This window comes from Boleophthalmus pectinirostris, unplaced genomic scaffold (assembly GCF_026225935.1).
Source record: "Boleophthalmus pectinirostris isolate CB_2022bp ecotype Guang Dong unplaced genomic scaffold, ASM2622593v1 HiC_scaffold_19, whole genome shotgun sequence".
Lineage (NCBI taxonomy): Eukaryota > Metazoa > Chordata > Actinopteri > Gobiiformes > Gobiidae > Boleophthalmus > Boleophthalmus pectinirostris.
The window spans coordinates 36,745,751-36,817,839 of NW_026571140.1; the positions used below are offsets into that span (position 1 = coordinate 36,745,751).

The following is a 72,089-nucleotide window of genomic DNA, read 5'->3' on the forward strand; positions in this document are numbered from 1 at the left end:
CAAAAGATCAGATATGTATCAGTTTCAGGACCACATATCCAAGTGTCCTGGGTCGCATTTGAAAAAATCTGATCTATGTCGTTCAGACTGTTATTAAAAGATCAGATACAGGTCACATAGGGGCCAAAAAATCGGATTTGGGTCACTTCAGGCTGCAGTCTGAACATAGCCTAAGTTTCTGGGCTGGACTGGGAAAGCCTTGAGGTCCCCCTGGAGGAGCTGGAGGAAGTGTCTGGGGTGAAGGAAGTCTGGGAGTCTCTGCTTCGACTGCTGCCCCCATGACTCGACCCCGGATAAGCGGAAGAAAATGGTTGGCTGGATGGAATTTTCATGGAAACAAGCAGGTAACAGATCACTTCGTGGAAACGGTCTGACCTCGCAGCATTAGAATTCGTTCGCTCGATGGTAGACGGGTACTTCGTGACGTATGCAATGCACCACTAACGGGGATAACTGGTATATTAAGCTTTTCCCAAATCCCGTAGGAAGAAGGACAATAACGTCTTTCCCCTTGATAAAATTCACCAAACATTCTCTTTGTTCCGGCTTTAAATCCTCGATCTCGGGAATCGTTGCCAACACAGAATATATGACTCTTCGCTGATTGACTGGTGCCCGGACTCACACTTCTGGCATTTTTGCGAACTGTTTAGTGTATTCCGATTTCTGACCTAGTCGCTGGAGAGAAATGAAATTGAGCGGAGGCACTAGGCGGCACCAGCCTGACCAGGTTCACCGGAAAAGTTGCGCAATGCACTTTTAAACTTGCCTTACAATAGAAATCAGCAAATTATCAGCAACCATTTTAGCTGCTCCTCATCTCTTTAATAACTCGGCCATATTGCAGCTGAATCCATCGACATTTTCTGGGGCTGTGATGCTAACTGTAGGCACTGCTCCCTCTTGGGCTTATTAGAGTCTGATCTTAGACTTAAACTTGTTTGATCCACAAGGGAGATCACTTAATCTGGTCTTTATTTGAACACAGTTTAATCAGAAATCAAACATCTAAACAGAACCATCAACACTTATATTGATCACAGGCTCCTGAAAATGTGCAGTGTCAATCCATTTTGTATTTTTTCTTGACTTCTTAAAGCTTTTGTCAGTGTTTGCCAATGTATGCGCTGTGTCACTATGGTAACTACTGAACTTTCTACCATAGAGGTACACCTAGAGCACCCCCAGCAGGATGTCACCGCAAAAGTAGCACCTTACAGGCTGCAGAAATCACAGATCTTGAGTTTCTCTGGGATAAACTGGTCAAGGCTTGTCAATCAGACCTCCTTACTGTGAGGCGACTGTTGCTTTAAAACTGTAATGTGTTATTTATTTATGACGTGTTAGTGTCATTTCAGAGTAATTTGTTTCATTATAATATTACTGTGTTTAAAATGTCAAATGTTACACGACTATTGCAGCACTTTTAATTTACTCTCAACAAAATAACTGTGAAGATGCTGAACTTTTGCGCCGTATATGGACTGAACCAGGACTAAACCAGGACTAAACCAGGACTAAACCTAAACCAGGTCTAAACCAGGACTAAACCACAAATGAACCAGGATTAAACCAGGTCTAAACTAGGTCTAAATCAGGACTAAGCTAGGTCTAACCCAGGACTGAACCAGGACTAAACCAGATCTAAACCAGAACTGAATCAGGACTAAACCAGAACTGAACCAGGACTAAACCAGATCTAAACCAGAACTGAACCAGGACTAAATCAGGACTAAACTAGGTCTAAACCAGGACTAAACCAGAACTGAACCGAGGACTAAACCAGATCTAAACCAGAACTGAACCAGGACTAAATCAGGACTAAACTAGGTCTAAACCAGGACTGAACTAGGACTAAACCAGGTGTAAACAAGGACTAAACCAGGTCTAAACCAGGACTAAACCAGAACTGAACCAAGGACTAAACCAGGACTAAACAAGGTCTAAACTACATCTAAACCAGGACTAAACTAAGACTAAACCAGAGCTGAACAAGGACTGAACCAGGACTAAACCAGATCTAAACCAAGTCTAAACCAGGTGTAAACAAGGACTAAACCAGGACCGAACCAGGACTACTCTTGGACTAGAACTTGGAATCTAGAACCGCCCCTGAGAGTACCCCGAGTCCGTGGAACAGGATTAGCCCCGTGGAGCGGAGTTACCCGACGGTCTCTCTGGCGTTTCTCGCTGCTGATATCTAATATATCAAATTTGTATGAATTTTAGCGAATTTGTATGAAGAAAAACCCACCACTTCAATCCCGGTTAAAAAAGCATTGTGATGCGCTTTACTCACATTTGTACCGAGTAAAATATTATTATTTTTTTCCCTATAAAGCTGAACATTACTGTCTTAAAGGAAAAAGCAACACATTACAGTAATTAGTTACTTTTATACCTCGTTACTCCCAACACTGATAATTACCGCTCCGTCCTGTCACATTTGTAAACAGTTATCTTGCGTTAAACCAGTTGCACAGTTGTGATTTTATGCCTCAAATAAAACTTGTTCCGTGGACCTTCTTGTATTTTAGTGAAAAGTGCAGATACAAAGTTTTCCATGTTTTCCAGATGTGTCCGAGCGCGCTCCCAGCCAGATTCTCGGAGGAGGTTCTCGTGTTGGCCACGGACACAGGGGCCATTGCTCATTTTAATGTTTGAAGTTTATAATGTTCTCATGTCTTCCCATCTGGAGAGGCAGGGCGCAGCAAAGCATCGTGGGAAGAAGAAGACATGGCTGCCGATCTACATTTTAACGGCTGACCTGAGTGTGCGGGGCCAGAGTGTTCATAAAAACGCAGATTCGGAGAGACAGGTGCTGCGGACGAACGGGGGAAAACGCACTGAAAAAGATATAATACTTTCTTCGAGCTATAACTTTATGTAAACATCTTTAGTAGCGTAATAAGTCTCCACATCATTTGACCTTAAGTGTGTTCTTTTGGTGCATGGAAATCCCTTTTGAAACGGTGTTGTGTTATAGAATTATTGGTTTAACTTTATGTATTTTTAACATTTTTCTCTTGGAATATTTTGTCTTGACCTCAGACCTTCATTATGAATGTCCCGAAGAAACCTACACGCACGAAGGAGGCAGCCAGAGGTGGTTAGTTATATTTACTTCACTAACTTTTTTAATAAATTGGACTTTTCAGAGTACTTTTCTAGCAGCGAACTTTACTTTTACTTGAGTATTTTCTATTGAAGTAACAGTAGTCCTACTTGAGTGAAAGTTTTGGGAAGACGCAAAAGTGGCATCGCGTCTTCACTTTTTATTCTGCGTTTAGACGAGCGTTTTTGGGAGGAAATCTGCCTGGATACGGTGACGCAAAAGTGTTTGGAATTTGATTGAGTATCTTTGTACTTAAAGCAACAAGGGCGTCTTTGGACATACGGAAGTTGAACAATTCGTACACAAAGTAATTCAAAGCGCTTTGCAGAATAAAAAATACATTAAAATCACAATAAAAACTAATCAAAACATAAATAATCATCATAAAACGATGGCATGAATAGGGGTGGGGTCATATAAGTTTTTCTTCTTCCCACTCCTTTTTGAGAAATGTGCTTTTCTGTTGTTTACACTGTATATGTAGTATACATGATTATTGTTTCTCTCTTGGCACAAACTCAAAATAAAAACTAATCAATCAATCAAAAAATTAAAGATTAAAATTAAAAAAACAGAGAGTTAATTACACACCGTATTTTCCGGGCTATTAGACGCACTCTTAAGCCTCCAACTCCATCAAAAAACGACCGCACGCCCCACAATCCAGAGCGCCCCATACACGAATCCACTCGGGTGTCCCAGTACGACTTCAGTAAACTACAAAGCCGCACCACCCGCAGACCACGCAAACACACACGGAGCAGACAGCGACCGCACAACGAAAAACACCCACACTCATCACTCCACGCCGACGAGGAACGGAACGGAGGAACAAACCGAAAAAGCGAGTGCAATGTGCCGCTTCTCGACACGACTGAACAACTGAGTCACTGCGAACACGCCGACAATCCCTTTGGTCCCAGACAGCACCCTCCCTACACGCCACAACTGAACAAAGCCCAGAGTCACCGTGAAAGAGCCAAACAAACAAAGTCCCACTGACCCATCCAACTGTTGTGTTTCGTTTAAAGTCCGGTGCGGTTTATTTGTGAAAAAAGTTCGAATATAGACCATTTAATGACAGTGCGCCTTATAATCCAGAGCGCCTAATAGCCCTGGAAAATACGATAAATTAGAGAGCTACTCCTTCCATTAAGCTGTTCCACCATCGACTGGTTCTCCAGGTCTGGTCCATATCCGTCTGACTCGCCTGCGACGAACTGGTGCATCCAAAATTTGACAGAGGTGATTGCAGATTCTTCTCTGTTCACTAATAGTATCTCTGCAGATTCTGTACATTTGTTGGGAGCCTCTTGTAAGTTTATTAGAGCTGCCAGCGCAGGAAATGATCCGACATGTTTGTTTCTGTGTACTGTATGTATGTGATGTAAACGTGTACGCGACCGTGACCAGATCTGACCAGAGTTTTGCGTCTTGGGCAGTGTAGAGGGAAACACTAAGGTGGGCGTATTCAACTTTTCCACTCTGGAGGGAGGTTTCAGGTTTTTTGCGTTTTTAAGCCCCAAAAACGCCGTCACTATTTAAACAAAAGGCTCTTCTGATAAATATTATGTTGTTTTTACCCACAAGCTTTCTCATGTAAACAGGCCCTTAGGCTAAGTTCATACTGGAGCCTGAAGTGACCCAAATCTGATTTTTTCCCCCCTTATGTGATTTGTTTCTGATCTTTTAATGACAGTCTGAACGACACAGATCCGATTTTTTCAAATGTGACCCAGGACACTTGGATATGTGCTCCTGAAACCGATACATATCCGACTTGTGGAGGGCGGAGTTGTAGAGCTATTATTTTGATTATCTGATTATCATGACTATTTGTATTTTTTTGTTATTTTTGTGGTGTTTTGTCATGGTTTTGTTCTGTTTTGGTTTCACTGTTGTTGAGAATGTGGTGCATGTACATCAGGGGTGTCAAACTCATCTTGGTCTGGGGGCCGTATCCAACCGACTTTGATCCCAAAGTAGGCTGGGAAAAAAAAAAAAAGGCATATATACCCCAAAAATAGCAATAAGTTCAAACATTTGTGCAGAGAAACGCGAATCTATTATAGAAATCTTTATTAATTGATGAACTTTCTTTTACAAAATATTATAATATTATGAACAACCTGAAACTACAATATTTTAACATGAACTTGTATGTAAATAGTAATAAGTCAATTTTTCTTGGAAAATCCTGCACTCGGCTCCACTTTTCTCATTTTTGACATTTTGCTGATGAGGGTGTCACAGTCAACAGTCAAAACGATCGTCCTTTAAGAGCGTTTGGAAAGAGGCAAGTCTTCAGCTGCCATGATAAACACCGCAGAAAATTAACAATATTTTAATAGAAAATATAATTTAAATATTTTAGTAGAAAATCAGCCGAGGGCCACATTAAAGGTCTTGGAGGGCCGGATCTGGACCCTGGGCCTTATGTTTGACACCCCTGATGTACATCTGTCTGTTTTCTGTATAAAAATAATAATAATATTAAAAAAATTATTGCCTGACATGAACCCCAGAAAGAATAGTTGTTGTTTTTTAGTAGCTAATGTGGATCTAAAAACAAACAAACAGCTCAGTCTTACATTTATTCAATCACAGGTAGTTTTACAGCTCAAAAATACCTTGAAAAACTTGCATTCTGACTGTGAGCGGGGTCGCCTCTCCACAGATCTGACCTGTAACTTGGTTTGTTTTGGTCTGCATGAAAATATCAAGGTTTAATCACACTGTGAAACATTCCAGATAAAGCAACAACAAGCATTTTTTGACAGACAATGCACAATGCACCTTTAACTAACTTTAACAAACAAAATGAAATGACTTTTTTTTTTTTTTACCATATACCAGGGTTTTTGTGCTAGCAACGGTGTATTTTTCTCCATAAATACTTCATAATGGTCTCCAATTAAGCCCCTTTAAAGCGTCGTGAAGCAGACTTTGTGTAAACCTCTGACTTCATGTGTTCATTTAGGGCTTAAGTCTAATCTCTGCCTCTTTCTTTTCTTTCTGTTCTTTCCCTTTTGATGGATGGCGGGTGAAAAAAAAAAAAAAAAAAAGCACGTGGAGGTGTATTTTTAGATGCTTACGTGTGCCGTGTGATAATTATAGCGCGGGAGAGGAGAGACAGGTTTTCTCGGGGAGTGTTTGAATGAATCACCGTCGTGAAAAAAACAAGAACCTTTGACTGCGCACTGTAAAAAAAAAAAAAAAAAAAAAAACAGAGCCCGTGTTCAGATGAGATCACTCAATAGTCAAACATTAACGATGATTACGACGGAGAGAAAGGAGAGTACAGCTGCTGCGCGGTAACATGTGCTCGTTTTATTGTTTAAGAAAGGAGTAAGTGCAGTTAACGAAGTAAAAGTAGTAAAATATGAGCTTTGTGTAACTTTTCAGGTGGAGTGTCCGTCTAATGCTTTTCTCCAACGGACATGTTATTACTTTGTCTCGAATGTTTCACAGTACGACATTAAACCTGAGACCTGGAGACCAAACCAGACCAAGTTACAGGTCAGGTCTGTGGAGAGGCGACCCGCTTACAGTCAGGATGAATGTTTTTCTTGGTGTTTTTGAGCTTTAAAACCACTTGTAATTAAATAAATGTAAAAGTAGAGCTTGTTTACTAGCACAAATCTGGAGAAGGACAATCTGTATATCATTCGTTCATTCGTTTTTCAATATAAAACCACAAATAAAATGAAAAAATGGATAATGATTTGTTTTTTCAGTTTTCGATTTCGTGTTTAAATGAAGAGTGGAAAAAACGGATAACAATTCGTTTTCCCATTTACAGGACTTCCGTGACTGCGATGCCGGACTTTGCGCCGCATACAGATTGAACAAGAACAGAATCAAGATTAAACCAGAACTAAACCGTTTTCAGCCCAGGTCTGGTCCCGGTCTCAGTTCTGGTCCTGGTCTGGTCCTGGTCTCAGTCCCGGTCTCAGCCCTGGGCCTGTTCCCGGTCTCAATCCTGGTCTCAGTTCTGGTCTGATCCCAGTCAAAATCGTGGCCTGGTTTGATCTCCATGAAAATAGAAAAGTTTAATACCATATAGTGAAACATTCCAGGTGTTTTTGAGCTTTAAAACCACCTGTAACTGAATAAATGAAAAGTAGAGCTGTTTAATGTCAGACCAGAGTCCTGCATGGGTCCATTTTTGGAGACCCGCACCCGCCCATTACTCCAGGACTAAACCAGGACTGAATCTACGCCGTCATCAATCGTGGATTATAAATATATACACACCACAACTGTAGAACTGATTGCCAGGACTACACTAAGACTGGACCAGAACTACACCAGGAGTAAACCAGGGTTGAACCAGGTCTAAACCAGGACTGAACCAGGTCTAAACCAGGACTTAACCAGGTCTAAACCAGGACTGAACCTACGCCTTGACATTAGTGGATTATAAATATATACACGCCACAGATCGCCGAGTCAATCGCCAGGACTACACCAAGACTACACCAAGACTACACCAGGACTACACCAGGACTGAACCAGGACTGAACCAGGACTGGACTAGGACTATACCAGGACTAAACCAGGCCTAAACCTGGCCTTATTCAGGACTAAACCAGCGTCAAGATGCAACTGTCGAGCCAATCGCCAGGACTACACCAGGACTGGACCCAGTCTAAATCAGGACTGGACCAGGACTGGACCAGGACTTAACCAGGACTTAACCAGGACTTAACCAGGACTTAACCAGGTCTAAACCAGGACTTAAACAGGACTAAACCAAAACTGAATTAGGAAAAAAACAGGATTAGACCAGGTCTGAACAAGGACTAAACCAGGACTACACCAGGACTAAATCAGTGTCATTAGCATAAATATATAGATGCTGCAACCGCTGAGCTGATCGCCAGGACTATACCAGGACTATACCAGGACTATACTAGGACTATACCAGGACTATACCAGGACTATACCAGGACTATACCAGGACTATACCAGGACTATACCAGGACTATACCAGGACTATACAGGACATACCAGGACTATACATACAGGACTATACCAGGACTATACCAGGACTATACTAGGACTATACCAGGACTAAATCAGGACTACACCAGGACCATACCAGGACTATACCAGGACCATACCAGGACTATACCAGGACTATACCAGGACTATACCAGGACTACACCAGGACTAAATCAGGACTACACCAGGACCATACCAGGACTATACCAGGACTATACCAGACTATACAGACATACCAGGACTACCAGGACCAGGACTATACCAGGACTACACCAGGACCATACCAGGACTATACCAGGACTATACCAGGACTATACCAGGACTATACTAGGACTATACCAGGACTATACCAGGACTACACCAGGACCATACCAGGACTACACCAGGACCATACCAGGACTACACCAGGACTGGACTAGGACTGGACCAGGTCTAAACCAGGGTTAAACCAGGACTAAATGAGGACTAAACAGGACTGAACCAAGACTAAACCAGGTCGAAACCAGGACTACACCAGTATGAAACCAGGACTAAACCAGGACTTAACCAGGTCTAAACCAGGAGAGCAGCTGCTGAGCCAATCTCCTCCACTGATGGTTTTATGTGATAAAAACACCAAAGTCTCTCTCAGCCATCCGTCCATCGTTCCAGGAAAAGCCCGGGAAATGTCTCTTGTTTCCAGGGCAACAGACGTCCTGGACACATCAGGTATTTTTCTCCCGTTCGTTGTTCACTTGATTCACCCGACCCGCCCGTGTGTCATCACCACCCGCCTGTAAACCTGCCCGTAAAACTCCACAACGTTAAAATCCGCCCGTTTCAGCGACTATTTGCAAATACTCGACCCACTGTTATACTGTGGAACATTCCAGGCAGAGCAACGACATCTCCATAGAAACAAGCAGGTGACAGTCCCACAACCAAAAAAAAAAAAAAAACACAATGCACCTCTAAGTATATATTTTTGGTATCTGTACTTTACTTAAGTACATTTTTAAGATGATACTTTTTACTTTTACTTCACTACAGTAGAGCAGGTTTCTGTACTTTTACTTCACTACATTTTTGAACAGGACTGAAAAGTAAAAGTATTTTTTATCGGTACTACATTTAAACTTTTATTTACTTATTACACCTCATAATACACCCAAGATACTTTTACTTTTTACTCTTTAAGTACATTTTAAACAGGCACTTTTATAAATACTTTTACTTCAGTAGCTTTTTTCATGTGATATTTTTATTTGAGTATTTTTTGTTTTGTATTTTTTGTATTTATTTTTTTATTTTCCCCAATATTGAGTACTTCTTCCCCCACTGGGTAATTGAAATGCATTTGACGAGTGCAAATAGACCAAAACGTCAACAATGTAATGTGTAAAAAGTCACATTAGAGACTCTGTACCTGATTTTTACTGTGTTAAAAATATGAAAAACAAAACTAGTTATTCATTTAAAACAATTTTCAGAGGCCGGAGTGGAGTTTTGTTGACTTATTTTGACCATAAGTGTTGCTAAAACAATATATCTGAACAGGGGTGAGACAAAGTTTGCACAAAAATGGAAACATCTTGTGCAAACTTGTAAAAAAAATGGGTGTAGGCATCTTTTATATCTGTTGTTTGTCCTTTAGTGTCGTGCGGATCAGACCTCTGGACAGGTTTTATTAGTCTGTCTGCATCGGTGATTGGCAAATCCAGGTCTGAAATCGTCCACATGATTCTAGTGAAGGTGTAAGGAGTTTAAAAACACAGTGGAGCGCTTCCTGTGACACCACATGACATCACAAGTGGACAGGGAATTATTCACTCATAAAAAGAACTGGACAGAATCACAGGTGGATCGGTTTGGATAAAGAGGCCCGTGGATTTTAGCTGGATTTACATTATAGTCCTAGTTCAGTCCTGGTTTAGTCCTGGTTCAGTCCAGTTCTAGTCCTGTTCAAGTCCTGGTTTAGTCCTGGTTTATTCTGGTTTTAGTCCAGTTTTAGTTCTGGTTTAGTCCTGTTTTAATCCTATTTAGTCCTGGTTTAGTTGTGTTTTAGTCCGGTTTTAGTTCTGGTTCAGTTCTGGTTAGTCCTGGTCTAGTCTGGTTTTAGTCCTGGTTTATTCTGGTTTTAGTCCGGTTTTAATCCTGGTTTAGTCCTGTTTTAGTCTGGTTTTAGTTCTGGTTCAGTTCTGGTTTAGTACGGTTTTAGTCCTGGTTTCGTCCTGGTTTAGTCCAGTTTTGTTCTGGTTTAGTTCTGGTTTAGTCCTGTTCTACTCCTGTTCTAATCCTTTTCGAGTCCTGGTTTAGGCCTGGTTTATTCCTGGTTCGGTCCTGGTTTGTTCCTATTTTAGTCCTGTTGTAGTCCTGGTTTAGTCCGGTTTTAATCCTGTTTTAGTCCTGGTTTAGCCCGGTTTAAGTCCTGGTTTAGCCCTGTTTTAGTCCTGTTTTAGTCCTGGTTCAGTCTTGTTCAAGTCCTGGTTTAGTCCTGGTCCAGTCCTTGTTCAGTCCTGGTTCAGTCCGGTTTTTGGCCTGTTTTAGTCCTGGTTCAGTCCTGTTTTAGTCCTGGTTTAGTCCTGGTTTAGTCGAGTGAACAAATCCTAATCACGTATCAGACTGGTTCAACCCTGGATTTACATTATAGTCCTAGTTCAGTCCTGTTCTAGTCCTGTTCAAGTCCTGGTTTAGTCCTATTTTAGTCCTGGTTTAATCCTGGTTTATTCTGGTTTTAGTCCAGTTTTAGTTCTGGTTTAGTCCTGGTTTAGTCCTGTTTTAATCCTATTTAGTCCTGGTTTAGTTGTGTTTTAGTCCGGTTTTAGTTCTGGTTCAGTTCTGGTTAGTCCTGGTCTAGTCTGGTTTTAGTCCTGGTTTAGTTCTGGTTTAGTGCAGTTTTAGTCCTGCTTTAGTCCTGGTTTAGTCCTGGTTTATTCTGGTTTTAGTCCTGTTTTAATCCTGGTTTAGTCCTGTTTTAGTCTGGTTCAGTTCTGGTTTAGTACGGTTTTCCTGGTTTCGTCCTGGTTTAGTCCAGTTTTTGTTCTGGTTTAGTTCTGGTTTAGTCTGGTTTAGTCCTGTTCTACTCCTGTTCTAGTCCTTTTCGAGTCCTGGTTTAGGCCTGGTTTATTCCTGGTTCGGTCCTGGTTTGTTCCTATTTTAGTCCTGTTGTAGTCCTGGTTTAGTCCGGTTTTAATCCTGTTTTAGTCCTGTTTTAGTCCTGGTTTAGCCCTGTTTTAGTCCTGTTTTAGTCCTGGTTCAGTCCTGTTTTAGTCCTGGTTTAGTCGAGTGAACAAATCCTAATCAGGTATCAGACTGGTTCAACCCTCGTAGAGCACCTGTACTGCTATTTTTAACTTTTATTTTTTAGGTATTTTTTACTTTTTTATGAGTTTTTTCTTCATCTGACATCTCCAGGTCTGTTTGTGACGAGGAAACAACATTATAACATCGATCAGAAAATCAGAAAATCACATAACATGACCCTTTAAAAAGTCACAATCCAGGTTTGGTTCTGATCATAAAACCTTTTTTCAAACACACTGCTCTTTCATTTGGTTCTGTTTTCACTTGGGAAAACTTGTTAAACCTACATCTTAATCTGATACGACATAAACAGCTCTGATCCAACTCTCCCACGTACAACCAAATCCCAAAACGCACGGCCCTGACAGCGTTCGTAACCGCGAGGGTCCGGCTCTGATGCGAGGAGGCGTCCGCTGAGATCTACGGAAATTATGACTCCGGGTTTGTCTTATACCTTGAAATAAAGTCATTTTTCATCATCAGATTTTTTATTATTTTATTATTTTTTTTTTTCTGTTCTTTGCAGGAGGTTGCGGGTGTTTCGGGGGAGTATTTCCGAAGAGAACATTGGTCTTTATCTTATCTCGAAGCCGCTCGGGGCCCATTCACAAACGAGCTGCGAGAGAGAAGAAATAATTCACTCATAACAAGATCTGGACAGAATCACACAGGAGGATCTGTTTGGATAAAGACGCCCGAGGAGTTTCGCCGGACTGATAAAAGACGATTAAAGTCCTAGTTCAGACCTGGTTCAGTCCCGGTTTAGTCCTGTTTTAGTCCTGGTTTGGTCCTGTTTCAGTTTTGGTTTATTCCTCATTCGGTCCGTGTTTAATCCTGTTTCATTCCTGTTCCAGTTTTGTTCAAGTCCTGGTTCAGTCCTGCCTTAGTCCTGTTTTAGTCCTGTGGTTTTTTTTTCTGATTTAGGCCTGGTTTAGTCCTATTTTAGTCCTGGTTTAGACCTGCTTTAATCCTGTTTTAGTCCCGGTTTAGTCCTGATTTAGTCCTGTTTTAGTCCTGGTTTAGTCCCATTTGAGTCCTGGTTTAGTCCTAGTTTAGTCCTATTTTAGTCCTTGTTTAGTTACGATTTAGTCCTGTTTTAGTCCTGGTTTAGTCCTGATTTAGTCCTGTCTTAGTCCTGGTTTAGTCCCATTTGAGTCCTGGTTTAGTCCTAGTTTAGTCCTGTTTTAGTCCTTGTTTAGTTACGATTTAGTCCTGTTTTAGTCCTGTTTTAGTCCCGGTTTAGTCCTGATTAAGTCCATGTTTAGTCCTGGTTTAGTCCTGTTTTAGTCCCGGTTTAGTCCTGATTTAGTCCTGTCTTAGTCCTGGTTTAGTCCCATTTGAGTCCTGGTTAAGTCCTGCTTTAGTCCTAGTTTAGTCCTGGTTTAGTCCTGATTTAGTCCTGTCCTAGTCCTGGTTTAGTCCCATTTGAGTCCTGGTTTAGTCCTGGTTTGGTCCTGGTTTAGTCCTGATTTAGTCCTGTCCTAGTCCTGGTTTAGTCCCATTTGAGTCCTGGTTTAGTCCTGGTTTAGCTCTGGTTTAATTTTGGTTTAGTCCAGGTTTAGTTTTAGTTTGGTCCTGGTACAGTCCTGGTTCAGTCCTGGTTTAGTCCTGGTTTAGACCTAGTTTAGTTTTGGGTCAGTGCTGGTTCAGTCCTGTTCTAGTCCTAGTTTAGTCCTGTTTGAGTCCTGATTGAGTCCTGGTTCAGTTTTGGTTTGGTCCTTGTTTAGTCCTGGTTTAGTCCTGTTTCAGTTTTGGTTTATTCCTCATTCGGTCCGTGTTTAATCCTGTTTCATTCCTGTTCCAGTTTTGTTCAAGTCCTGGTTCAGTCCTGCCTTAGTCCTGTTTTAGTCCTGTGTTTTTTTTTGGTCTGATTTAGGCCTGGTTTAGTCCTATTTTAGTCCTGGTTTAGACCTGCTTTAATCCTGTTTTAGTCCCGGTTTAGTCTTGATTTAGTCCTGTCTTAGTCCTGGTTTAGTCCCATTTGAGTCCTGGTTTAGTCCTGTTTTAGTCCTTGTTTAGTTACGATTTAGTCCTGATTTAGTTCTGTCCTAGTCCTGGTTTAGTCCCATTTGAGTCCTGGTTTAGTCCTGGTTTAGCTCTGGTTTAATTTTGGTTTAGTCCAGGTTTAGTTTTAGTTTGGTCCTGGTACAGTCCTCGTTTAGTCCTGGTTTAGACCTAGTTTAGTTTTGGGTCAGTGCTGGTTCAGTCCTGTTCTAGTCCTAGTTTAGTCCTGTTTGAGTCCTGATTGAGTCCTGGTTCAGTTTTGGTTTGGTCCTTGTTTACTCCTGTTTCAGTCCTGTTCCAGTTTTGTTCAAGTCCTGGTTCAGTCCTGATTTAGTCCTGTTCTAATCCTGTTCTGTTTGAGTCCTGGTTTAGTCCTGTTTCAGTCCTGCCTTGGTCCTGGTTTAGTCCTGTGTTTTTTTTTCCTGATTTAGACCTGGTTTAGTCCTATTTTAGTCCTGGTTTAGACCTGCTTTAGTCCAGTTTTAGTCCTGGTTTAGTCCTGATTTAGTTCTGTCCTAGTCCTGGTTTAGTCCCATTTGAGTCCTGGTTTAGTCCTAGTTTAGTCCTATTTTAGTCCTTGTTTAGTTACGATTTAGTCCTGTTTTAGTCCTGGTTTAGTCCAGATTTAATCCTGTCCTAGTCCTGGTTTAGTCCTAATTGAGACCCGGTTTAGTCCTGGTTTAGCTCTGATTTAATTTTGGTTTAGTCCTGGTTTAGTTTTAGTTTGGTCCTGGTACAGTCCTTGTTTAGTCATGGTTCAGTCCTGGTTTAGTACTAGTTTAGACCTAGTTTAGTTTTGGGTCAGTGCTGGTTCAGTCCTGTTCTAGTCCTAGTTTAGTCCTGGTTGAGTCCTGATTTAGCCCTGGTTTAGTTCTGGTCCTCACCTGCTTCAGTTTTGGTTTGGTCCTTGTTTAGTCCTGGTTTAGACCTGGTTTAGTCCCGGTTTAGTCCTAGGTTTTAATTTGACTTCTCTGGTAGGAAGTGTCCTTCTTGCTTTGCCCGAAATGTTCCACAGTATGGCATTAAACTTGTCACATTTATTCAATTACATACATTTCATTACAAAAAAAAAAAAAAAAAGAAAGAAAAAAAAAAAAAAAGAAATCTTAAAAATGGACACGCCTTTCCACAGATCTGACCTGTAACTTGCCCCGGTGCCTACATCTGCCTGTCTCTACGGACAAAGATGAGTTTAATGCCGTACTGTGGAACATTCCAGGCAAAGCAGGGATCCCGGAAACCAGAAAAGTTACACAATACACCTTTATTATTTAGTCTATTCGTGCCTCTGCCATGTGCAAACTCTAAATGCATTTTCCATATTTGGATTTAAATAAAAAAGCTTAAATTGTACTTTTTCCGTCCCCACGTTTCTGACCAAACAGGACGTGTCATTTCTGGAGCTTGTTTCAGTGTTTTTCAGATTGAATTGTTCTTTAAATAACGCAACGAACACAATAAAGGCGGTTTTATGTGTTCTATTTTCACTCACACTGTTCTCCCGTCCATTATAAAAGCACGTGACAGCAGAAACGCCGATTGCTAAACTCCCCCGAAAGCAAAACACTGGAAATAATTTACCCTCGTTTTCATTCATTCTCAGTTTCTCAACAGTTTCAGCCGAGATTTCTGCACGTTTTATTGTTCCTCTTGTGCAAATCTACACAAACACGCTGCTAATTTATTCAAAGTAAAAATAATTAGTGCTACAAAAATGTTAAGCAAAACCCCGTAATATTAAAATCTGTATGGTTTTCAAACTGTGGTGAGCGTCCCCCTAGTGGTCACTGAAGATGATGTCCCTTTATTGTGTGATTCAAACATACTGGACATTGGACATATTTAGTTTTTTTAATTCTGAATTAAATAGTTCAGAATTAAAATATTTTCCTTTTGAGTTCACATGGAAATAATCGTTCTGAATTGAGGTTTAATCGGTTTTATGTAATTCCGCTCAACGTCTGGGGGTGGGGAAGGGTTGGGATTACACATCGACACCAACGTATTTATTTATTTGGAAGAAAACACACACTTCAGCTGCTACCGACTTTTTTGTCATCTCAGTTTGTTGTTACGTCACAGCAGAGTCCTGCACCGGGTCGGGTACGGGCAAATAGTTGGAATTTTACAGGCGGGTACGTGGGTGGGTAGTGATTACACACAGCTGGGTCAGGACTAAATCAGGACTACACCAGGACTAAACCAGGACTAATCTTGGATTTAAGAGATGGAGAAGTCCGAGCCCGTGGAGCAGGGTGTCCGCAAAGCGCGATCGAGGGACATCTGCGCTTACCTCCATGGGATGCGGAGCTCTGTGCCGGTCCTTTCGCCTGCGGCCACCTGACAGTCTGCGCAAGAGCACCTCCGAGCCCGTCCCGACAGTGACAATGAGTGCGTATACATGCACATCAATAACCCGGTTATGATCGGGTTTTTTGAGTATCCCGGTTTCTTGATGGTGCATGTAAACGCAGTAACCCGGTTTCAGTAACCCGGTTATGGCAGTATCCCGGTTATTAGAAACCGGGTTACTGTAGCTGGTTTATTCCGATAGTAACCGGGTTACTTGTGGCATGTAAACGCAGTATCCCTGGTTTACTGCAACATAAAGTTGAGTGCGCATGCGTCCAAAAGACACTTTCCAGCCTTTTCACCACAACAGTAGCGACATAAATAAATTGACCAACATAAATAAAGTGACCAAACGAGTGAAATGACTGTAAAATTAAGAGCTGCACTACAACCTGCACGTCTGCACTCGTGTGACGCTGAAAAGCTAAAACATGAACTATCTCCTATACTCTATATGCACGGAACACACTTACCATCATTAGTGCCTCTTCTGTCACAGAAATAACACACATAATCCACAGAGTCGTGTCATTTAGTCCAAAAGAAACTGATCACATCAGCGGCACAAGGAGCGAGTTGTTTTTATCGCCGCTAACAGTTTATGCTAATTAGCCTACGGTCTTAAGTTTTGTTTCTGTAAAACGTAAACAAATGTGATCAGAGCTGAATTATCTGATCAAACGGGCTGATGTGTCTATAGTGTTTATGGTTTATATGTTGTAAAGTTGAGTTTATTTATGCAGAAGATTTTAATGAAGAATCTGCGCAGTGGATTGTGGTTGATCTCGTAGCTCCTTAGCTTCTTATGCTAAAGGAACTCACGGTTTGTATTTTTCCTGGTTTATGAAATTGATTTAAGTTAATTTCTGCACCTGCGCATTTGTAAGATTATGTCAAGAAACCGGGATACTCCATTTGATCATGTATACGCGGATATGAGTGTCCCGGTTTCTCAGTGCGCATGTAAACGCAGTAACCCGAATACTGACATAACCGGGGTATTGATGTGCATGTATACGCACTCAGTTTTGGTTTAGTCCTGGTTCAGACCTGGTTCAGTCCTGGTTTAGTCCTGACTTGGTGGTGTGTGCGGTGCAAAAGTCCAGCATCTCGATCAGTGTTTCTTCTGCTCAGTAAATAATCCATGTGAAGTTATGACATGTTCTTGACAGTCGAGTCGCGTCTGGGAATTCGTATTCGTACTGAAGAAAGCGTAATCGTTTTATTTCGTTTCGTGTTTGTAATTCTTGATGTTCTAACTTTTCAATTCGTATTCTGATGGACGCTTCAGTTAGAATGTTTTTAATTTGTGTGTGATTTATCACGGACACTCGCGGGTAATGGAGGGAATGTTAACGTTCCGGGCAGCAGTGGATAAAAGTCCAAAGCGAGGACTGCTGGAGCCGGACCGTCCAGAACCAGCGAGGATGGACTGAATGACCATAATTATTTTTAAGAAGAATAAACGTTTACATGATCGAGGAATAAGTTTAATTCTGAATAACCATGAAGTGTTTACATGGTCTTTTTTTAAAGCAGAATTCATTTTTATTTAGAATTAAGTTATTTTTTTATTAAATTAAAGCTCTCATGGAAATGTGGCACATTCACTTTTTGCTTTTATAATATAGTTCTGGACCTGGTTCAACTTTGGGTTTAGATCTGATTCAGGCCTTGTTTAAAATCCAGTCTGGCTCCAATAATTGGATTCAGTCCTAGTTCAGTTCTGGTGTAATCCTGTTTTAGTCCTGTTTTAGTCCTGTTTTAGTCCTGGTTTAGTCCTGGTTTAGTCCTGGTTTAGTCCTGGTTAATCCTGGTTTTAGTCCTGGTTTAGTCCTGGTTTAATCCTGGTTTAGTCCTGGTTTAGACCTGGTTTAGTCCTGGTTTAGTCCTGGTTTAATCCTGGTTTAGTTCCTGGTTTAGTCCTGGTTTAGACCTGGTTTAGTTTAGACCTGGTTTAGATCTGGTTTAGTCTTGGTTTAGACCTGGTTTAGTCCTAGTTTAATCCTGGTTTAGTCCTGGTTTAGTCCTGGTTTAGACCTGGTTTAGACCTGGTTTAGTCTTGGTTTAGTCTGGTTTAGTCTTGGTTTAGACCTGGTTTAGTCCTTAGTTTAATCCTGGTTTAGTCCTTGGTTTAGTCTTGGTTTAGTCCTGGTTTAGACCTGGTTTAGTCTTAGTTTAATCCTGGTTTAGTTCTGGTTTAGACCTGGTTTAGACCTGGTTTAGATCTGGTTTAGTCCTGGTTTAGACCTGGTTTAGTTTCTGGTTTAGACTGGTTTAGATCTGGTTTAGATCTGGTTTAGACCTGGTTTAGACCTGGTTTAATCCTGGTTTAGTCCTGGTTTAGTTCTGGTTTAGACCTGGTTTAGACCTGGTTTAGTCCTGGTTTAGACCTGGTTTAGACCTAGTTTAGTCCTGGTTTAGTTCTGGTTTAGACCTGGTTTAGACCTGGTTTAGACCTGGTTTAGACCTGGTTTAGTCCTGGTTTAGTTCCTGGTTAAGAGCTGCGTCCACTTCTGGTTTACACTAGTATTCTTGGATATTTTTGTTTAGTTTGGCCAATTTTAGCAAGAAAAACAAAATAAACAAAATATTTCCAAAAGATGGTGTCTGTGAACTTCTCAAAACAAACACAATAAAACAAATTAAATAAAGTTAATTCTGTGCAAATTCAGAACTTTCAGCAAAAACATACGGCATAATGCACATGTCAACGCTTTTGCTGTTGTGAAAAAAAAAAAAAAAAAAAAAAAAAAAAAACGCCAAAAGAAGTTATTCAGACCAAAACCCAGACAGACAAAAACAGAGGGTCAAAATCTAGGTCTGAAAAGTCCCACGCCCCTTAAACGCCCCATAATTAAAAAGAGTCTGACTACATGAGCGCGTGCAGCTTTGGCATGTCCCGACTTCTCCGGGCTAATTAGCAGACGACTAACGATCAGCCCCGGGTTTAAAGAGGGATCTGAGGGGAGATGTGGCTCGCCTCAGGTGCGCTCGTACCTGTCCGAGGTGTCTGGCCCCGCCCTCCGACACCTGTCTGCGAAAACAAGCACTTAAAAAAAACACACACAGGATTACGTGGAATATGCTTCTGTAGTCCAAAGTAAAGAAAGATATTTGAGAATTTTTGACACTTTGTCTAAACCGGTCGGGGGTCGGGAGACGGTTTCTATTTATAACAACAGAAGAAGAACGACCTTAAACCAGATTTAACGCTTTGCCGCTTGAACGTCCCGTGTTACGCAAAAATGTCTCGTGAGATTTAAGTCGTGTTATAAGACTGTTACGTCATCAAAAACAAACCTGCTGGAGCTGTTTGGTTTCATTTACACACACACATCACGCACACATAGTCACACACACACACACACACACACACTCACACACAGTCACACACACACACGCATACACACACACACACATACACACACACACACACACACACACACAGTCACACACACACACACACACACACACACACACACGCACACACAGTCACACACACACACAGTCACACACACACACACACACAGTCACACACACACACTCACACACACCCACGCACACATAGTCACACACACACAGTCACACACACACACCCACGCACACACAGTCACACACACACAGTCACACACACACACACCCATGCACACACACACACACACACAGTCACACACACACGGTCACATGCACACACACACACACACACACGCACACAGTTACACACAGTCACACACACATATACACACACATACGCACACACACCCCACACACACAGTCACACACACACGGTCACATGCACACACACACACCCACACACACAGTCACACACACACGGTCACATGCACACGCATACACACACACACACGCACACAGTTACACACACAGTCACGCACACAGTCACACACACACAGTCACACACGCATACACACACACACAGTCACACACACACGCACACACACACATCACACACACACACACACATATAGTCACACACGCACACGGTCACACACACGGTCACATGCACACATACGCACACTACACACACGCATACACAGTTACACACACACATATACACAGTCACACACACACAGTGACACAGTCACACACAGTCACACACACACATATACACAGTCACACACACACAGTGACACAGTCACACACAGTCACACACACACACATACACACACACACACAGTCACACACACACACACAGTCACACACATATACACATATGCACACACGCACACACACAGTCACACACACACACACACGCACACACACACAGTACACACACATACACACACACAGTCACACACGCATACACACACAGTCACACACACACACACACACAGTCACACACACACACACATCACACACACACAGTCACACACACACACACACACACACACACACAGTCACACACACAGTCACACACACACAGTCACACACACAGTCACACACACAGTCACACACACACACACACAGTCACACACACAGTCACACACACAGTCACACACACACACAGTCACACACACACACACAGTCACACACACAGTCACACACACACAACACACACACACAGTCACACACATATACACAGTCACACAATATACACATGCATAAACACGCACGCACATACACACAGTCACACACACAGTCACACACACACACAGTCACACACACAGTCACACACACAGTCACACACACACACACAGTCACACACACACAGTCACACACACATATGCACAAACACGCACGCACATACACACAGTCATAGACACATACACACGAACACACACACGCAGTCTCACACACACACACACAGTACACACACAGTACACACACAGTCACACACACAGTCACACACACAGTCACACACACACACATACACACACACAGTCACACACACAGTCGCACACACACACACACAGTCACACACACAGTCACACACACAGTCACACACACACGCATACACACACACAGTCACACACACAGTCACACACACACAGTCACACACACACAGTCACACACACAGTCACACACACACGCATACACACACACAGTCACACACACAGTCACACACACAGTCACACACACACAGTCACACACACAGTCACACACACACACACACAGTCACACACACAGTCACACACACAGTCACACACACACAGTCACACACAGTCACACACACACAGTCACACACACACAGTCACACACGCAGTCAAAATTATTAATATTTTACGATACAAATGCATAGAATTATAAATAGATAATAATTTTTTCTGAGATTTTGAGACACTCCTGTTGCTCTACCTCGATCCTTCGTGGAGTTATGACCAAAAACGCATATTTGACTTTGGTTACCTTGACCTTCAAGTGACCTTGACCATATCAACCTGTAACATCCAGTGTGACCCGGTTATGTGTTTGCCAACGTGTGTGATGATTCCTGAAATTGCTGATCCTTTACAATGGTGTGACCTTTCAATTGACCCGTGTGACCTCAAATGACCTCGGCATCGTCCATGGGGGTTTGACCCACGTACCAAATTTGGTGACAATCGGTCTATAAATGGTGGAATTATCATGGGTGGACAGACACACAGACACACAGACACACAGGGTGAATACAAAACCTGGTCAACTCTTCAGGGACCAGGTAATAAGTTAAATAAAATATTTTCAAATAAGCAACAAACGTATGAAATATTATTAAACAATTAAACAAATAAATTCCTTTTAAACAGCAAGCAAACCTTTTCAAAGAGTAAAGCACAGCACTAACAGTTGCATGTTTCTCCCCGTGTCTGGATGGGTTTCCTCCGGGTGCTCCGGTTTCCCCCATCAACCCAAAAACATGCTCCAGGTCTCCATAAACAGTTGATAGTCAAGGTCAGTTAAATACAATCAATTCAATCATTGTGTCCTTAGGCAAGACACTTCACCCACATTGCCTAGTATGAAAGTGTGTGTGTGTGTGTGTGTGTGAGTGATGGTGGTGGTCGGAGGGTCCGATGGCGCCGAGTGGCATGGCAGCCGCGCCTCTGTCAGTGTGCCCCAGGGCAGCTGTGGCTACAATAGTATCTTACCATCACCAGGGTATAGAGTGAATGAATAATGCTGTATGAGTGAATGAATGAATGAATAATGCTGAATAATGATGTGTAAAGCGTCTTTGGGGACAGAAAATGTCTGTGAAAGCGCGATATAAATAAAGACTTACTTACTTACTAACAGAAAAAAACAACTTGTCCACATTGTCTACAGTAAGTGCAGATCTGCTGGCAATAAATAACTGGAAAAATGAGGGTGTAGCTCTTATGGAACGCATTTCCATAAGACTCAAAGCTTACTCACCTTCACACACACACACCAGCGTCCACAGACACTGGTGATGCTTTAAAGATGTTTTATGTCGAGAGTGGACAAACGCTCTTACGAGGGGTGAGCGATATCTCGATATATTTAAAATATCGAGATAGTTTTTAAACTCAATATGAATTCTGACATATCGTATATATCGATATAATGCTTATATTCAATTTTGATTTTGCTACTTCGCTTGTTTGTCTTCTCTCTTGTCGCCTCCGCGCCCCCGCCTCCCTGATTTTGTTCGCTCGTGTCTCATTCACTGTCGCCCTGAACGCCGAAAGTTGGTGCCAGTGAAAAGCTGCAAGCACCACGAACCTTTTCCACCATTTACAGACAAAACCATCAGCAGCACATCCTCATGTTCCACCGGGTCACGTCTTTTAGCCAGAAAGAAGCTAAACTGAGCTGCATGAGAAGTGCTGTTTATGCAAATTAGTCACGCGCTTAAGTTTCGTTTCTGTAAAATGTAAACACACGTGCGCAAAACTGCATTAAACACATTATTATCGCAAACGGTCTGATGTGGCTCTAGAGTCGTTATGTTTTATATATTGTAAAGTTTATTTATGCAGAATATTTTAATGAATAATCTGCTGCAGTGTCACTTGTACAATAGTGTTTGGAAACGTTGGGTTTGATCTGCAGTGGATTGTGGGATTAAACCTCAGAGCTCCTGACGCTGGTGAGGAACATGTGTCTGTTAAAATAAGGAACATCCTGAGTTTCTTCTGCTAAAGGAGCTCATGGTTCTGATTATGGTTTGGAAAACAGAGTTAATGCAAAGATAAGCTTGTGTTGAGTTGTTTTATTTATGAATGAAAAGAAGGAAATATGTATTATTTCTTTTATTTTACAGTTAAATTATTATTTATGTAATTAGGGTTTTTTGTCATCTTAAATGTTCCTGTATGAACTGCCGACCTCTTACACTTCAATTAAAAAAAAAAGACCTTGTGGAATTTGGCAGATTTGTTTTTTCAGTTTTCAGTTTTAGGGGGTTATTTTTTCTTGAACATATATTGAGATATATATCGTATATCGAGATATAGCAAAATATATCGAGATATATTTTTTGATCCATATCGCCCAGCCATCTGAGCTACTGCCTCCAAGTCTGTTCCTTCAGCTGTTAACTTTGAAAACTTCATAACATCACAAAGTGGAACAGAGCATTTTGAGCTTTGGAGGTGTAGACAGATTAATAATAATGGGTTACTCATGTGTGAATGATAAAAAACAACAACTCCACGTCTGTTTTTGAGGAGGTCACAGCTTTATAACATGCCTAAAAGCTCACAAGAGTCAGTTTTGCTTAATAAAAGACCTTTAATGATTATCTCGCTTCCTGATTACATCTTAATTCACTGTGTTTACTGGGCCTTATGAGACTTAGATATACAAATGTTGCCTGCATCTGCTTCACAGTGGAGGTTTGAGTGCCAGTAAGAGCGTAATCCAAACATGTTGTGAATAGAAAAGTCCTATTGTTTAGCAGAAAGTATTGAGTTCTTTCCTTTTGGGTCAAACCTTTTCAAACTCACGCTCCTGTGTCCTGTTCCAGGTCGGGTCGTCCCAAAACAGAACAGCTCCGTGTGTTTTAACCTGTCACACACGTTTTACTCAGACACGGAACAAACGCACAGGAACACACTCAGGTTTAAAGGCCGGTAAAGTATGTAACTATGTTGTATGTTACTTAGATACATACTTATAGCCTTACCTGGAGTTGTTTTGTTTCATTCACACATGTTCTAGTACAGTATTTTTTGGACAATAAGTCACACTTTTTTCATGGTTTGGGTGTTTCCTGCAACTTAGGCTACATTCAGACTGAAGGGCTTAATGCTCAATTCCGATTTTTTTGTGAATGCGATGTTTTTGCGAGGTCGTTCACATTTCCAATTAAATGCGGCTTGTATGTGATCCCCTGTGTGACCGATAAACGGCCCGAAAGTGTCCCGCATGTGCACTGGAGACACGATGACGTCAACCGCAGCGAGCGTGATCTGTGTTTACGGAAGTTGTCCAAACATGGACGCGAGCATTGAGCACCTGGAGATTTTAAAGTTCCTCTCGTACCGGAGCCAGAACATGAACAACTTACTTGTTTTAAGGAGGAGATTGAGAAGGAGAAGGACGAGGTTTTGGACCGTGGTGTTTTGTGGGGCAGCGGCAGTGACGTCCATTGAAAGGAACGTGTGGATGTGGAGACGTAGCCAAGAGTGGTGAGTGGTGATGTGCTTCACTTCAGTGACACAGAGTTCATCAACAATTTTCACCTACTTCAGCGCAGAATAGTGACGTTTGTGTCTTGTTGATAACGTGTAGGTGGATGAATGCGCTTTGGCCGTTCACACTGAAGTCACATGTCAAAAGATCAGATATGTATCGGTTTCAGGAGCACATATCCAAGTGTCCTGGGTCACATTTGAAAAAAATCGGATCTGTGTCATTCAGACTCATTAAAAGATCAGATACAGGTCACATAGGGGCCAAAAAATCAGATTTGGGTCACTTCAGGCTGCAGTCTGAACGTAGCCTTATACTCCGGTGCAACTTATATATTAACATTTTTTTCAGAGGCTCTAGTCTTGTGTGTGAGTATCTGCTGCTCCTGTTACTCCTGCACCACTGTCACTTCACTCTACTGCACATGTCTCCTGCAGAAAGAGCCTCTGTTCTGTCTGTATGATGTCAGTCGATCGCACCATTACTTCTGTACCAATTTAAACAAATTTATAAAGACGACTGAGAAGACTGAACACAAATGCCCCAAAAATAAAATCATATTTTGCAGATTACAAACTGCAAGTAGCGAAATATTCAGCCGAAAACGGTAATCGAGCAACAGAAAGAAAGTTTGGAGTGAGCGAGAAACTTGTGACAACCAGGAGGATGCAACATGCAACTTTCCTGGAAGTCACTGAATGGATGGACAAAGCCTGGACTTCAGTGACACCGAAATCATCCTGTCGGGATTCAGAAAGGCCAGAATAATTCTTTTTTTTTTTCCAACTTTGTTTATTGAACATTTTTAACATTAACAAACAAACAGAGTGCACTGTATTGAATAATACCATTATAGATATGACAGTAGAGAGGACACATCTGAATGTCAACACCCCCCGCCCACTGGCCAACAACCCAAAATAAAAAAATAAAAATAAATAAATAATAATAATAATAATAAAAAGTAATAAAACTAATACCAAAAATGATTAAGCAAATAAAATTGATAATAGTAAATAAATTAAATATTAATAATTATTAGTACATTGATTAATTAGTTATCAATTATTAATTATAATTTAAAAAATAAATAGAAGAAGTAGGGATGCGAAAGAAGGAAAGGAGCCCATGGAGGTGAAAAACATGGGATAGGAAGAGGAAAAAAAAAAGAAGGAAAGAAAGAGTAGAGCGAAAGAATTATTTCCTATAAAGCCAGAATAATTCTAACTAGAACTGATGCTGAGTCTGACGACAGCTACACAGAAGAAGAAGCGGTGCTCTGTTTACCTCGGGAGGTCGCAGAGTTGCTCAGAAATGACACCGAGGTTGTGGAGAACGACTGAGCCAAGATCCTGTGGGACTAACAGATACAGATGGACAGGATGGTGAGAGCAAATCAACCAGACATAGAGGTGGTGGATAAGCAATACCAAGCGATGGTAATATCAGCAAACACAATTGAATTCCACACTCTTTTGCACACAGATTTCCTCCCAAAAACACTCCTCTAAATGCGGAATAAAAAGTGAAAACGTGACGTCACTTTTGCGTCTTCTGTTCAGACCCTCATCTATTAAAGTGCAGTACTAGGAAGAGCAAAGATACTGCAGAACTCTCAAGCTCCCGGGCCTCTAGTAGAAGACTTGACCTTTTTTATTTATTATAAATGTGCGTGTATTCTTCCATAATATGGCTCGAACAATGCTAGCCCTGTACATGCGTCATTCATCATGTACAATTCTGTAACATGTGAATCATCTCCTGTTTAATACAAGTCACTTCACTGCTGTTTCTCCTGTTCAGACGCTGCTCTTTACAGACATTACATAAGAACACTCAGAGGCTACGTTCACACTGCAGGGCTTAACGCTCAATTTGGATTTTTTTTGTGAAATCCGATGTTTTTGCGAGTTCGTTCACATTTCCAATTAAATGCGACTTGTATGTGATCTCCAGTGTGAACAGTAAACGGCCCGAAAGTGTCCCGCATGTGCACTGGAGACACGACGACGTCAACCGCAGCGAGCGTCTCTGTGTTTACGGAAGTTGTCCAAACATGGACGCAGCATTGAGCACCTGGAGATTTTAAAGTTCCTCTCGTACCGGCGCCAGAACATGAACAACTTACTTGTTTTAAGGAGGAGATTGAGAAGGAGAAGGACGAGGTTTTTGGTCGTGGCGTTTTGTGGGACAGTCTGTTGAAAGGAACGTGTGGATGTGGAGACGGAGCCAAGAGTGGTGGGATATCGATGTGCTTCACTTCAGTGACACGGAGTTCATTAACAATTTTCGTATGACGAGAAGAACGTTTGTGTACATTTGTCACTTGTTGATAACGTGTAGGTCGGATGAATGCGCTTTGGCCGTTCACACTGAAGTCTCCATGTCAAAAGATCAGATATGTATCGGTTTCAGGAGCACATATCCAAGTGTCCTGGGTCACATTTGAAAAAATCTGATCTGTGTCGTTCAGACTGTCATTAAAAGATCAGATACAGGAACATAGGGGCCAAAAAATCAGATTTTGGTCACTTCAGGCTGCAGTCTGAACGCAGCCTTAGACAGTTATAACACATGACAGAGCTGTAGTCTTTCATTTCATTTTTTATTTAATTTTATCTTTTAACTTTTTATTTAGTTTTATCTTTAATGTATTATACTTACGATGTTCCGTTAAATTTAAGTCTGTTTTCTTAGTAGTTATTTATCTTGAGTTTTGCTTATTTCTCTTCTCTTGCTGTTCTTAAACTTTAAAGACAGTGGAATTTCCCTTCAAGCCAAAAATAAATGTTTCCTTATCTTATCTTTAAATGCATCTGTCTCCATGAAGAACGTTTCCAAGTACGTTTCTGACTTTCTATTTCCTCAGAAACAGGTGACGGGCCGTTTCTGGAATGTCACAAACTGAAACTTGAAGTGTTATTTGACCTGAACCGGAGCTGATCTGACTTGGACTTATGAGCCAGTGACTCGAGACTCGACTTGGACTTGACTTGGACTTATGGGCCAGTGACTCGAGACTCGACTTGGACTTGACTTGGACTTATGGGCCAGTGACTCGAGACTCGACTTGGACTTGACTTGGACTTATGGGCCAGTGACTCGAGACTCGACTTGGACTTGACTTGACTTGGACTTATGGGCCAGTGACTCGAGACTCGACTTGGACTTTGACTTGACTTGGACTTATTGGCCAGTGACTCGAGACTTCGACTTGGACTTGACTTGGACTTATGGGCCAGTGACTCGACTTGGACTTCGACTTTGACTTGACTTGGACTTATGGGCCAGTGACTCGAGACTCGACTTGGACTTATGGGCCAGTGACTCGAGACTCGACTTGGACTTGACTTGGACTTATGAGCCAGTGACTCGAGACTCGACTTGGACTTGACTTGGACTTATGGGCCAGTGACTCGAGACTCGACTTGGACTTGACTTGGACTTGGACTTATGGGCCAGTGACTCGAGACTCGACTTGGACTTGACTTGGACTTATGGGCCAGTGACTCGAGACTCGACTTGGACTTGACTTGGACTTATGTTCCAGTGACTCGAGACTCGACTTGGATCCAAAGTTTGTGCCCAAATTTGTGTTTCGGAACCTCGATTTGATTCGTCGTTCCATTGAACTTTCTCGAGGTGGAGATCGGTTTTCTTCCGAATCCCGAGCACAAGACAACGCAGCTTTAAAAACACAGTGGAGCACTTCCCGTATTACCACGTGACTTGAGTGTTTTCTGTTTGAGAGAAGAAGGGTTTGTGCGTTAAAACAAAACACAACTCCAGGTCTGTTTGTGACGAGGAAACAACATTATAACACAAATCAGAAAATAATTTAATACAGGACTTTTAATAATGGCATTTTAAGTTTTTCTTTCTAACTAAATGCATTAAATGAGCGTTACGAGTGCCTCCTTAAGTGCATCTCTCCGGGCTCTTTCTAGTCACTTTTCATCACATTATAAAAGAGACAACTATGAGATCTGCCCACATTCTTCACCCGAGGCTTGTCTTCATTCTTTAAAGATTCATGTCACTGGTACGGAGCCAAAACCAACTCTCTCGTCTCCGCAAATGCCAAGCTCTCCGTGGTGCGTTTGAGTTTAAAAAGAAACAAGGGAAATTTGAGAAGTTATCACAAACAGCCGCGCGGAGACATGGAGTTTTTAGATCTGAAAATATACAGCGCAATCCCAGTTTTAGAGACGAAGACGAAAGATGTGGTTCACTTGGAAACGGACTAATTCAGTGCGTTTTTTCTTCGTGTTTACTATTCTAGACATTTTAGACTTCATAAATTGCGTGTAAGGAGTTATGTAAGAAAAAAATACACATGCTTTTTTATATTTTCTATTCAAATTCTCCAAGAAAGCAGCCAACCTTTGATTTGGTGACTCTTGACGTTCTCTCAATGACTAAATTTCATTCTCATTACTCTTTATTTGTATGATCATAAACGAAAACAAAAATCCTTAAATTTTTCATTCTCATTTATTTTGTACGATCATAAACGATTAACTTTGCGCCTTCTTCATTACTGTTATTAGTTTGTACGACCCTAAACGAAAACAAAAAAATCCCAAAATTTTTCATTTTCATTACTGTTTATTTTGTACGAACAAAATTCCTTAAATTTTTCATTCTCATTACTGTTTATTTTGTATGACCATAAACGAAAACAAAAATCCTTAAATTTTTCATTCTCATTACTGTTTATTTTATACGATCATAAACGATAAACTTTGTGCCTACGATAACATTATTATTAGTTTGTACGACCATAAACGAAAACAAAAATCCTTAAATTTTTCATTCTCATTTATTTTGTATGATCATAAACGATTCACTTTGCGCCTTCTTCATTACTTTTATTAGTTTGTACGACCGTAAACAAAACAAAAATCCTTAAATTTCTCATTCTGATTACTGTTTATTTGTACGACCATAAACGAAAACAAAAATCCTTAAATTTTTCATTCTCATTACCGTTTATTTTGTACGATCATAATTGATAAACTTTGCGCCTTCTTCATTACTGTTATTAGTTTGTACGACCGTAAACGAAACAAAAATCCTTAAATTTTTCATTCTCATTACTGTTTATTTTATACGATCATAAACGAAAACAAAAAATCCCAAATTGTTCATTCTCATTACTCTTTATTTTGTATGATCATAAACGATAAACTCTGTGCCTTCTTCATTACTGTTATTAGTTTGTACGACCGTAAACGAAACAAAAATCCTTAAATTTTTCATTCTCATTACTGTTTATTTTATGCGATCATAAATGATAAACTTTGTGCCTACGATAACATTATTATTAGTTTGTACGACCATAAAGGAAAACAAAAATCCTTAAATTTTTCATTCTCATTACTCTTTATTTTGTACGATCATAAACAAAAACAAAAAATCCTAAAATTTTTCATTCTCATTTATTTTGTACGATCATAAACGATTAACTTTGCGCCTTCTTCATTACTGTTATTAGTTTGTACGACCTGTAAACAAAACTAAAATCCTTAAATTTTTCATTCTCATTACTGTTTATTTTGTACGACCATAAATGAAAACAAAAATCCAAAAATTTTTCATTCTCATTACTGTTTATTTTGTACGATCATAAACGAAAACAAAAAATCCCAAATTGTTCATTCTCATTACTCTTTATTTTGTATGATCATAAACGATAAACTTTGTGCCTTCTTCATTACTGTTATTAGTTTGTACGACCATAAACGAAAACAAAAATCCTTAAATTTTCTTATTACTGTTTGTTTTAAATGATCATAAACGATAAACTTTATGCCTACGATAACATTATTATTAGTATGTACGACCATAAAGGAAAATATGTTGCATGTATGTATATGTGTGTTATGCATATGTGTGTATAAACATTTATATTGAGTATATGTACTGGATATCTACGATGCGTACATATATGTATGTATGTATATATGTATGTGTGTATGTATGTATGTATATATATATATGTATGTGTGGATATGTTTTTGTATATATGTGTGTATATTTCTGCAAATGACAGGTAAGCACTCCAAATGTGATATATTAAAAAAAAAAAAAGAAAAGTGAACCACATGATTATGTAAAACACTTGGGGCAGGACTCCATACATTTTTTAAACTTCATCCTCCTCCTTTTGAGCACCAGGTCCCAAATATTTTCATCTACATATCACTATTTTTGTTATTGTTTTTGAATTTTGTTGTACCTGGCTCAAACAAATAAAATAAAAAAAGACTTTCGGGATGAAGTCTCCTGAGCTTTGCCGCAATTGAAAAACAGTGGTCCCTCGTTTATCGTGGGGTTTACGTTCTTAAAATAACCCGCAATAGGTGAAATCCGCGAAGTAGTCAACTTTATTATTATATTATATCTGTTTTAAGGCTGTAAAACCCCTCACCACACACTTTATACACTTTTCTCACACAGGACAGTTCCAACCCCTTTTTACATCCTTCTTAAAACTTATTGCTGCGTCGTCCTTTTGTTATTTTCCTCCTTCTTTATGTAACGAACCGAACATTAATTTATTCCGTAATGGCGCCTACACTCATGTAACTTCTCTCCTTCCTTCAGCGTGTCCAGAAGTCCAACTTTTTGTGAGCTGGTCAGCATCTTCCTCTGACTTTTGGGTGCGACCGCTGGAGCCTTTGTCGGTGCCGAAGGGAAGAAAACTTGCAAACATACAACAGTTCAGAGTCACACTGATAACGATCGAACATGCTGTGTATGGGAGGAGGCATGGTTAAGTCCCAACTAAATCCTGTTTTAGTTCTAGTTGTAGATCTGTTTTTAGACCTGGTTTGGTCTTGGTTTAGACCTGGTTTAGTCTTGGTTTAGTCTTGATTTAGACCTGGTTTAGACCTGGTTTAGTCTTGGTTTAGTCTTGGTTTAGACCTGGTTTAGTCTTGGTTTAGTCTTGGTTTAGACCTGGTTTTGGTTTAGTCTTGGTTTAGACCTGGTTTAGTCTTAGTTTATGGTTTAGTCTTGGTTTAGACCTTGGTTTAGACCTGGTTTAGTCTTGGTTTAGTTTAGACCTTTTTTGGTTTAGTCTTGGTTTACCTGGTTTAGTCTTGGTTTAGACCTGGTTTAGTTTAGTTTAGTCTTGGTTTAGACCTGGTTTAGTCTAGGGTTTAGACCTGGTTTAAGTCTTGGTTTAGTCTTGGTTTAGACCTGGTTTAGTCTGGTTTAGTCTGGTTTAGTCTTGGTTTAGTCTTGTTTTAGACCTGGTTTAGTCTTGGTTTAGTCTTGGTTTAGACCTGGTTTAGTCTTGGTTTAGTCTTGGTTTAGTCTTGGTTTAGACCTGGTTTAGTCTTGGTTTAGACCTGGTTTAGTCTTGGTTTAGACCTGGTTTAGACCTGGTTTAGACCTGGTTTAGTCTTGGTTTAGTCTTGGTTTAGACCTGGTTTAGTCTTGGTTTAGTCTTGGTTTAGACCTGGTTTAGTCTTGGTTTACCTGGTTTAGTCTTGGTTTAGACCTGGTTTAGTTTTGGTTTAGTCTTTGGTTTAGACCTGTTTACCTGGTTTAGTCTTGGTTTAGTCTGGTTTAGTCTGGTTTAGTCTTGGTTTAGTCTTGGTTTAGACCTGGTTTAGTCTTGGTTTAGACCTGGTTTAGACCTGATTTAGACCTGGTTTAGTCTTGGTTTAGTTCTGGTTTAGTGGCCCAGCCTGTGCGACGTACGGGAGTAGGGACGGTCTGCGCGTGTGCGTGTGTGTGTGTGTGTGTGTGTGTGTGTGTGTGTGTGTGTGTGTGTGCGTGTGTGTGTGCATGTGCGTGTGTGCGTGCGCGTGTGTGCATGTGTGTGTGTGTGCGCATGTGTGTGCGTGTGTGTGTGTGCATGTGTGTGTGCGTGTGTGTGTGTGTGTATGTGTGCGTGTGTGTGTGTATGGGGCGGGGGGGTTCGTAATTTCACGGCCCGGCACTGGTCTCCAGCAGATGATGTTGAAAATTTTCACTAAATATTTAGTTTGGCCCAAGACTTAGTCCAGTTTTTAATTTTGGCCTCTGTGAATTTGAGTTCGACACCTCTGGTTTTATGTGTTTTTTTTGCATTTGCATTTATCTTTTGTAGGAAGACATTGACGAAGGAAAAGAAACCGGATAAAAATGGGGATAAAAAGACAGCGGTAATGATGTAGTGACCCCCTCCCCTGATTTATTTATTATTTTTATCAACAAAACCATAGAAATTAGTCTGAAAAATGATATATACTGTATGTGCATGCAACCGAAAAAGTTCATTCAATAAATACGAGTTAGAAAACGTCTTTACAGTCTCTCCAGTATCTTTTAATTTCAATGAATCCAATTTTGACAAACGCGACCAACAAAGTCATTCAAAAATCATATCAGCAACATTCCCCAGTTACAAAAACACATCGTAGGAAGCACACATGATTTCAGCAGAGTCCTGTAGAAAAAGGCATTGTTCGTTTTGTTGACGTTTTAATGGCTCATGTCTGTGGCCCAAAAAACAACACAAGTTCCACGCTGAAAATACCAGAGACGTCGTCCAATAGGCTGCGCTCACGAGTCGTCACGTTTCACAATCGAAAAATGTTCATCGCTACGGCAACAGTCCCAAATCCTCGTCGTTCTGGAATCTGAAATGTTAAAAACGCTACGGTGGAAATTTCCGTTTAAAGTTGCGTTGTGTAACTTATTCCTTTGTCTGGAATGTTCCACAGTATGGCATTAAACATTTCCATCTTCACGGAGACCAAACCGGAACAAGTTACAGGTCAGATCTGCGGAAAGGCGAGCCGCTCTCAGTCAGAATGCCTGTTTTTTATGATATTTTCGAGCTATAAAACCACCTGTGATTGAATAAATGTAAAGTAGAGCTGTTTAAAGTCATACTGTGGAACGTTCCAGGCACAGCGATGACGTATCCATAGCAACAAGCAAGTGACAGACCCAGAAAAGTTACACAATGCACCTTTAAGTGTCAGATTACAGATTTGCTGACCTGGATTGCGGTTCATATCTTTGCAATGACTCGGCCGATTTGCGTGAAACCAAAAACTGGCACAAAGTTCACGGTGTTCTCTGTCAGTGTAAATAAACAAAGCGGAATCGTTTTATCGCAAACGTTTTAGAAAGCGGTGCCAGTATTCAAACCCAAAGACGTGATTGTCGTCAGCTGAGAGGAGATCATCATCAAGATTAAAGGTCCTATATTACACAAAATTGACTCTTGTGAGCTTTAATCTATGTTATAATGTTGTTAAATCATCTAAAAACAGACCTGGAGTTTGTGTTTTGTTTCATTCATGTTTGAGTAATAATTAATTATTCATCTGTCTTTATCTCCAAACCTCAAAACGCTCAGTTCGATCTTGTGGCGTCAACTTTTGTTCAGTGGAGATCGGTAAAGTCTTCCAGATCTGAAATCATCAATCCAAATGATTCCAGTGAAGGTGCATGGAGTTTAAAAACACAGTGGAGCTCTCTTTATATCATCACATTACATCACAAGTTGGAAAAGTGTTTTCTGTTTGAGAGAAGAACTCTTAAATATGCAGGTTTTGTGTTAAACATGTGTGAATGAAACCAACAAAAAAAAAAAAAAAAAAAAAACACAACTCCAGGTCTGTTTGTGATGAAGAAACATTAAAACAGATCAGAAAATTGTGTAATATGGGCCCAAGTTTGTGGAGAACATACACTACCGGTCAAAAGTTTCAGAACATCCTAATTTTTCCAGTTATTTATTGCAATTCAAGTCGTGCAAGTCCAATGAACATTTTGAAATAGTACAAAGGTAAAAACTGAACAGACAGAGGTTAAAAAAAAGATAAAAGATACAAAACACAAGTCCAAAACTACCTCAGGAAAAAGATGATAAAGCTTGAAAACATGGAGTGTCCAGCACAGTCTCCAGCAGGGAAGCCTTAAAAGGTCTTTAAATTATGTTGCCCAAGTCTTATTTTTTCACAAATGTCTTAAATTTCATTAGCCTGTTTTTTTTTTGTCGACTCAACCGAGCTGCAGTGCGAAGTGTTAAATGAACGTCTAATTTGGAGTCTGCGCAAACAATACTTTAGTTTCTGGCGCAGCAGTAATTGGATGGATGGATCATGGGGAAGTGAAGGTTTAATCCACGGTGGCTCTAAGATTCTAGTGTCTTTAGATTCTTAGATTCTAGATATAGTCCAGTTGTTGTTTGGTCATTATTAGAATTGGATCTGGTGTTTTTCGCCCGCATAATGGGTGCGATTTTGGTTTTAATTTTCATTTAAGTGGTCTTAAAAAGGTCTTTAAAAAGTCTTAAATTTGGGGTAGTCAAACCTGGGGATATCCTGTCCAGACTTAAACCCCATCGAGCTGGTTTGGGATGAACTGGACCGAAAAGTGAAAGTCAAGAAACCTACAAGTGCCACACATTTACGAGAACTTCTGCAACAGACTTGGGAAGAACTTTCTGAAGAATATTTGATTTCTGTCGTAAAAAGAACGAGCCACGAGTGTGTTCAGCTGTTAAATCTGCCAAAGGTGGACACTTTCATGAATCAAAAGTTTAGAATAAGTTTTGGTAAACAGTAAAAAAAACAAAAAACGGTGGTGTTCCAAAACTTTTGACGGTACATTTTCATATTTTCTCCATAAACGCTGAATTTCCCATCGACTCTGAAATCATGGCGTCAAAATCTTCGTGAACACAGCCTATTTTTAGTGTAGTGACTTACCCCTTTCAACAGCTTTCGACACAATTTCAGAAAATACACTTAAAAACAAAATGGATTCTACAGGAGACAGGAGCATTCAAAAAGATGCGGGTAGAAGAATCGTTTTAAAGAAATAGTCTTTCTTTCTTCAGCAACAGTTCTTGTCCGTTTTCGTCCTTTTTCAAATTCAAACTCCTTTTACGCAATTGAATCCCGTCGTCAAATTTTAGGTCAGGTGATGAAAAAAAATCCAAAACTTGTACTTTTTTGTTTATTTTCCATTTCGCGAATACTCGTCGCTTGAGTTTAGAGTTGTTTTTCGAACATACAAAGTCCATGAAGATGAGATCGAAACCAAAATTTTGTTAAAAAATATCGTGAGTGCCTGCAAACATAAATAAATTACAAATCAGACTCATAGTTAGGTTTCATATCATTATATTCAAGGGCAGATTTTAACATAATTTTCTTTATTTTTTTCCCCCATAAAATTCCCAAAATGTGTATCATAATAATCTGATTTGTCTTTGCCAAACAATCTCTTTCCATGGCATATAAAAAAACAATTTCATCAATAATTTATTAGTTAAAAATCACAATGCATTTGATTAACTGTAGCTAGAGATAGACCGATATATCAAACCGATATTTGTCCTGTTTAAGAGTAAAGGAAATCGACCTTCAATCTCCAGCACGGGCCGATATTCTGTTTTGGTCGATTTGCTGCCTAAAAATACTCAAAAAGTTAATTTTAACACGTAAATACGAAGAAATAACTGCACGAAATGAGACGCACAGCTCTCTTAAAGGTTCGTGATTTTAAAAAAAAGTGCTGTGGGTGAGTTTGTAGTGGATTTAATTAACATAATTTGAGCAAAATAGTCAAAATCTGCCTCATACCGGCCCAAAATATCGGCAGATTTTAGCGGCCATTGGTTGATTTAGATTCAATTTGTATCGGTAATAGAAAAAATAAAAACATATCAGTCGATCTCTAGTCGTAGCCCGACTAAACCAATCATTCTCGACAATATTTACAAACTTGTACTCAATCAAACATCGTGCTAACCTGCAGACTCATCGAACTCATGTCTTAAAGCGAGAGGTGCATGTGGCTATATACAAAAAAAAAAAAAAAAAAAACCTGAAAGAGCAGTGGAGACAGAAAGAGAAAGAGGAGTAGAAGTAGTAGTAGTAGTAGTTCCGCTCTGCCACCAGCAGGGCGGCAGTGGCGGGGAGGGGCGGGGGGGGTTGGGGCGACGGAGAGCTCTCACTGTCCGTTGGGAGCGCTGGGGGCGGGGCTCGTTCCGTCTACGTTTGGCGGCTGCACGTTGTCGGCGAGATTGTGCGCGTGCTCCAGAAACAGGTCTTTAAGTACGCTCAGTTCTTTGCTCAGGAGTTTGATTTTGGCCTCCAGGCGCTCGTTCTCCTCCTTGAGTTCGTTGACTCTCTGTTGGGTGTCCATGGCCTTCTGCTTGCTCCTCATCCGGCTCTTCTTCACGGCCAGGTTGTTCCTCTCCCTCCTCTGGCGGTACTCCTCGCTGTCCTTGTCCGCATGGGCCTTCTTCATCTTGCTCGGGGCCAAAGCTTTTCCTCCTGGCGCTGACGGATTGGCAGGGACCAGTTGGGGCACCTGTGGTAAAGACAAGAAGAAGAAGAGAAGAAGAGTCAGGAGGTGTGAGTAGGGGTGTCAGGGTGCCCACTCTTTTTCACTAACATTGCAAAACTTTTCCATGACTTTTTCACAACCTAAAGTGAATTTTCCATGATTAAGGTGTAAAATTGAGCATAATTTTAGGGCTAAATATGAAACGTAGCGATGGGCAAATGAGTCGGAGCTCCAGAGCACGTCTCGTTCTTTCTGAAACAAATGGCTCCGAAGCACTGCCTCGGAGCTCGTCTCGCAGCAGCCGCTCACGTGACCGAACTGTGGAAGTGTGGGTCCCTCCCCCTACTGCTTCGCTCGGCGTGTCAATCGCTTCAGCGTATCGAAGCGTTTCATTGGCCCGGCGAATGTTCCGCTCTGTGATTGGTTCAGAGCTTCAGAGAGTTCAGCGCACTTCCGTGGTTTGACGAGCGCAAAAACTGCTACAGTATAAAAGATGCACCAATATTTCTTAAAAACGTTGGGTAGTGAGGAGTATTGTGTGACGTTAGTGGTGATTTTGGCGACTTTCGGCATTTGTTTCATTTTCGACGGCATCTACAAGTGGAAAAAAGCGATCCATGGTTTGGGATCACTTTGATCCAATTCCACCTCACAAGGCAACACCTATTTTCACCTCTTTACATATTATTTTAAATCATCATTATTGTTGTTGTTAGGTACGGTGTTTGCTCTGCACTAGGGATGGGCATTCGATGAAATTCTTAATCGATCGTCGGAAGAATTAACAATCGATTATCGATTAATCATTAACGTTTTTATATTAAAATGATAATCATTATTATTACTATCTGCACTACTAATCTGCATAAATAAATTCAACTTTACGACATATAAACCATAACCACTCTAGCGCCACATCAGCCCGTTTGACATTATAATGACATTAATTCAGTTTAGCGCAACTCTCACAGAAACGAAACATAAAATTGCTAATTTGCATAAATCTTTATTATTATTATAAAATTATCGATTAATTGATTAATCATGCCCATCCCTACTCTGCACACAAGTATTGTCTTACACTAACGATACTTCATCACGCTCAGACACCTGTGTGCCAATGGTCAGCGGTCAGTGTTTCTCCGAGGCCTCAGACACGTCGATCCATTTGAGACGATATTGCGACTAAGGCGTCAATGCTTCACGAGGCTCCACTCGCCCATCACTAATGAAATGTTAACCCTTTCCACTCACCTTATGATTTGGTGTTATTTTATTATTTTTTAACATTCAAAATACTGTCAGTGCATTTATTGTCGTCTCTTTTAAACAAAAGGCGCATACTGTACGTTCGGAAATAATCATAATAGCCGAATGCAAACTTAACAGAACGCCAGGATCTCCATGACCGTGGTATGTCAAAACATCGAAAAACCAGTTGGTCACATTTTTATGCAGTGCTTTTCCACCTTCAAGACACTTAAAGCGCTTTACAACAAGGATCCACTCACTGATTTTGTTCGCTCGTGTCTCATTCACTGTCGCCCTGAACGCCGAAAGTTGGTGCCAGTGAAAAGCTTCAAGCACCACGAACCTTTTCCATCATTTACAGACAAAACCACCAGCCATATTCCACCGAGTCGCGTCCTTTAGCCTGAAAGAAGCTAAACGAGCTGAGCTGCATGAGAAGTGCTGTTTATGCAAATTAGTCACGCGTTTAAGTTTCGTTTCTGTAAAATGTAAACACACGTGCGCAAAACTGCATTAAACACATTATTATCTCAAACGGGCTGATGTGGCTCTAGAGTCGTTATGTTTTATATACTGTAAAGTTTATTTATGCAGAAGATTTTAATGAATAATCTGCTGCAGTGTCACATGTACAATAGTGTTTGGAAATGTTGGGTTTGATCTGCAGTGGATTGTGGGATTAAACCTCAGAGCTCCTCACGCTGGTGCTGGAACATGGATCTATTAAAATAAGGAACATCCTGAGTTTCTTCTGCTAAATGAGCTCATGGTTCTGGTTCTGGTCTGGATAACAGAGTTAATACAAAGATGAGCTTGTGTTGAGTTGTTTTATTTATGAATGAAAAGAAGGAAATATGTATTATTTCTTTTATTTTACAGTTAAATTATTATTTATGTAATTAGGGTTTTTTGTCATCTTAAATGTTCCTATATGAACTGTCGACCTCTTACACTTCAATAAAAAAAAAAGACCTTGTGGAATTTAGCAGATTTGTTTTTGCAGTTTTCAGTTTTAGGGGGTTATTTTTTCTTGAACAGATAGAGATATATATCGTATATTGAGATATAGCAAAATATATCGAGATATATTTTTTGATCCATATGGCCCAGCCCTACACTCACTCATTCACACGCACATTCATACGCCAGTGTATTAAGAGGCGGGGGGTGAGGTGGGTTAAGTGTCTTGCCCGACCCATGGGCCAGTGGATCCGCTCAACCAAAGATGTTTTTATGAGTTACAGTTGTGGAATTACCTCTACATACGTACTGTATCTCTGCGTATAACTGCAGCTCGTGTCCAACCAGGAAGTCAAATTATAAATAAAAGAAAAACTTACCAAAAATCTTGCCTAGTTTTTCTATTTAAGCGAAAAGTGTAGTCTAACCTCGGTACTGAAAATCACATACTAATCGATACCAAAACTAGTATCGAAACTAGATTTTGATACTAAAAATGTCACATTCACAGGACAGAAATGAACCTTTCCTGAATAGTTTTAGAATGATCTTGAGCTTTGTAAGAGCACATCGACTAGTATACGCCCACGGACCACTATGAAACCGACCTGGACACAGATATAAGACCACATGGGAATATAAAAGAAAGTACGATTATATAATGTTGAAAATCAAATTAATCGTCTTAAGAAAGAGTTATCATCACTGTAGTATCGGAATCAATACAGAGAATGAACTTTATTCCTTAGAGTTGAAATTGAGTTTGAAATTTTATTATTGCAAGAACATTACTAGTGGGTTGGTGCGATTAAAAAGGTCATCGTGATAACTATTTAGCGATGGTCTGATATGGATTTTTTTGAGCTGATACACATATCTGATTATAATATAGCACATTTATAAAAACCCACAGGAAGGCACATAAACTTATCTGAAGTTCAAATTAAGACCACAAGTTAAATTAAAAAAAAAATATTTGAACGGTTATTTATCTAGGATGTAAAATTTTTTTTTTTTCTTACAGTTTGTGCAAGCCTTTTTTTTTTTTTTTGCCTTTCTCTCTCCTCTTAATGCTAATTTTATGATGACCATTTCTGTGTTGATTTATTTGTATTAGGGATGGGCATTCAATTAAATTTTCTTAATCGATCATTGGGAGACTTAACGATCGATTATCGATTAATCATTAACGTTTTTATATTAAAATTTGCATTATTATTATTACTATCTGCATAAATAAATTCAACTTTACGACATATAAACTATAAACACTATAGAGCCACATCAGCCTGTTTGAGATTATAATGTGTTTAATTCAGCTAAGCACAAGTCTCACAGAAACGAAACTTAAAACCGCATGGCTACTGTATTTTCTGCACTATTAGGAGCTCTGGATTATAAGACGCACTGTCATTAAATGGTCTATTTTTGAACTTTTTTCACAAATAAACCGCACTGGACTTTAAACGAAACACAACAGTTGGATGGGTCAGTGGGACTTTGTTTGTGGCGTTCACGGTGACTCTGGGCTTTGTTCAGTTGTGGCGTGTAGGGAGGTGCTGTCTGGGACCACTGGATTGTCGGCGTGTTCGCAGTGACTCAGTTGTTCAGTCGTGTCTAGAAGTGGCACATTGCACTCGCTTTTTCGGTTCGTTCCTCCGTTCCATTCCTCGTCGGCGTGGAGTGATGAGTGTGTCTGTGTGTTTTTCGCCGTGCGGTCGCTGTCTGCTCCGTGTGTGTTTGCGTGCGCTGCGGGTGGTGCGGATTTGTAGTTTACTGAAGTCGTGCTGGGACACCCGAGTGGATTCGTGTATAGGGCGCTCTGGATTGCGGGGTGCACGGTTGTTTTTTGATGGGGTTGGAGGCTTAAGAGCGCGTCTAACAGCCTGGAAAATACGGTAATTTGCATAAACGAAGTGAAGAAAAAAAAAGCTCTTGTGCGCTGATGCGGTTCAACTTCTGTCAGACTAAAGGACACGATTCAGTGGAATACAGGTTAGTGTGACCATATTTCCGTTTGTCAAACCAGGACACTGTACGGGGGGTGGGAGGAGGGGCCTCATCTTTGACATTGAGCTACTCTCACTTGGCAAAGCTTTTTCATGTTTTCAGTGTCCTGGTGCTTTGAGGTCCCGGGCACTGCCACTGGACACCGAAACATATGTGCTGCTTTACACACTGTGAACATGGCCTCACACTTGTACAAGAAATTCCACGCTTTCCGTCCCAGTCGTGACAAGTCATCGTTAAATGCGCATTTGTGCTTCGGCACGTTGCAGACTGACCGACTGTTTGTGTCTCGCTCCTTCTGAGTGCAGAGAGCTACGAGAGCCGCTCAATTTAATGTCCCCAATGAAACGAAATGAAAACCCGGACATCTGTAACACTTTATTAAAAAAAAAAAAAAAACAGGACGTGAAAAACGGACATGTCCGGGGAAAATCGGGACGTTTGGTCACCCAGCAACCTACATTCGGTTTGTCGATTAAAAATGAACGTAATCGAGGAAATTCTAAATGAACAATTAACAATTAATCGTCTAATCATGCCCATCCCTAATTTGTTTTGTGATTTTAATGTATTTCTTGTTCTGTAAATCACTTTCAATTACTTTGTGTACGAACTGTGCTGTACAAATAATCTCTTGTATCCATTTTTCCTCACGAGCGCCTGAAAAAAAACCACACACTCGTTCCTCAGTTTATTACAAACATCGTACCGACGCAAGATCCTACCTGTACTACTGACAATATGCAAATTTCAAAACAGCTGGTCCCCATGGAAACGTTATTGCTTCGCCTGGAATGTTTTACAGTACGGCATTAAATTTAAGTCGCAATTTACTGCCAGTCAGAGGGTCAAGAGAGGCAACGCTGCTCATATTAAGTGTTATTTTAAGCAGTAAATTAAAAACCACACAAGATTAATGCACAAAAAATGATTAATATGAATGCTATGCTAAAAAGACACCCACAGCAACATATTTTAGCATTTTTCCCTCAGTGAAAATGCTCGTCATTCATCGTCTGCTTATAAAAGGCACAACAGTGTAAGATACCAAGAATGTGCCTGTTCCGTCTAGTTTTATCATGACTCATTCTTTAAGGATTCGCGCGCTTGGTCCGATGCCAAAAGTGCGTTTGTTGTGTCAATGCGGAGCCCTCCTTCGTGCCCTTCACTTAAAAAGGTGCGTTGTGTAACTTTCATCCGTCAAAAAGGTTTTAGAAGACACCGCTCCCAAAAAAGAAAAACAACTTTTGTTACAAGTACATTTTTATCTAGTATTTGCTTGATTGGACACTGGTTAGATACTAAAACTGCATTTCCTTGTACTGTACTTGTAAAAAACTGCAATTACAATAAAACTGAATCTGAAATCTCTCTGTTACAACAAAAACATGCACTTTAAAAAGGGTACATATTGCGTTATAATGTTGTTTCCTCATCATAAACACACTCCGAGTTGTGTTTTGTTTCATTCACACATGTTTAAATCAACAAACAAACCCTGCATATTTAAGCCGAGTGCTTCTCTACAATGGAAAACACTGTTTCACCACATGACATCACAAGGTGGAACAGAACATTTCGCAGTTTGCAGATGTAGACAGACTAATAATAATGGTTTACTCAAACATGTGTGAAAGAAACAAAACACAAGTCCAGAACTCCATGTTTATGATGAGGTAACAACATAGTAACACGGCGATAAAGCAGACATGAGTCACTTTTGTGTACTGTATTTTTCGGACTATAAGGTGCACTTAAAATCTTTTCATTTTCTCAAAAATCGACAGTGCGCCTTATGTATTAATTCTGGTTGTGTTTACTGACCTCGAACTGATTTTATGTGGTACATGGCGCTCAGAAATCTGTCAAAATGTTTTAGTACGACTTTTGGTAAACTACGAAGCCGCACCGCTTGATGGATTGTCGGAGCAGTTCGATGAGGTTCATTTAGTCTTCCGATAATTTATGTTATTAGGTTCTTTTTTTCAGACCAAGAGTTTGTTTTCATACCTGACAGTTTCGACTGCTCACGACCGCTCTTCCTCAGAGTCACGTGATGTTGCTGTGATGTGTCCGGTCAGCTGATTTAAACAGGTTTTGGCTCTGTCTTTCTACCAGTGGAGGCAGGACGACAGCGCCATCTGCAGTCCGACTTCCTCAGGACAGTATCCCAGGTGTGTGAGAGTAAAAAAGCCCCCTCCTCCCGGTTTATAGCAATATCACATGACCACTCTGAGGAAGACCACTAGTGAGCAGTCGAAACTGTCAGGTATGAAAACAAACTCTTGGTCTGAAAAAAGAACCTAATAACATGGATTTTCGGAGCATTATGGGTCCCGTAGCCAGGAGCCTCGCGGAGTAAAGGGCGAAGTATAGTTCTGCATCGACTCAATGCACACTGCCGTCGTTGTCACAGAGAGAAAACACACAGTCCACTGAGTCGTGTCTTTTAGTCCGACAAAAGTTGACTGCATCAGCGCACAAGGAGCACTTGTTTTGTCATCGCTTACAGTTTATGCAAATGAGCCATGTGGTGTTAAGTTTAGTTTCTGTAAAACGTAAACAAATGTGCGCAAAGCTGCATCAAACACTTCATTACTCAATGTATATCTGAGTCGTCCTCGTAGGAAATAAAAAACAAATGATCCGCCCACATTCACATTCATAATCCACATTCACCAAGACAGGGAGGAAACGCTGGGAAAATTACGCCACGATCTGCCAATGGATCGTGGACGCCTGAGCTAAAGGATCAGTCTCAAGTGTCGTCCGCTTGTTTCACTTAATGTACCTTATAACCTGGTGCACCTTATGTGTGAAAATAGATGAGAGAATTCAACATACAACAACACTGATATTGCGTCTTATAATCCGGTGCACCTTATAGTCTGAAAAATACGGTAATATAGGACCTTTAATTAAACAATACAAATTTTAGCGGCGCCTCTGTTTTAAATATTATTGTCCTCTAGAGTGCTGTGATGTGATCTGAAACGCAGACCCGGGCCCGCTGCGCTGTACCTGTTGTAGGGAGGAAGCGTGGGGCTGGCTCTGTATCACGCTCACTCCGTTGTGGTCAGAAGAGGAGTGTTTTGGCTGCTGCTGCTGCCGGCTCATTGGGCTGTGCTGACTTCAGGAGAGATCTCGGACCAAAGACCTGCTCTGGTGCTGAGAAGACGAGGACTCACAGTGCACTGGTCCTCTGTCACGCCTGGACAGAGAAAGACAAACAATATACGGTTAAAAAGCAGAAACAAAACAGAACAATACAGAAATTCAGTGTCAAGATTATCATAGCTAAAATAACAATTAACGATCATATCACGATAATTATTAAAGGTGCATTGTGTAACTTTTCTGGTGGAGGTTCTGTTGCTTGCTTGTTTCTGTAGATATGTCATTGCTCTGCGCCTGAAATGTTCCACAGTATGGCATTAAACAGTTCTATTTTACATTTATTCAATTACAGGTGGTTTTATAGCTCAAAAATCCCTAGGGTCGCCTCTCCACAGATCTGACCTGTAACTTGGTCTGGTTTGGTCTCCATAAAGATAGAAAGGTTTAATACCATTTCATTTCCACAGAAAATTAGTTAGACAGTTGTTATATTGTTGTACTTTGTTAGTGAAAGTGAAAACAACAATGATCTAGAAGAAAAGAAGTCGCTTTTTTTCTGCACATTCTGGTGATTTGTGGTGATTATCTTTGTTGGAGAGTCTCACAATTTTGCAAAATGTCCCAAGAACAATTACTGCCTTTTTTTTAAATCACGCCGACCCCTAATGACTACGTTACAACATGAGGATAAATCGTCAGTGGTTAAATTTTTATATCATGCTTTTCCACCTTCGAGAAACTCAAAGCGCTTTACATCAAGAAACCACTCACCCATTTACACACACTTTCATACACCAGTGTACACAGACACACACTTTTCATCAAATTCCTCTGATCTGGCCAAGATTTTAAAACTTATAACAGGTTATTCGTCTTGTTTTCAGATTTATTGTATACTTTCTAGTTCTGAGACGGCTTGATTCTAGTCTAGAGGTAGTTTATTTTAACATAACAGATAACATGGACAGATTATTTCACTACTTTTAAGTCATTTTCTGATAGATTTAAGTGTTCATACCTTAAATTTCAGCCAAGCAGTGCAGGGGGCGAGATGGGTGAAGTGTTTTGCCCAAGGACACTAAGACAGCATTCATCTGTAGGAGCTGGAATCGCTCCGCCGACTTTCGGATCAGTGGACAAACGCTCTACCAACTGAGCTACTGTTTGACTTCCTTTTCAAGAAACTCAAACTGAGGTAAGAGAGCTCCTTCAGGTTGCTTCATTAATGTCCATTTTATCCACTTTTCTGTTCATCTTTTAGTGATTTCATCTTTAAAACTACAGTGACAACGATGCTGTCCACTTCTATGGACCAGTGGACTCACTTGGTCATTGCATCCAACAGATCAGTGTGTGGATGCAAAACAACTTTCTCCAGCTAAACTCTGACAAGACTGAAGTCATAGTGTTTGGTCCACAGAAACAAAGGGACAGTGTCAGCAGTCACCTCCAGTCTCTCTCTCTAAAACCTTCAAATCAGGCAAGAAATCTAGGGGTAATAATGGACTCAGACTTGAACTTTAACAGCCACATCAAATCAATAACATCTGCAGCCTTTTACCATCTAAAAAACATAGCAAAAATCAAAGGTTTACTGTCTAAATCAGACTTGGAGAAACTTATCCATGCGTTTGTCTCCAGTAGGTTAGATACTGTAATGTTCTGCTCACTGGTCTCTCCAAACGAGCTGTGAGACGCTGCAGAACATCCAGAATCCAGAACTGCAGCTCGGGTCCTTACTCGAACTAGGAAGTACGAGCACATAAGTCCTGTGCTCAGGTCTCTGCACTGGCTCCTGTGCCTCAGAGACTTTAAAGCAGCTCTGCTTGTACAAGTCTCTCCATGGCCGAGCACCAAAGTCCATCTGTGACATGTTAGTGTCATATGAACCATCTCACACTCTGAGGAGCTCAGGGACCGGCCTCCTGCTGGTGCCCAGAGTCACGACTAAACAAGGGGAGTCAGCGTTTCAGGTTCATGCAGCTAAAACCTGGAACAGTCTTCCTGAACATGTGAGACAGACTCTTCTGTGACGCTGTTTAAATCCAGGCTCAAAACATTTCTGTTTAACTGTGCATTTAACTGAAAGGTTTTCATTCCGCACTCTTCTCTCCAATTTATGTCTCTCTTTTTTAATTTTAATCTTCATGATTATTTATGTTTTGATTTGTTTTTATTATGATTTTAATGTATTTCTTATTCTGTAAAGCACTTTGAATTACTTTGTGTACGAATTGTGCTATACAAATAAACTTGCCTTGCCTTTTAGACCTATTTCAGCCCTAGATTAGACCAGTGGCAGGTTTAGAAGCCGGTACTCTGATAGACAACATTTTTCTTTGGTGCTGCTTGGTGTGAAAAGTTTGAGAGCCACTGTTGGAATGTAAAAATGTCACACAATCAGATGGGGCAAAAATACAGCCTTCCTTATTGGTCATCTGAGGCTCTTGAACTTCCTATTCAGCATCTTTTAACAAGTCATTTTGCCTGCCCAGTTTCCATTAAATGTTATAGGCCTTTAGAAAGTCTAGAATGGAACTCAGCAAATTAAAACGGTAAATTATGGTTCAGGTTTAGACAGGCCAAAAATCACTAGAAGCTTCATTATTTTGAGGCAGAGCTACAGCTGCCCCGGGGCGGCTCAGGAATACAATAAGTGTAAGAACTAGAGCTGGAATCACAGGGTCCCTCACATTTGATACGACACACGATGCAGGGTTCATGGCAATACATACTTTTGTCTAAACTAGGGATGGGCATGATTAGTCGATTAATCGATAATTGATCATTAAGAGTTTCATCGATTACATTAATTTTAATCTACAAACCGAATGCAGGTTGCTGTGCGTAGCGTCACCAAATGTGTCTCTCTGCATTCAGAAGGAGCGAGCAAACACAAACATTCGGTCAGTCTGCAACGTGCCGAAGCACAAATGCGTATTTAACGATGACTTGTACAAGAAATTCACCACTTTTCCGTTGCGTTCGGGACAATGTGTGAGTCCATGTGCACAGTGTATAAAGCCGCACATATGTTTCTGTGTCCAGTGGGAAAAAGCTTTACCAGGTGAGAGTCGCTCAATGTCGATGACGAGTCCCCACCTCCTCCCCCCGTACGGTGTCCTGGTTTTGACAAATGTAAATCTGGTCACACTAACCTGTATTCCACTGAGTCATGTCTTTTAATCTGACAGAAGTTGAACCGCATCAGCGACACAAGAGCTGTAGTTTTATCTTCGCTGAGTTTATGCAAATTAGCGATGCGGTTTTAAGTTTCGTTTCTGTGAGAGTTGCGCAAAACTGAATTAAACACATTATAATGTCAAACGGATTGATGTGGCTCTAGAGTCGTTATGATTTATATGTTGTAAAGTGGAATTTATTTATGCAGATTAGTAGTGCAGATAGTAATAATAATGATGATCATTTTAATATAAAAACGTTAATGATTAATCGATAATCGATCGTTAATTCTTCCGACGATCGATTAAGAAAATTTCATAGAATGCCCATCCCTAGTCTAAACAAACAACCTTTCAGCAACATCTCAAATTAATTTAGTTAGATACAAAAAAATACCCTTGGCCGTGTATATAGAGAGATAACGATAATAATTATAATTATAATTAGGGGTGTAACTGTACGTGTATTCTGAACGGTAGATGTATTGTACGTTCGGTTCGGTGCAGGGCTGTGTATGAGCGAATTCACACAATTCACCTTTCGCCTGCAGCAGATCTGCACTTACTGCAGACAATATGGACAAGTTGTGTTTTTCTGGCCAAAAATTAAAAGTATAACTTGATGCTAGAATTGTTAGTGCTGCGCTTTACTTTTTGAAAAGTTTTGTTTACTTTTACAAGGATTTTTTAAAATAGTATTTCAAACATTTGTTGCTTATTTGAGAATATTTTATTTAACTTATTAGTATTACCAAGCAGCACTTTGTATTTATTTTATATTCCTGTTTGTATAATGTTAAAACAAATTGTTGGTTTAATAAACACACAAATAAACAACAAGCAAATGGAAATGGTTTTGCATTTTGTTCCCACACTGTACCAAAAATGAACCCAACCGTGACCTCAAAACTGAAGTACATGATGACACATGACCGTGATTTCTGTGTACCATTACATTCCTAATAATTATTATATTTAGTATCACGATATATAAATTTCAAACTTGATTTCGATACCAAGGCAAAGATTCTATATTCAAAACTAACTCCGATACCACAATGAGAACAAAAACACTCTTTATTTAGGCAAAAGAATGTGATTTCCAACATTAAATTATACTTATGTTACATTAAATCGTACTTTCTTTTATATTCCCATGTGGTCTTATATCTGTGTAATCCCTCAGTGGTCCAGGTAGGTTTCATAGTGATCCAAGGGTGTATCTATGTGCTATACTATACAGTATCACAGCCATGATTTAGCCATTATTATTATTACTGTAACTGTATCGAACTGATTTGAAATATATCGTACTGAATCTTACTGCATCGTATCGTAACAACTTCTTAATGATACTCAGCCCTATTTACAACCCTACACTCTTGAAAGGACATGAGTAAAGAAGATTTGAACTGTGCCAAACTGCGCCTCTGCGACCTCCTTCACTCAAAAAGACCATAAAGTTTATTACAGAGCTCCATGTAAAAGTATAGAGTACGTGTGCTGCGTTTCCTTGTGGTTACAATAAATGTAACTGTTCCTGAAGGATGAGATTCCTTCTGCTCATGTGAACCAGCCTTCCCCAAACGAACGGGGCACCGAGCCAACACCAGCCGCAGCCGGATCTGTTACACTGACTCAACAGAGCACAGGTAGAACAAGCAAACGGCTCACTGTGGAACTTCTCGCTTTGTCGCCACTGAGATGTTACTGATGTGTCTCGGACGTTCCAAAGTATGGCGTTAAACTTTGAGACAAGCAGATGACGCTACAGGGCAAAGTTATGAGTTAACAAAGCACAGGTAGAACAAGCAAACTGCCAACAGAGAGAAGTTTTAAAGGTGCACTGTGTAAGTTTTCTGTTTGTTTCCATGGTGATGTTACTGCCACGTCTTGAAAATTCCACCATAGAGAGGCTCTCGTCTTGTGTGTCAGTATCTAGTACTACTTTTACTCCTGTACCACTGACACTTGGCTCTACTGCGTATGTCTCCTGCAAAAAAACGACCTCTGTCCTGCTGTATGTAGTGAAATATTCAGCCGAAAACTGTAATCGAGCAGCAGAAAGAAAGTTTGGAGTGAGCGAGAAACTTGTGAGGGACTGGTGGAAAGCGGGGATGGAGAACACAGCTTCACGGGAACCAGGAGGTTGCACCATGTAACTTCCCTGGAAGTCATTAAATGAATCGACAAAGCCTGGACGTCAATGACAATCGAAACCATCCTGTCGGGATTCAGAAAGGCCGGAATAATTCTAACTGGAACTGATGCTGAGTCTGATGACAGCGACGCAGAAGAGTAAGCAGCGCTGTGTTTACCTCATGGATCTACGGTTTATCTCCAGATGTTACTCAGAAGTGACACAGAGAATGAAGAGTTCAATGGATTAAGTGATTTGGAGTGAGATGGAGAGTTTGGTAAACTTGTTCTGTTCTGTTGTTTATGCTATAATTATCTGAAGAACTGTTCATATGTGACGTTAACAGTCTGTTGTTCTGTTCTGCTGTTTTTACTGTAACTTGCCTTTCAAGATGAAATGTTGGTTCCTGGTCTTTGATTTTACAAAATACATTTCCCCAAAAAGTGCGACTTATATATGTTTTTTTCTTCTTCATTGCACATTTTTTGGCTGATGCGATTTATACTCTGGAGCGACTTGTAATGAAAATACGGTAACCAGACCTTTATAACACATTTGTAGAAGCATAAAGAGAAAGGCAAATCTCTTATCTCTCTATGTATATATAGCAAAATAGAGCTGAACGACTTTAGTTAAGTCGATTAATAATTTTATTTAGATTATACAGATTTATATGGAACAACAGGAGTCAGTAGAAGTTTGATTTACCTGAAGATTTGTGGGGTTTTTTTTGGTCTTTCTATGTAAAAATGCAGAGATTAATTTGTCTATATAATACACACATTGTTTCCTAGTACTTTTTTCTGTATAAATTGTTGTTTTTGTATGAATTTTGGGTCACATACCGAGATACGTAACAGTTTTGAGAGCTTTTGCCACGTCCCCTTTTTAGTATAACAAAAAAGATCCATATTCACTGTAACAACGTCTGACTAAGCAGGATTTATAAGTCTTCATGTAGCTTTTATATCATTACCACAGAGCCATTTACCCAGGCTTCTTTAGAGAAAAAAGCTCTTATCTCGAGAGACTTCCTGGTACAATAAAGATGATATCGAAACATATTACAAATGCTTCTAGGGCGTCGATATTTGTATGGATACTTTACAATGACATCACGATGAGGGCAAGTCTGTGCAATTAATCAAATTTAAATTGTGATTTCGATTTGTGTGCTGAACGATCTCCAAACTCATATAACAGAGCTGAAACGAGCTTATTTTGGGATAGTTTTAATATAAATAAGTGTATTTATTTTATTTTTTAAGAGTGTAAAGATTATAGAACAGCAGGATATATAGTTTATTTTGGATACAATTATGTTTTCTATGCCTTCAAAGTATAGTTTATTCATTTTATGTTTTATACATCGCAAAACTGCTCTAAGGTACAGATTTGTAGCCTATAGTTATTTTCAAATTTGTAAGTTTTGCATAAATTCTCAATAACAGTGTTGAGAAATGCTGAATCAACACATTGTGTAAGTAAACAATAATCGTTTCAATAATCGTGATTCAATATTGACCAAAATAAACATGATAATGATTTTTTTTAGGGGTGTGCAAAAATATCGGAATATCGATATATCATATCGGTTAATGTGATGATACAGTATCGATATCGTGGGCTACTGTATCGATATATCAACAAGAGTATTTTTAGGTGTGTTTTACTAAATTATTTTGTTACAGAGCTACAGTTTTGTGACTTGTGGAGTGAAAGGAAACTCATTTATGCGACACATTTGATATTTTTACTGTTTTGATGATTAAAATGTTTGTGTTTCATATGAACTTTGCACAAGAAGTGGTTTAAAAAAGACTTTGTATCACAGCCACGATTTAGCCTTTATTTTTTATTGAACCGTATCGAATCAATTTGAAATATATAATATCGAATCGAAAGCGCACTGTATCGAGATATGTATCGTATCGGCAACTTCTTAATGATACCCAGCCCTAATTTTTTTCCATAATCGAGCAGCTCTAGTTGGGGGTGTTGCGCCTGTATGTTTATGACAGAATGTTCAGAAGTTACCGTGGTGACACAATGCACATATAAACACACACAGCCAAAAAGTTTAAAAAATAGTCTGAAAACTCAAGAAAAAATACAAAACGGATTTAAACAACGCATTTTCAGGAGCCTGTCAATACGATTCTAGCTTTGTCAGTCGTTTCTGGTCAGTCGGATTGTGTTAAAACAAACAAACCAACCAAAAAAAAAAGATTAAAGTCCAATTAAAGTAACAGAGCTTCAGACAGAGCAGTGCCTACAATTGGCACACACCCCCCCAGGAAACATTGGAGAATTCAGCTGAAAAGTATAAATTCATTCGTATTTTGATGGATTATTGGGCAAATGTGACTTTACTGTGATGTTATGTTGATACAACTTAAGCCTTTACACACACATCTTGTAAAAAAAAACAACATAAAATTAAACAATCATTTCATTTTGACCTGGCAACGAATTCAAAGTGTAATCTAAAGCAGTTACTCTCACACGCCCAGTGCCACACAAGATAATATTTGACTTTCCGTGTGCAACCGGATAGAAACTAAACCTGTCATAAACATCCCAAACTCCTAAGAGCTGAAGAAAACAACCAATGCATTACACCAAAAACTTTTCTAATTAACAATATCTTTAAAAACACAACCTGCAACAAGTTTAAAGCGGAATGAAAGTTTAAAGCGTAATGACACACTTTAGTTTGTGTCTATAATGAGTCATAGAAATACAATTATAGTAGATTACCGTGGCCTAATTAACATCAAAACAAGTTAGGGTTGTAACAAAAACATTTTACGAGTGAGAGGAGTTTGTTTGAAAATTAGGCCATAATAACTTATTATATTAAGTTATACTGTAATAAATAGGGATGTAACAATGACTGAAATATCGTGATAATATCGTGGACCATCACAATATATCAAATTACGAAGTCTCTTTGGCTACGTTCAGACTGCAGGGCTTAATGCTCAATTCAAATTTTTTTGTGAAATCCGATGTTTTTGCGAGGTCGTTCACATTTCCAATTAAATGTGACTTGTATGTGACTCCAGTGTGAACAGTAAACAGCCCAAAAATGTCCTGCATGTGCACTGGAGACACGATGACGTCAACCGCAGTGAGCGTGATCTGTGTTTACGGAAGTTGTCCAAACATGGACGCGAGCATTGAGCACCTGGAGATTTTAAAGTTCCTCTCGTACCGGAGCCAGAACATGAACAACTTACTTGTTTTAAGGAGGAGATTGAGAAGGAGAAGGACGAGGTTTTTGGCCGTGGTGTTTTGTGGGGCAGTGGCAGCGACGTCCATTGAAAGGAACGTGTGGATGTGGAGACGTAGTCAAGAGTGGTGAGTGGTGATGTGTTTCGCTTCAGTGACACAGAGTTCATCAACAATTTTCGTCTACTTCAGCGCAGAATAGTGACGTTTGTGTCTTGTTGATAACGTGTAGGTCAGATGAATGCACTTTGGCCATTCAGACTGAAGTCGCATGTCAAAAGATCAGATATGTATCGGTTTTAGGAGCACATATCCAAGTGTCCTGGGTCACATTTGAAAAAATCAGATCTGTGTCGTTCAGACTGTCATTAAAAGATCAGATACAGGTCACATAGGGGCCAAAAAATCTGATTTGGGTCACTTCAGGCTGCAGTCTGAACATAGCCTAAGTTTAAATTAAGAGTTATGGTGCAGCGATAGCAAAAAAAAAAAAAAAAAAAAGACAAAACTACATAGACCATGATCCTTTGCTCCATTTCAGTGCAGACTACAAGAAGAAATAACAGTTCTAAGCACTTTTAAGTCTTAGTTCTTGGGATTAAGTCTTGTCAAGGCTTTTTATGAGGAACAAGTAGCATATTAACCTCCACAAATACCGTAAAAAATATTGTACCGTGAGATGTATATCGTGAAAATAACGTACAGAGAGATTTGGATATTGTTACATCCCTAATCGTGAACCTTCCCACCATATCGTGAGCTTTCCCATGATATCACCATAAATATCCTACTGTGACACTTGTATATCGTTACAACCCTTGTAATAAACATACTAGTCTGTTAATTATAAAACAGTACGCCAGACTATTGTAAACTGATGTTAGTAGGTGAAGCGTGAAGTTCCAGCCTGCCTCAAATAAACTGTAAATTCACCAGTTTCCTCATATTGTCAATAACAATAAATAACAACAAAGGGCCAGTAAGTACTGCGCTGTTTTCTTCCTTCTTCAGTTCAAAACAACAAAATTTCCCCAGTAGTTGAAAGGAAAAGTACTGTCATAAATACTGCCTCCACAGAATCTTGTTCCATCTATCACGTATTCAACAATAAGTCAATCTAGTAATGTAATTTAAGTACCGTGACTGGCCTAATTTAAACCCGGACTCTATTAGGACTAAATTAACAGTTAATTAAAGGTCTTAAATTATGGAAAAATTTACTCTTGTGAGCTTTAAGTCATGTTCTAATGTTGTTACTTCATCAAAAACAGACCTGGAGTTGTGTTTTGTTTCATTCACACACGCCTGAGTAACACTTTACTATCAATCTGTCTACATCTCCAAAGCTCAAAATGCTCGGTTCCACCTTGTGATGTCATGTAACAAGTTAACAGCGACCTGTATTACCACATGACATCGCAAGGTGGAAAAACGTGTTTTCTGTTTGAGAAAGAGCTCCACCTAAATATTCAGGTTTTGTGAATGAAATAAAACACAACTCCAGGTTTGTTTTTGATGAGGTAACAACAAAATAACTAGGGCTGGGTATCATTAATAAGTTGCCGATATGATACATATCTCGATACAATGCCCTTTCGGTTCGATACGATATATTTCAATAAAAAATAATAATGACTATATCGTGGATGTGACACTAAAAGTCTTTGTTAAACCACTTCTTGTGCAAAGTTCATATGAAACGCAAACATTTTAATCATCAAAACAATGAAAATGTCCAGTTTCCTTCCACTAAACAAACAACAAAACTGTAGCTGTAACAAAATAATTTAGTAGAATACACCAAAAAAATACTCTTGGCGATATATCGATATAGCAGCCCACGATATTGATACTGTATCATCACATTAAACGATCCGATATATCAATATTATGATATTTTTGCACACCCCTAAAAATAACGTAATACAGGCCCGTTAAAACCACGGAGAAGGTGGCTCTAAATATCGATACACACACAGGACGACAAAAACAACTAGAAAAGCACTCAGAGAGTTTGGTCAATAATTAACCGAGATATTGAGAAACAAAATTTTTGGCCCCATTTACCACAATGTTAACTAAAATTTCAAAGTGATCCAGAATCCAGGATTTCTTCCGGATCACCCCCAAAATGAAATCAGTTCTTCCTTTTCACATTTCCAACAAATCCTGAAAATTTCATCAAAATCGGTCCATAACTTTTTGAGTTATGTTGCTAACAGACAAACAAACAAAACAGACAAACGCCGGCAAAAACATAACCTCCTTGGCGGAGGTAATAACAGATCTGTCTCTAAATAAGTTAAATACTCAAACAGGCGACAGTAGCTCAGTTCGAATCCCGCTCTCGACATAAACATTATTGGTTGAGTGGTCAAATCCAATGACCTACATCAGGGGTCTCCAAACGGTAGCTCTCCACCCCTCCGTACTGTCCTGAATACGTACAATTTTATTAATTAAACGCCTATTACCATTGCATATGTATTATTTTGATGCCCAACTTTGTAGACTAATAAATGGATAGTGGTTCATGTTCTATTTAAGCTTCATCATGGCTTTTAAATACACTCCATTTCTTGTGACAGCCAAAACTAGAAGCTCTCTGGCATTTTCTTTTTGTAAACGTAGCTCACCGGAGGAATAAGGTTGGAGATCCCTGACCTACAGGTTGGCTGATGTGATTCCAGCTCCAACAGATGAAAGCTGACGTTGTGTCCTTGGGCAAGACACTTAAATCGCTTCGCCCTCAGTGTCTGTGTACACTGGTGTATGAATGTGTGAGTGTGAGTGAGTGGTTCCTTGTTGTAAAGCATTTTGAGTGCCTTGAAGGTGGAAAAAAGCTGTATAAAAAGGTGATCATTGACCAAAAAGCACAAAAATAACACTTAGAGATGTAACAAGAACCGAAATATCGTGATATCGTATCGTCAAAGTTCTCACAATAACATCGTGGACCCTCACATCATATCGAATTAGAAGATTCTTTGCCCAAATCTCAAGTTATGGTGCAGCAATAGCTAAAAAAAAAAAAGAGGGAACTACATAGACCATGATCCTTTGCTCCATTTCAGTGCAGACTACAAGAAGAAATAACAGTTTTAAGCATTTTTAAGTCTTAGTTCAGGGGTGTCCTTTTTTCATCAAGGGCCACATATCTAAATGGAGACGAAGCAGAGGGCTGATCGAGGGCCGTAGACTGGTGCTCAACATACTGAATAATTTAAATATGTGCATGTTTAACACGTTAGAATGAGCCATCAGTCCTTTATTAATGCCACGATCCTTAAAAATCACACACTAAAATAATAAATATTCGCTTTTTTAAGGTAGATTTTCAAAAAAACTTGCAATAAAAAGTTAAGTTTCCATTGATGCAAGATAATCTGGGCCAATACTCCTGGAAGCCTTAGGGCCAAGAAAAATTTGTCGGAGGCCCGCATTTGGCCCACGGGCCGTAGTTTGGACATGCCTGACATAGACCATGATCCTTTGCTCCATTTCAGTGCAGACTACATGAAGAAATAACAGTTTTAAGCATTTTTAAGTCTTAGTTTTTTTTAATTAAATCTTGTCAAGGCATTTTTAGAGAAAAAGTCGCATATTAACAGTTTTGTTTGCAGCCTCCACAAAATATCGTAATAAATATCATACCGTGAGCAGCGTTGGGAAGGTGACTTTTAAAATGTTTTCCCCTACAGATTACAGATTACACGCCCCAAAATGTAGTTTGTAACATAATCCATTAAATTACTTAATGTGAGTAATGTAATCTGAATACTTTGGATTACTTGATTTGCTGTAGAGAAGCAAAGACGAGGAAATCTTCACATAAGATGTTTTGTCTGATAAAAGAAAATAAAAAGCACAGACTTTACTGAACCAAATTAAAAATATTATTGATAGAAAAGAAGGAAGAGGTCCACGCGGCATAGTTTTGCCCTGTTAAAGCCTGTTTTAGCCCTGGTTTAGCCCTGGTTTAGACCTGGTTTTAGACGTGGTTTAGACGTGGTTTAGACCTGGTTTAGACCTGGTTTAGAACTGGTTTAGAACTGGTTTTAGACGTGGTTTAGACCTGGTTTAGACCTGGTTTAGACCAGGTTTAGACCAGGTTTTAGTCTTGGTTTAGTTCTGGTTTAGTCCTGGTTTAGTCCTGGTTTAGACCTGGTTTTAGACCTGGTTTAGATGTGGTTTAGTCCTGGTTTAGACCTGGGTTCAGTCCTGGTTTAGACCTGGTTTAGTGTCCGGCAATGAGTGGAATAAAAAAAAAAAAAAAAAGGGATTTAGCCCAAAATGTGAAAACAGGAAAATACCGCTGTGTAATCCATTTATTTATAACTGTAATCCAATTACCACTCACTGAAACAGTAACTGTAACTGAATACAGTTACTCATAATTTGTACTCTGATTACGTAACTCTGATTACATGTAATCTGTTACTCTCCAACACTGACCGTGAGATGTATATTGTGAAAATATCGAACCGAGAGATTTGGATATCGTTACATCGCTTATCGTGAGATTTCCCACGATATCGCAATAAATATCGTACGAAAGGTTCAAATCGTATCGTGAGATTTGGATATCGTTACACGTTTAATAACACCAGATACAGCCCAGGCACCACAGTTCGATAAATATAATCTATAATAAACCACAACAGCTTTCTAATAACCAATAAAACATCAACAACAACATCTTTGACACATCTGCAGTGCATCTCTGCTGATTCTCCCTGACCTCAATCCATCCATCACCGGCTGCCTGCGCGTAAAAAAAAAACAAAACCTCTCCTCCTCCACGCGTCTCCTCATCTCCACGTTAATTGGCTTCTGTATTAACACTGTACGGCCAATTAGCAGCTCGCGTTCGGATTGGTCGGCTCGTTTCCAGGCGGCAGTCAGCTGAGGCAGGAGCGGAGGAGGAGGAGGAAGAAGAAGAAGAGGACGACGAAGGAGGAGGAGGAGGCGCAAGCTTCGTGCATGTTACCCGGAGTTGCATCATCGCAGCCAGGCTTTCTTTGTGCTTATGGCAGGGGGGGAACTCCGGAGTCATGCGGGACTAAGCAAAAATCACACTTTCTACGGTGACTTTTGAACGACTGACCCCAATAAATCAAGCGATCGACCCCCGAAACCCGTGTTGACGTGTGCGTAAAAGTGCGTAAACATTCGATTTCCGGGCACTTGTTTAACTTTTGATCCGCCTCACAGTCCCCCACACGCGATTTAACAATTCTAATCACTGTATAACCCCTTTAAAAGCTTTAAGAGTTGAGCACAATCACATTTAGACCCCACAAAAGCGACGTTTCCACTTTATTTTCCCTGTAAACTAGAGCTTCGAGCCGGGCACCTAGCCAGATCACTAGCATCTAGCGCTAACCTACCCAAAAAGCTGATTTCTCTCCCGTTTTCTGGCTCCGATTTGACTTTAAAAGCGGTTTACCTTTACCAAGCGATGAATGCGTCAACCGTCCGCCAACGTGGTGAAGTTATTGCAGAAAGTTTTTAGATTAAATCCGTCTGTAGCAGCTCGGAGATGTTTTTGTTTGGAACATGGCAAGGAATGGATTGCGAAATCTCTCTGCCCATGTACGGCAATGTCTACGCACGGCCAATCACAGAGCGCGGGGCGGGACCAGTGAAGGGAAACAGCCAATCGGGTGTGAGGAAAGAGCAGAGTGATGCAATGCTCGGGGGGATTGACGTGTGCGTGAGCCAATCAGGTTCGCGCATGGGTTTTGGTTGTATTTATGTAATAGTGTATGATGCTGGATGAGTTCATACACGCATGACTTCACCTATGTGTAATACAACCTTTTTATTGTGACCAGAACAGAAACTAAAGAAGCAATTGGATTATTTTGAACAATTTTAACTTTATTTTTTATTATTTGGGAGTGTAATAAAATCCAGCAGGTGTCATTTAGTTGTTGTGGACAGTGTTGTGAAGGTGACTTTTAAAATGTATTCCCCTACAGATTACAGATTACATACCCCAAAATGTAGTTTGTAATGTAATCCATTAAATTGCTTAAAGTGAGTAAAGTAATCTGAATACTTTGGATTACTTGATTTGCTGTAGAGAAGCAAAGACGAGGAAATCTTCACATAAGATGTTTTGTCTGATAAAAGAAAATAAAAAGTCCAGACTTTATTGAACCAAATTAAAAATATTATTGGTAGAAGTTGAGGAGACACGTCCACGCAGCATGATTTAGTCCTGTTAAATCCTGTTTGAGACATAGTTTAGACCTGGTTGTAGTCCTGGTTTAGATCTGGTTTGGACCTGGTTTGGACCTGGTTTAGACCTGGTTTTAGTCCTGGTTTAGTCCTGATTTAGTCTTGGTTTAGTCCTGGTTTAGAACTAGTTTTAGACCTGGTTTTAGACCTGGTTTAGACCTGGTTTTATTCCTGGTTTAGTCCTGGTTTAGTCTTAGTTTAGACCTTGTTTTAGACCTGTTATAGATCTGGTTTTAGACCTGGTTTAGATCTGGTTTTAGACCTGGTTTAGATCTGGTTTTAGACCTGTTTTAGACATTTTTGGACCTGGTTTTGACCTGGTTTGGACCTGGTTTTGACCTGGTTTAAGACCTGGTTTAGACCTGGTTTTAGACCTGATTTTGTGTCCGGCAATGAGAAGAATTACTGAAAAAAAAAGAAGAAAAAAAAAAAAGGGTTATAGCCCAAAATGTGAAAACAGGAAAATACCGCCGTGTAATCCATTTATTTCAACAAAGTAACTGTAATCCAATTACCACTCACTGAAACAGTAACTGTAACTGAATACAGTTACTCATAATTTGTACTCTGATTACATAACTCCGGTACATGTAATCTGTTACTCCCCAACACTGGTCATAGATTAGAAAATAATTAATAATAGACCTTGAAGAAAAGTATAAACAAAGAGAAGGTTAAAAGCTGGTTTTGGTGCCAGTCTTTTTTATACCGTGGGATAGTTATGTCCAGTGTTTATCTTATGAAGACACATATTTGCTGTTGTTGCAAAATTGTGCAGATCAATGAGGATTAATATAAGATGATGCAACTACAGGTTAACTCCTATCTCGAAATGAAAGATAAAGCTGTCTAATAAAACAAAAATACAGTTATAGTAGGTTACCGTGGCCTAATTAACAGAAATACAGTTATAGTAGATTGAAATCTAAATGTTATGAATAGAACAGATATAACAAAATTAAGTTCAGTCCTTGTTCAGTGCAAAGGTACCAATAAATAATTAAGATTAAAAAAAGATGTAAAGCAGCAGTGTCAAACTCAAATTCACAGAGGGCCTAAATTTAAAACAGGGATTAAGTTGTGGGCCAAACTAGATATTTACTGAAAAATTTCAACAACATCTGCATGTTTTCTTTTCTTTAGAGATGTAATGTTAAACCTTTTCTTATTAAAATAAATGTTTAATAATAGTTTTGCCTAAGCAAAAAACAACATTTTAAATAAATAATGTCTCTAGAGTCTATCTCAGGCATGTCCAAACTACGGCTCGTGGGCCAAATGTGGCCCTCGGACAAATTTTTCTTGGCCCTCAGGCTTCCAGGTGATTTGGCCCAAATTACCTTGCATTAATTAAAAATGAACTTTTTACTTGCATGTTTTTTGAAAATCTACTTTGATAAAGTGAATATTGAAGATTTAATGTGTGGTTTTGAGGATTTTAGAATGAGCCATCAGTCCTTTATTCCTTCTAAAGTGTTAAACATGCACATATTTCAGTTATTTACTGTATTAAGTTCCAGTCTACAGCCCTCTGCTTCATCTGTGTTTAGAAATGTACCCCTTGATGAAAAAAGTTTGGACACCCCTGGTCTATTTGTAGCTTTTGAACTCCTTTTAAATGTTCTCTTTTTTTCCCACAAGCAACAGCTAGTCAAAAATAACAACTTGCTTCACTGAAAATCTTTCACCTATGAACAGTCAGAAGTCATGAAGAAAATCCAAGATCGGTTTGTTAGATTGTGATTTACTCTGATGCACATGGGGCAAAGCAGATACTTGGCACGACTCTTTTCTGATACAAGTTCTTCAAAGTTAGTAGTATTAGTAGTATTTGTAGTTGTAGTATTTGCGCTGCAGCCGGTGGCAGCTCTAATACGTATTTGATATCATCTCGTGGGCCAAATATAATTATATCACAGGCCAAATTTTAGTCCCCAGGCCAGAGTTTGACATGTCTGACGTAAAGTGTCACTATGGACAATAAAAAAGTGCATAAAACCTGACACACCCACACACGTCCCAGCCGTACACATCCACGTTCATAAATGTTAAAAGTAAGAATGGAGTGTGTTTGGGAATTTGGCTTTTATGAGCGAGTTAATTTGTAATGAATGTACTGGCCTATTAAATTTAAAATAGTACGCCAAACTATTGTAAACTCTGTTAATAGACGAAGTGTCAGAGTTCCAGGCTGCCTCATGTAAACTGTAAATTCACCTTTCAGTTTCCTCATATTGTCAATAACTTTTAAACGCTACTTTCTGATCTAAGTTCTCCTCAGCACAAACAGAGCTGGAGTTGTGTTTTGTTTCATTCACACATGTTTAACACACAAACATATCTTGGCTGAGTTCTCCTCTCAAACGGAAAACACCACGTTCCACCTTGTGATGTCATGTTGTAATACAGGAATGGCTTGGAAATAACTTGGAAACTGCCACCACGTGACGTCATAAGGTAGATCAGAGCATTTTGAGCTTTGGAGATGTGGACAGACTAATAATAAAGTGTTACTCAAACATGTGTGAATGAAACAAAACACAAATCCAGGTCTGTTTTTTTTGAGGAGGTAACAACATTTTAACATGACTTAAAGCTCACAAGAGTCAAGTTTGTGTAATATAGGATCATTTGGGTAAACACCTAATTGCAGTTTTTCAAAACAAACTTTGCAATTGTTATAATTTTTGATTTAATAATAGGATTCTGTTCAAAGTTCACATTAAAAACACATCCAACAGAACTGACAAAAAGACTGAAATCTGAAAAGACAGACTCGCTTATAAATAATTGCAATAATAAAGGTCTACTTCAGAATTACAATTTTGAAAAGTCTTATCTTATTCCTGGATGTCTCAAAATTTGTGTCAATTACTTATCACAATTAAGCTAACGAAATATATGGAAAAATTTGACTTTATTGATCCACAAGGGAGATTAGTTGGACACAGTAGCTCACACATCATGATATATTATAATAACAAAGAGCAAAAATATATAGTCGTTTTTTATTTGGTCATTTTGCAGCACTACAAAACAAAACAAAACAAAACATAGACTGAAAGGGTTTAAGCTGAAGTAAAAACTACTTTTAACGCCAAACCCTTTTAAAAAATTACAGAATTCCAAGAAAGAAAAGCAGCGTATGAACCGCAAGTTTACATTTACAATTTCACTTACGACTTACTGTAAATATAAGAGACAAAATATAAATTAAAACAAACTAAATTTAACGCACAATTCATTCATTCCAGAGCTCTAAATCTTTCAAAACATAAAGCTTCATACTCTTTTTAAAGGTTTCTACAGTGTTAGACGTTTTAAAAATCATCACTCAGATTGTTCCATAAACTAACACCTCTTTTTTTAGTTTTTATCTTCATTAAAAAAAAAAAAAGATGCCAGTTTTGTTTTCGTTTACGGTCGCACAAACCAACGATAACGACGAAGAAGGCACAGAATTCATCGTCCACGATCGCACCAAAACAAAGGGCCACGTCCAAGAAAAGCACGTGTCCAGTCAATAGTCGTAGTTCAATATATCTTCGTCTTTTACGTAGGTATTTCTGTAAGATTTGATTTTTATTCTGTTTTTTGAAGTGCCCCAAGTTAGTCCAAGCTTTGATATGGTCGTCTAAACTCTTCCAAAAGTCGACTCCACATCTGGTAACACACTTTGCTTTGGAGAGTGGTTCGAGAGAATTGTTTATTAAAATCCGTTTGACCTCTTGGGTTGTATTTGAATCCATTTGTGCTCAGATCAGTTTTTGAATATTTTCTGGGAGCAGGTTGAGTTTCGCTTTAAATAAAATCTGGCATGTTTTAAAGTTTACCAAGTCCCAAAAGTTTAGTATCTTCGATTGACAAAAAAGTGCATTCGTATGTTCTTTATATCCAACTACGTGAGCTATTCGGATTATTTGGAGCTTTTTTTATTGTAATTTAAACAATATGTCTGTGTTACTTTTATAAGAATTTACTCGTACCATATAAATTTTAATAATAAATTCAAAATAAGTAGCAAAAACGAAAAGAGACAGGCGTGAAATAAGGCAGAGTTATATAAATATGCGGCACGAGCGGCTCCATAGAGACACCGGTCAGTAAACAGAATCAAAACAGTGAGATTAATGAGCGGTAAACATTTAACTTGTGAAACAATGAGCCCGATCCCGCGCGTGTTTTGACGGACGGAGGAGCATGTGGCGTCATGTGAGCCATCAGCACCGTCTCACTGTTAAGATTGTGTTTGTTTTAGATTCAGACAAAGGTCAACGAGCACACGCCTCGCTTAGTCACAGGGACCCGGAGGAAAGCCTGTTCAAATACTGAGAAATACTAAGAAACAAGGAGCAAGTATGTGTATGTGTGGATACTGACATAAAAAATAACGCTTATATTAGTCTTGCCCACTTTAAAGGTCTTATATTACACAAAATTGACTCTTGTGAGCATTAAGCCGTGTTATAATGTTATTATCATCAAAAACAGACCTGGAGCTGTCTGATTTCATTCACACAAGTTTGAGTAATTCTATATTATTCGCAGTGTTGGAAGGTGACTTTTAAAATGTATTCCCCTACAGATTACAGATTACATCCCCCCAAAATGTAGTTTGTGACAGAATCCATTAAGTTACTTTAGGTGAGTAACGTAATCTGAATACTTTGGATTACTTGATTTGCTGTAGAGAAGCAAAGATGAGGACATCGTCACATAAAATGTTTTGTCTGATAAAAGAAAATAAAAAGCCCAGACTTTACTGAACCAAATTAAAAATATTATTGACAGAAGAGGAGGAAACACGTCCACACAGCATGATTTAGTCCTGTTAAATCCTGGTTTAGACCTGGTTTAGTCCTGGTTTAGACCTGGTATAGTCCTAGTTTAGACCTGGTTTAGACCTGGTTTAGTCCTGGTTTAGACCTGGTTTAGTCCTGGTTTAGTCTTGATTTAGACCTGGTTTAGTCCTGGTTTAGTCTTGATTTAGACCTGGTTTAGACCTAGTTTAGTCCTAGTTAAGACCTGGTTTAGACCTGGTTTTAGTCCTGGTTTAGACCTGGTTTAGTCCTGGTTTTAGACCTGGTTTAGACCTTGTTTAGTCCTGGTTTAGTCTTAATTTAGTCCTGGTTTAGTCCTGGTTTAGACCTGGTTTAGTCTTGATTTAGTCCTGGTTTAGACCTGGTTTAGACCTGGTTTAGACCTGGTTTAGTCTTGATTTAGTCCTGGTTTAGACCTGGTTTAGACCTGGTTTAGACCTGGTTTAGTCCTGGTTTAGTCTTGATTTAGTCCTGGTTTAGACCTGGTTTAGACCTGGTTTAGACCTGGTTTTAGACCTAGTTTATTCCTGGTTTAGACCTGGTTTAGTTTCCAGCAATGAGAGGAATTACCAAAAAAAAAAAAATAATAATAATAATGTGAAAACAGGAAAATCCCGCCGTGTAATCCATTTATTTTAACAAAGTAACTGTAATCCAATTACCACTCACTGAAACAGTAACTGTAACTGAATACAGTTACTCATAATTTGTACTCTGATTACAGATAACTGTGGTACATGTAATCTGTTACTGCCCAACACTGATTAAAAGTCTGTCAAAGCTCAAACTGCTCTGTTCCACCTTGTGATGTCATGTAGTTGTAGCTTTCAAGTTAACAGCTACATTTTACTTTCAGTTCAGTAGAGATTAGAGAACAGAGACTGACAATACCAGAGCTGACATTTTTCACCTGATTCTCGTGAAGGTCTATGGAGTTTAGAAACACAGTGGAGCACTTCTTGTATTGCCCCAGGGCGTCACAAGATGGAACAGTGAGTTTTCTGTTTGAGAGAAGAACTCCGGGTATGTTTGTATGTTGTATGTTGTCATGCGGGAGGAACTTGGAGTAGAGCCGCTGCTCCTTCGCGTCGAGAGGAGCAGTTGAGGTGGCTCGGGCATCTGTTCCGGACGTCACCCTCAGGAGGTGTTCCCAGGGAAGGAGGAGGCCCCAGGGAAGACTCAGGACACGCTGGAGGAACTGTGTCTCTCGGCTGGCCTGGGAACGCCTTGGGATCCCCCCGGAAAAGCTGGAGGAAGTGTCTGGGGTAAAGGAATTCTGGGAGTCCCTGCTCAGACTGCTGCCCCCGTGACCCGGGCCCAGATAAGCAGAAAAAAATGGATGAATGGTTATGTTTTTGATAAAGAAACAATATTATAACATAGATCAGAAAACAGCGTAATAATGGGCGCTTAAAAGCTCAAAGTTCTTGTCATTTATAAGAGCAAATTTTCCTTTATAACAACAACAACAACATCAAACCAAATCATGAATAATAATAGATTTGGAGATGGGTGACAGGTTTTCCCGATGGTATTAAAGGCTGGGTCAAACACAGAGGACAAGTTTCCACCCAGGGACAATAAAATTAAGTGTATTTTAACTTTGATGAGAAATTTGTCCTTCGCATTTGACCCGACCTTCAATTCCTAGTGCCTCTGGGAAACGTGTAGGGAGCAGTGGGCAGCACCCATGGGAACCAGCTCAAGATCAGAGCCAGAATCTTACTAAAATGATACCTGCACTGGAAAAAAACAATATCTAGGTAAGGTAAAATGACTTAAATTAAGAACATTTTGACTTTATTTGAGTCGATTCAACTTGACAAGTGAGATTATCTACCAATGGAATAAGTGTGTTTTTCTTAATTCAAGCAACATTTGATTTTGTTTCTTATTTTAGGTCCAAAAAGTTGTTATTTTTTCTTATTTTAAGCGTACTGAGATGTATTTTCATATTTTAAGTACAAAAAGTCTTAGATAATTTTACTCGTCAAGTGAAATTTACTCAAATCGTGACAAAACTTTCTTAATTCAAGTCATCTCGATTTTGTTTTTTGCCGTGTTTTTGAAGTATAAGTCTGTTTTGCGTTCTAATTCCTCTCATTGCGAACACAACTTTTACATTTTTGGACAAAGACATGCATAAATAAGTGTATATCCGTGCAATAAAGTACCCAAATATTAGGCTTAGTGGAAAACTTTTTTGTATTTTCAGCGCCAAATCCCTTTATTGTCTTGATCAACACTGAGTGGCCAAAATGTTCCACCAGCACATGCCCCGAATCCAAGGGGTAACATGATCTTTTCACCGCTCAAATCATTTAAAGTTACATTTTTTTTGTTTGACATTTTGCTATAGCAGCTCATTAAAAGTATATTTGGCCACGTCCTGTAAATATTCCTCATCTGGGTGATAATTATTGACAGTGATACGCAGTTGGGAGAAAATTTTGAGCGAGCAGAAGTAGTTATAAATGTATTACTTTGACACTATAAAACATTTTAGTCTGCAGACAGCCTGTCCTATCTGCGTTATTGCCCATTAAAAGTCTGTCTGGGCCTATTGTAAAATACTGTTCTAATCCACTGTTTGAACAATATTAACCTTTGAGCCATGACTTTATGACTTTTCTTTCAGTCTGTTAGAAATCCTTGCGGAGTTTTGTTTTCTTTGTGTTATTATTATTACTTTTTGGTATGGTTTTAGTTTATCAGAATCACTAGAAGTTGTTTTAGATTGAAAAATAAGCAAGAAAGCGCAAAAAAATCATGTAAAAAGTTCCACCCTTGTGTTGTGAAGTATGTATACATTTAATTCTCGCCGTGACCGAAAGAGGGCGCTCCAGTCCACGGATCCCGCTGCGCTCTCTCCTGCTCGCTCGTGTTGCGCTTATCCTGATCTACCCGCAGCAAGGCCTGATATGAACCCCGGTACTCCGGCTCCGGTTCCCCGCGGGGCCCCCCTCTCTCTCCACACACCCCCAGCGCGGAGACCACACCCCCCGCTGCCCCCCCAGCTTTATCTCCGCGGCTCCTCTCTCTCTCCCAGGCTCGAGGTTGAGTCGTGTCGGAGCAGGTAAAAGAATAAATAAAGCCAAGGGGACACTCTTTTTTCCACAAATATACTCGGAATTTGTAGAAAGTTTTATCTGACTCGTTTTTATTGGGGGGTGTTTATCTGATAGGCCCGGATTTATCTTTTTGGCACAAGTCCAACGGAGGGATCAAAGGTCATTTTATGTCCTAAAAATACGTCAATGAGAGACACGGGTTACGTGTAGTTGATGATTTATATGAGCTTTGGCATAAGAGAAACGGCACCGTGGTTTGCAGCATGCGCCGTGCGTAATTACGCATCATCCAAGTGTGCACAGTTTAACGCGAATTAAAGGCAATGTGTAATGTGTAACGCAGCAATAGTCTGTACGGTTGAAAATACATGTTAAAAATGATCTTTATTTTACAGTTTGTGGCATAATAACGTTTATTTTCAATTATCAATAACGCACAAGCTTTTGTTGTATACTTAACAAAACAGCGACAGAATTATTTAACAAAAAAATAACACTTTTTAAATAAATACATGAGTTTAGAAATAAAAAGGAAAAAATTAAAATCTGGAAACCTGATTTTGAGGGTGGCGTAGACCTACTCCACCCCTGTAAATAACTCGTTTTGTGTCCAATTTTTGTGCACAATGATAAATTACAATTATAATTTTATGTTCAAAATTAGAAACTTTCTTTGCTGTAACTCAGAGTAGTAAAGGTCTACAGGTCTGAAAACGCGCAGTTGGGATTTAGAGCTGCAGGTTTAATCACAAAGAATCCTTAAGTCATGCATTAGTCATTCTACAGAAAACCATGCACCTTTATGTTGCTCCGTGGATCTGTCTGTGCAGTGAGTAACTTAAATCCAAGTCTAACCCTGCTGTGCGCGCCCCCGCCCCGCCCATTCCTGCTCAGCTATAAAACCGCAGTTTGACAGCTCGCAGTTTACTGAGCAGGAGGGATCTACCGCTGATCTCAAACCTTTCCACCTTCCCCGCTGCTCTCAAACTAAAACACTTATCAAACACGACTCTGACACTCGCCTTCACTCGGTTTGAACTCGACGCCGAGCGGAGCGCGCGGACTTTTACGCACTTGTACAACTTGGATTCCACCCGGAGCTCTTCGCCATGAACGCCCGGGTTTAGGTCCCTCCATGGAGCTGTCAAACCTGTACGAGGTGGCGCCGCGGCCCCTGATGAGCAGCTTGACGCACGGCCTCCACCACAGCCAGCAACAGAACCCGCAGCACCCCCAGCACCAGCAGCCCAACCCCGGTGACTTCGGCGGGGACATCGGTGACCACGAGACGTCCATTGACCTGAGCGCGTACATAGACCCCTCCGCGTTCAACGACGACTTTTTGGCCGATTTGTTCCACCACAACTCGCGGCAGGACAAGTTAAAGGCGATGAACGCGGAGTACGAGCAAGTGCAATGCGGTCCGACCCAGCAGCAGCTATACATGTCTGGATACATGGACTCCAAGTTAGAGCCGCTGTACGAGCCGCGAATCAGACCCGTGGCCATTAAGCAAGAGCCACGCGACGAGGACGATCTGACCCACGCGATGCCCCCGACGTACCACCACGCGCAGCAGTACGCCGGGCACGCGCAGCAGGCACAACAGCAGCAGCAAATGCCTCACCTCCAGTACCAGATCGCTCACTGCGCGCAAACCACAATGCACCTCCAGCCCGGGCACCCCACGCCTCCGCCTACCCCGGTCCCGAGCCCGCACCACAGCCACCACGGCCACCACCACCACCCGGGCAAGATGCTGGACCGCAAATCCAAAAAGCACGTGGATAAGAGCAGTCCCGAGTACAGGCTGCGGCGCGAGAGGAACAACGTGGCCGTGCGTAAAAGCAGGGACAAGGCGAAGATGCGTAATTTGGAGACGCAGCAGAAAGTGGTGGAGCTCTCCGCGGACAACGAGAGGCTCCGGCGCAGAGTGGAGCATCTGACCCGGGAGCTGGACACTCTCCGGGGCATCTTCAGACAACTGCCCGACGGATCGTACAAACCTATGGGCAGCTGAGAGCGCACGGTGCCCCCGGGGGAGAGCGACGGTAAAATTTTGAGCTGGAGTTTTTCTTGTAACGCGAAGACAGGGGCATTTTTTTTTTTTTTTGGACTCTGGTACTCCGCTGTGGTTGAACTGTCCCGAGATAGGCAATCCTTAAACCAGGTCTTGACTTGGACCCGTGCCAGAGTAAGCATTGGAACAGCACTAAAACTTAACAAAAAACTATATAGCCTAACGATTTTTGGTTTTGCAATCTGACTACAAAGTTTTATTAGCTACAATTTGAATTAAAACATGAAAAAATCTTGGAGTGTATTCGATTTTAGCACACAAAAGCTGCACAAATTCGATGCAAATTTAAATTTAATTTAATTTCGACATAAACCAGGGACTGCAGGTGGAAATCAGCTCTTTTGCTAGAACCTGCCGCAAACATTTTTCCTCTTTTGTGCAGGTCAGTGTTTGTGCGTTGTCCCTCGTAACTAAACAAAACAATAAAATAGTGATAATAAAACAAAACCAAGACTTAACCATGAACCAAATAAGACTATATAGCACTATCGGGACAAACTATGGCACTGAGAGAAAGCCCAAGGACTGCAGCGACTGGTGACAATATAAGAATGAGGACACAGTGTTGAAAACTGCCTGTTACTGACACCAGAGTTGCATATTTCACATTTTAACCAACTTCGCTGTCAAGATGCGAGAGACTGGAGCACTGCCAAAAAACTTCGCAGCTCAGCCTTTTGGTTTTTGTTTTTTTTTCTACAAACTGTGCAGGACCAATCGACGAATACACAATCTTCAGGCAAAACGCAACATCTCAAACTCAAGCAGAGACTGAACTGGAAGCAGAGACTTTGCTCGAACATTCAAACGGGACACGTCATGTATTATAAACTTCTATTACGGACAGATTTTCGTGTGCCTTTTTGAGTATTTTGTGCGAAAACCCATAAGCTGGTCGTCCTTGCACCACGACTATACAGAAGTGCCTGAAAACTCTTTACGATAAAAACAATAAAAATAAAAACAAACTTAAAACATGTAACGTCCATCTGTAAGTGCAGCTATGGTAGGTCGGGCATGGCATGTTTCGTCGACAATCGCGTCGGTTTTTTTAACGATTTCTGACTTTCCGAAACGTTGGTGCGCACTCTTCTCGCAACCCTAACCGTGATAATCTGCAAAAACGTGAACATTTGAAGTTAATTTTCAGACTATAAACACATCTCCGATTACAGCGTTTTCATTTTAACAGCCAGACGCTCTATTGTTTGTAAAAAAAATAATAAAAATACATGGTGAATGCACATGCAGCTTCCCCCATGCAATAACTGGATTACATTTGTGTCAATTTAAGTTGTACAGAGACCAATTCTGTCAAACCCCGCCAAAATAAAAGCGGGATGTTTTTGTGTACTTCCTGAAAGCGTTCCACGAATGAAAACGTGGTCGATGGTTTTTAATGTATGTGTGTAAAATAGATATTATATCAAAAATATTGTAATGTTATTGTTAATATTATCTCATGCTTTTATTACAATGCCAAAGTGAACCAAATAATAATAATAATACAATGACTGGAACAGAGCTGTGGTACCTGCTTTATTTATTTTGTCTGGTTTAAAACATGCAACTCGAGTCATTTCACGTAGTTTTAGATTCATCATTTCACATTAGATGACTTTTTGTTGTTTTCATCATACATTTTCAGTTCTGTAATGAGAAAAAACGAAAAAAATCAGCTTGAAATTTCAGTTTTCATCTTCACATTTGTAGGTCAGGGCACAGAATTTCACCAAGTATAACAATTTTACAGCTATTTACAACTAGAATAAGCAAAATTTCTCAATATTTATCATGAAAATGAATCTAAAATTTAAGAATTAGTTAGAAAAGTGTAAACAGAAGCGTTAACAGTGAACAAAACAGATGATTTTAGGTGCAAAAATGAACCCAAAATTTAATCCACATATAAAAATAACTTCTCCTAATATAATAAATTAATAAAAATTCAAATTACAATGCAGATTTATTACTGTTTGTACATTTTTTAGGTCCAAAGTGTCAAAATTCTCGCAAATAATCCATCTTACATTGTCAATTTTGGATTTTCTTGCATTAAATTAATATTTTTTCCAATATCGTCCAATGAAATTTGTAATCAGAGATGCATGTTTTAGTCAGAGAGGTAATTAAAGCTCGTTTCTCGTATGCACTATGAAGTAAAGCACAGTTCAAATGGTTTTCTGGGTACTGATCTGAAACAAAACATCTCTTTTCTTGTATTTATGTGAAAAACGTTTGGGTTTATACGACGTAAAATGGAGCTGGAGGACGATTTTTTTCTACAGTGGGGTTTTATTTTTGAGTTAGATTTCAGATTTTTTTGACCTGGTTTATGGTTCATATCTGTGTAATTACTCCTCCTGAAAACAAAAACTGGCATAGTAACTTGGAATATATCGAGGATTTTTAACCACGAAATGAATATCGCAAATGTACGCAAGCAATACCTGACGAAAAAACACAACGTATTTGAATATTTATGGATTTCCTGTTTGTGAATAGCCCCTAGAATGACACAATCCCCTTCCCCATCTGAAATTCTGATGTTAAATTCTAAAAAGTTGTGAATGTAAAATTCTCAAAAATGTCGAAAATGTGAAAGGGTTCTATGCAATGGTTTCTTCTTCTTCTTCTTCCTCACGCGGTGCCTTCTGTAGAGATGAACTTTGCCCTTTCGCCGGAAAAGGACGCACTTTTGTTAAATATTTTCTTTCTTTCACGAGCTTTCTGTTGTTTCAAAATGTTGTTCGGGGTCCAATTGTACAAAAGCCTCTATAAATATATAAATAAGTATATGAAAACCAAAAATCTGGATTATAATAAAAGAGCCTGTTTTATTAATCCACCTGTTTTTGCTTGTTTCTTATGTGTCTTGTTTTAAATATAAATGGTATAAGCAGCTTTTGACGTAAAAATGAGTCTGTCTGGGTCTATAATCAGGAAGTGCAAGTTTGCATATTAGTTGTTGTAATGGCAAAACTCTGCTCTGGCCTCGGAGAGTTGTGAAAAGCGAGTATAAAGTGTAAAATAATGGTAAATAATTAATATTGTTTAAGGTAAATGAGGAAAATTTTTTCTGTTTTTCACATTTTAAGACAAATAATACATAAATAAATGAATAAATACACAAATAACGATAAAAATAAATAAAAAATCATTTTACAGAGAAGTCAAGTTTTAACCTTAAAGGGCCAGTATGTAATATTTATTTCTTCCAGTTCAGGGAAAACACGTTTTACTTTTAAGAGCAAAACATTTGAAGAGACAAGTGAGGCTAAAAATAGACCACAATACTTGTCAGG

General features: G+C 39.7%; 2 protein-coding genes across 3 annotated transcripts; one reads left to right on the top strand and one right to left on the bottom strand.

Annotated features, from left to right (window-relative positions):
• Positions 1-32,664: 32,664 nt before the first annotated feature.
• On the bottom strand, positions 32,665-58,155 carry cebpg (CCAAT enhancer binding protein gamma). 2 transcript variants are annotated; one of them, XM_020924543.2, is made up of 3 exons: positions 58,017-58,155; positions 43,916-44,105; positions 32,665-36,697 (listed from the first exon to the last, which is right to left on the bottom strand). In XM_020924543.2, the coding sequence occupies exons 2-3, from the start codon at positions 44,009-44,011 to the stop codon at positions 36,335-36,337; spliced, it is 459 nt and encodes a 152-aa protein (XP_020780202.2). In that variant the 5' UTR covers positions 44,012-44,105; positions 58,017-58,155; the 3' UTR covers positions 32,665-36,334. The 2 variants fall into 2 exon arrangements, with proteins under 2 accessions (XP_020780202.2, XP_055010906.1); XM_055154931.1 differs by lacking the exon at positions 58,017-58,155 and adding an exon at positions 45,030-45,452.
• A 9,489-nt stretch (positions 58,156-67,644) lies between these two features.
• Positions 67,645-70,308, top strand: cebpa (CCAAT enhancer binding protein alpha). Its single transcript, XM_020924545.2, has one exon. It carries the CDS (start codon positions 67,840-67,842, stop codon positions 68,722-68,724), a length of 885 nt encoding a protein of 294 aa, XP_020780204.1. The 5' UTR covers positions 67,645-67,839; the 3' UTR covers positions 68,725-70,308.
• Positions 70,309-72,089: the final 1,781 nt, after the last annotated feature.

Coding starts and splice junctions, on each gene's coding strand:
- cebpg (XM_020924543.2), bottom strand. CDS start 44,011: ATGAGCCGGCAGCAGCAGCAGCCAAAACACTCCTCTTCTGACCACAAC. Junction 36,698..43,915: donor ACGCTTCCTCCCTACAACAG/GTACAGCGCAGC, acceptor TCTTTACCACAG/GTGCCCCAACTGGTCCCTGC.
- cebpa (XM_020924545.2), top strand. CDS start 67,840: ATGGAGCTGTCAAACCTGTACGAGGTGGCGCCGCGGCCCCTGATGAGC.